This window comes from Mauremys mutica, chromosome 11 (genome assembly GCF_020497125.1).
Source record: "Mauremys mutica isolate MM-2020 ecotype Southern chromosome 11, ASM2049712v1, whole genome shotgun sequence".
NCBI lineage: Eukaryota > Metazoa > Chordata > Testudines > Geoemydidae > Mauremys > Mauremys mutica.
The window spans coordinates 72489626-72561714 of NC_059082.1; the positions used below are offsets into that span (position 1 = coordinate 72489626).

The following is a 72089-nucleotide window of genomic DNA, read 5'->3' on the forward strand; positions in this document are numbered from 1 at the left end:
CACTATGTCGGCAGGAAGTTCTCCCATCAGTGTAGCTACCACTGCTGTAAAGCTCTCTCCCGTCGGCTTAGAGCGTCTGCATTAGCAGAGCTACAGTGGTGCAGCTGCACTGCTGTAAGCTCTGTAGTGGAGCCATAGCCTCAGCCTGGATCTCTGGTTCCCAATCATGGAAATGACACAGGCCCAACTCTACTTGGGTACTGGTCAGTTTTCCTTTGGGAGCCTGTGACAACATTTGTTTTCAGTGACCACGGAAAGAGCATCTTCAAAGCGAAGCACGATTTATTCATTTCTCAGAGGAGCAAAGCCTGTGGAGCAAAGGGTGAAAGCAGTAAAAGGCTACTGCCTGCATGGGTATTATTTACACCTTTGTAAATTCCCCCTCAGCCCAGCTAACTCCATCGCTGGCAGGGAGAATCAGCCAGCACCTGCTCACAGCATCTGTGTCTGGCTCTGTGCATTTGCCAACCTCAGCTTTTCACTGACACACCCTGATTAGCCTCTCCCAGCTCATCCAAATCCTGCCCTGCCTTTTCTAGGGCTGTGAGATTTAGAATCCCCTTTGATCCCCGGCTTTAGCCTTAGGAAAAGTAATCCATTTCAGCCTGGATGGAGCCAGATAGGAGTATTCCCTAATAAACAGCTTTTCCATTCTTTCCCCCAGGACTCTTATTTTGCCATTGTTTTATTTCTTTTTGGTTTCTCCCTTAACAGCCTCCTTTGATTTAACTTGGGGCATGCAGGCAGGTTAATATCAAACCCAAGGGACATATATTTATAAAAAATACTACCCATAACTCCCTCATTCTTCAGAGGCAACTAATGCACATTCCCCATCACCAGCACCACCCCAAATGGAGGTATAAATCCATTCAGCTGTATTTACTCCTCCAAACCCATTTTTAGTGATGAGGAGGGGGAGGGGGCCTGATTCTGACTGGTGTAAATCAGGATTAGTTTTATGGAAGCCAATGGAGTTACACCCATATGAGATGAGAGCGGTTCAATGCTGGCTATTGAACATACTAGTAATTTATTATGTGTCTTTTTCCCAAGTCGAGTAAGTAGAAAATGCCCTGCCTGTACACATGCTGGGCCAGATCCTTTGCTAGTATAAGTCACTGTCGCTCCATTGGAGTCCACAGAGTTACACCAGTTTACACCATCTGAAAATCTGGCCTACTGAATTGGATGTGGTTTTTCTATAGTAATGTTTGGTTTGTGTTAGTGCCTAAAGGCAAAGCTGGGACCCCATTGTAACTGGCATGGTAGAAACATCTGGTAAATTATAAGAGCCAGCCCCAAAGGGACATTTGCATGGTGCAGTAACTGTTGCACATACCATACTGACTCCGGAGAAGATGTGTCTCCACATGCTCCATGCATGGGTCTCTTGCTGAAGTCAGTGGGATTTTCACATGTGGAACATTTGCAAGATTGACCTCTAGATGTGTCTCAAAGATGAAATTAAATGATTCTAGTAATACCAGTTTGAGTCAAAAGTTGCAATTATATGAATAGACAAAACACTTGTATGGCTCCAACACAAAAGGGGTCCTAATGGGTCCTTTCCAATTCTGCTCTGGAGCCATCACAAAATGATGTCCCTTCTAATTCACTCATGAAAAGCTGTTTAGTAGTAATACTATTTTTTGTTCATAATTTGGTAGCCAGTGCTGACATCAAACTGTTTTTCCAAACTTCTTCTGATGGTATCATACACTTGGGAAAGCAACAGGAGGAGCAGTAAAGATCATACAGCAGACAGGTCTAACTCAGGGTAGACTGATAGAACCAGAAGATGCCTGTGAACCTGCAGAGACTGCGTGAGAGAGCAGAAACCACAATGTTGCTAGGGCCAACTTTTGTTTTGTGGAAGTCTGAACTGGGGGAGGATCTGCTGTCTGTGGTAGAGGGCGCAAAGATGAAACTTCTTGAAAGGAAAACTATCTGAAAAACGGAAGTTGTGCTGGCTACCTTTAGTCAACATGTTAGATTTTGAGGTTGTAGTGTTAGCTTGGTTATATCTCAAGAATAACACAAAGTGTGTGTGTATGTGTGTGTGTGCATGCCTGCCTGCCAGCCACCAGGAACACCTTTCCTCTTTCTCTCTGCCTCATGGACACTCTGTCTCTTCAAATATCATTTGAAAACACGTCCTTTTTCCCTTGCCGATGACTCCTGATTTCTCTCCATCTCAGCTGATTATTATCTTGTGCTGTAATGGTGATATTTAATTTGCAAAGGCATTTTAGAACACACCTTGCAAGAAAGACCTTTATAGTAGTGGTAATAATGCTGTCTTACACTTACATACCTTTTATCCCGATGGATTCCAAAGTGCTTTACAAACTGCGGTCCCAATGCTGTCACTGTCACATGGCAAGTAGACCACATGTCCGGGATTACGCGTGAAGTATAGTGCTCCTTGGTGTAAAGAGTAGCAGCAGAATTGGGCCCTATATTCACACAGGACCAGGCTATTCCTGCCCCTAATCCATAGAGGCACAAGGAGCCTTCCCAACCTTTGCATGGCCACATTAGAGCCAAGCACCAGGGGTAGTCCTTGCACCCCTCCATGCACTCATTGGGGTGGAGAGCACCTCGAGAGATGGGGATAGGGTGACCAGCTGTCCCGATTTTTGGATCTTTTTCTTATATAGGCTCCTATTACCCCTCCACCCCCGTCCCGGTTTTTCACACTTGCTGTCTGGTCACCCTAGATGGGGAGGAGTCAGGACCTGGATCCTGCCCTTTCTCTGTCCTGGAGTGAGGCTGGTGCATGGGAGAAATAAGGTGGAGCCTACAGAAGTGTGTAGGAGCTGCTGTGTTCCTCCTGCATACCAGGGAGACTTCGGAAGGCAGGCTATCTGACTGCTCGCCCTGGGGCAGTACAAACCTTCCTCCCACTTCCCCCTACCACTCCCCGCCATGTTGGGCTGAGACTTAAAGACACTACACAGGCCACAGGAATCTTTGCACTAGAATGCAGCAAATGACTGGGCCACAGCGTAGTGCACAGTGATGGGAGGGGAAGAGAGCTGCTTAGAGAAGCAGGGCCGGCTCCAGGCACCAGCGCAGGAAGCAGGTGCTTGGGGCGGTCAATGGAAAGGGGCAGCATGTCCGGGTCTTCGGCGGCAATTCGGCAGCGGGTCCCTCGGTCCCTCTTGGAGCTGAACTGCTGCCGAAGAATGAAGTGGCGCGTTAGAGCTGCCACCAAAGTGCCGCTGATCGCGTCTTTATCTTTTTTTTTTTCCTTCACCTCTTGGGGTGGCAAAAAAGCAGGAGCCGGCCCTGTAGAGCAGGGCACAAGCTGTAAAATTCAGCTGTCAATCTTCCCAACGTTTGAGGGTTTTTCCTCATCCAGACTGAACCTCTGCCTGCACCTATCACAGCTCTTCTCTCGCTCCCCAGCTTTAATGAATTCCAACAAAGTGCTTGCTGTTATGACCCTTCAACGTGGGGTTGTGTCAGTTTTGTCAGCTTGCTGACTCTAATCCACTGGACTATCGAAAGTGACAGCTACAGCAATGCATTACAAATTCCACACGCCCCCTCCGACACTGAAAATCGTGAATTAATTGCAAATAACGATACCATTGCAGCATGAAGGTTCCCATATACATGCACAAAAATCATGAAATGCAATGTTACAGCACTCGGGCCAAATGCAATTTGGGTCTCTGCAACTGAATTATTTGAATTAGTGGATATGATTGAGGTTTATTTCAATGTCACAATAGTTGCCTGAGTTAAGCCATTGTGCGCAACCAAACTATGTTTGTAATGGAACCCAATGCCATACTTTGGGTTTCATAAAGTCAGCACAGTTTTCATACCTGTAGTGCAAAATGCTTGTTATAACTACAGTGCATTTCAGAGACAAATGCAAATGTGTTCCTTTTATAAGGAAACACCTGATAGGGAACGGGAAGTTTCATGATTTGCAACTGGTGAAAGCCAGCCTTTCAGTGGGGTAAATCAGAGTAGCACCAGTGAAGTTAATGGAGCTTTGACAGTTTATACAAGTGGAGAATCTGTACTAGATTTTCCTTCAGATCAATCCTTTGAGGTGTGTGTGTGTGTGTGTGTGTGTGTGTGTGTGTCTTTGTCTTTCATGCATACACGTACACATACACATAGAGGCCATCTCTACACTACAAGCCAGGGGTGAGATGTCCCTGTGCTAGTTACTTGCACTAGTTCTTATCGAGCTAGCAAGTGTATAAATAATAGTGTAGCTGCAGTTGCACAGGTAGCAGCAGCAAAGACATGGTGTAGACGTGCTGAGTATGTACTCACCAGTTTCAGGCAGGTTGGTACTCAACACACACATACTCTCTCTCTCTCTCTCTCTCTCTCTCTGCTGCAGGGGATCACACTCCAAGCTCATAGTGTAGACATAGGCACATGCACAAAATGGGAAAGTGATCCAGCCCCTAAAATTCCCGAATGTCTCAGAATCCACATACACCTCAAAACACTCACTAGGGGTAAGGATGATCCACACCTGCTCCCTCATAGCCATCCTCCCATCTGTGCATGTGTGTGGCTGCTTGTTTGTTTACAGCTGAAGATGCTCCAACAATGTTTCATGATGTTTGTCGACGTAAAGCCTCTTTGGTCAGTTACAGGGGCACCCCTTAAAACCTTGCTGATTGCCTTAGATAACTTTGTATATTGCAAATACTGGAGTTAGGTAACTACCAGATACAACGTATGGCCCATAGAGAGTACACCGCTGTTCAAGGAAACATTGCAGACTGATGTATCTTGTCTATTTTAGGTAAAATTGGAAACAGTAGTGTACTCGAGAGTAAATATGGGTAAATAGAGTTTACTGACTTCTCCTTTCGCAAATATAGAGTTTAGTTTTGGAGTTAACCCACTTTTGATTTGGGGAATATGGAAGTTAATTTGTCAGTTTACCCACTTTTTTTCCCCCAGTACACTACTGATTGGAAACTTTTTTAGGGCCACCACTGTATTTAAACCACCGATCAACAGAAACTGGTTAGCTCTTTTTTTAATCTTTATGCGGGAGGGGTGCATGTTCACCTTGTGATTTTTATTTGATTCACATAAATACTAATCATAATAAATTCCCTGTCATACATCCAGAGCAAATTGGCACACAGATCAGATACATATTGTATCTGGCTCTATTCATATCCCAGTCGATTAAAACCAAAAATCAGGCAGGCCTAATTTTAGAAGCAAAAAAATAAAAAATAAAAAATCCCTGGCCCCTTAGTTTTTCTGGCTTCTGGCCTGCTTCCCTTTGTTTTAAAATAAATCAGTGCCTACATCAAATAATATAGAATCACATGGTATCAAGCCATGGCATAACACAAACACAGCTGTTAAACTGAAACTAGTTAAAACTTTAATTGCTAATTAAATGTGTACTTTGTGTTCTTTGGCCATGAGGTTAGTCATTCCCATATTCTGAATTGACCTATATTTAGCAAATAAGATTTTAATTGGTTGATAAGACTAATTGCAGCACAAACACATTGTTCTAGTATTACATCCATTAGCTACAGTACATTATAACAAGATCCTTTCTTCTTTGTAAGGGACACCGTTGCAGCATCTGTGATTTGGAAGTAGTGCAGGGAAGTTTTTCATGCATGGAACCCACTGTTTTGTTCCTGGGATTTGTGGGCGCCACAAATACAGGTGGCTCTGGAAATGTTTTAAAGGCCTTTACTGTACAGTACATGTTTTGAAAGCCGATGTAAGTGTGCTGATGGCATGCTAGATTTCCAAAGCATTTGCTCCCTTATGTCTGTTGCAGACACCCATTTGCAACTTATTAACTTATTGTCCCAGTAAACCATTTGCTGTGTCCTCTCCAGTTACATTACTCATATGACCTTATGTGTAGAGCCCTGCGCAGATACAAAATTTGTATCCGCATCCAGGCTACGTTCCACAAACATGGTCCGCGGATATCCACATTCGCGGATATAAAGTGGATATCCACAGATTTTCAGGGCTCTACTTATGTGATAATACGTTAGGATGCTATCAATAAGGGCCCAATCCTGAGAAGTGCGGCGATCCTGACAATGGCAGGAGAGGGACTCAGTACCTTGGAGGACTGGACTGTTAGTGGTATCACAGATTCTAATTTAATCTGAACATTAGCTCTATGGTGAGTTAAAGTTTTAAAAGATTTGTGACATGCTGAGTAATTTCTATCCCTAGTCTCTTGAATTCTGCATTAGAGCTGGATACTTAGCTGTTGTAAATCAGCATAGCTCCATTGACTTCAGTACCAATTTCCACCAGCCAAGGAGCTGAATATCGATTGGTAAAGAAAAGAAATAAAACTTTTCAAGCAATTGCCGGAGGCAAGTTAGTATTTTTCACCATGTGACTCTGACTGCTGAACATGAACAACAGAGTGTCTAAAAATGTTCTCCTACGAGTCTCCAGTTTTCAAGCCGTAGTAGACTTTAAAGCAGAGAGAGCCTGAGCATGTGTGCTCGCTCAGCAGCCAAGCAGAAAAATAAAATCACTATTCTGTTTACTAATTACCTTGGGGAGCACAAGAAAAAGTGCAAGTTTTACAATGTAATCAGCAGAAAAGTTCTGTGTTCTAGTGAAATTTTGCTGAGTCTGCATGATCCTATTCTGCAGGAAACAGTGTTTTGCAATGCAGATGTCCTGGATTCCCTGAAGGGAATAAAAACAAATTCTGAAATCCCTCCTGACACAGATTTCTAATTTTCACCAGCTCCCCCGCACCCCAGTAGTTCGTAGAACCTGCTAGTCAGCTTCCGTCTTATTGCACGAGCAGCACTCTGTGGAATATACAAGAATGAAGTTGAACTTGGAGCCAATTATAAAAGGATGTTTTTGTGGCAGCTATAAGAAAAATCATTCAGATTTCTGCTTTGCTGTAAGTGTAAACTGTTCTTGTTGGTTTTGTGGGTTTTTTGTGGGTTTTTTTGGTGTGTGGGGGGAGTTGGTTGCTTATGCTTGCAACTCAGGAACAAGCAGTCTTTGTCTTTTGTGTGAATGACATCGGCTGTTCCAGTGTAGATACTAGGAATAAAGAAGGATGACTGCTGCCAGATGTAAGCCTTTCCCCTGAGGTGTGATTCAAGGCTCCCTTCTGGTGCTTGCTCATCAGAGTAGCTTCTACCTGCTTCTCACATGGGTTGGATCCTAGGTTCTTTGTTGAAATATCTGGTGCCTCCACCCAAGGTGGCACCTCTTTGTGCCTGGGATACAAGGGGTATTCTCCCTTAAGAAAATGACTGCTACTACTTCTCATAATGAGGAATATCAGCAGCAAACAAAATACAATAATACAAACCCCAGCAAATGAAATGCTGCACCCCAAAATAACAACATACCAAAGGGAGACTTTACTGGGGACAGGGCACAGAGGGAAGGAAAGGGTTAAGGTTAACTAATAAATGCTAAAACTTTAATAATGCAACCAATTCCCCACCTCCCACCATTCACAACTGTACCCCACCCCCCTCCCTGGAACCTTCCCAGGCAGATGGAATGCGTGGGATGAGTCTGGAGATGAGGGTAGCAGCACAGCAAACATTGGCCACCTTGAAGAAAGCAGAAGGGACTCTCTTAGGGTACGTCTACACTACAAGACTATTTCGAATCTACTTAACTCGAATTTGTGGAATCGACCTTATGAAGTCGAATTTGTGTATCCACACTAAGTACACTAATTCGACTGTCTGAGTCCACAGTAACGGGGCCAGCGTCGACTTTGGAAGCGGTGCACTGTGGGAAGCTATCCCACAGTTCCCGCAGTCCCCGCTGCCCATTGGAATGCTGGGTAGAGCCCCCAATGCCTGCTGGGGGAAAAAATGTGTCAAGGGTGGTTTTGGGTAACTGTCATCATTGAACCGTCAATCACGCCCTCCCTCCCTGAAAGCGCCGGCGGGAAATCTGTTCGCGCCCTTCTCTGGTCGGTTACAGCGCGGACGCCACAGCACTGCGAGCATGGAGCCCGCTGCGATCATCGCTGCACTTATGGCCGTTGTCAACTCCTCGCACCTTATCGTCCACGTCTTCCACAGTCAGCTGCTGAGAAATCGGGCGAGGAGGCTCCGTCAGCGCGGTGAGGACAGGAAGTCACAGAGTGGCGCAGACCTCTCACAAAGCAGGGTACGCCGCGCAGTGGAGATCATGGTGGCAATGGGTCAAGTTCATGGTGTGGAACGGCGATTCTGGGCCCGGGAAACAAGCACGGACTGGTGGGACCGCATAGTGCTGCAGGTCTGGGATGAATCACAGTGGCTGCGAAACTTCAGGATGCGTAAGGGCACTTTCCTTGAACTCTGTGACTTGCTGTCCCCTGCCCTGAAGCGCCAGGACACCCGGATGCGAGCAGCCCTGACTGTGCAGAAGTGAGTGGCCATAGACCTCTGGAAACTTGCAACGCCAGACAGCTACCGGTCAGTAGCGAACCACTTTGGCGTGGGAAAATCTACCGTAGGGCTTGCTGTGATTCAAGTAGCCCACGCAATCGTTGAGCAACTGCTCTCAAAGGTAGTGACTCTAGGAAACGTCCAGGTCGTCATAGATGGCTTCGGCGCGATGGGATTCCCAAACTGCGGTGGGGCTATAGATGGGACTCACATCCCTATCCTGGGACCAGCCCACCAGGCCAGCCAGTACATTAACCGAAAGGGCTACTTTTCTATGGTGCTGCAAGCACTGGTGGACCATAGGGGACGTTTTACCAACATCTACGTCGGGTGGCCGGGCCAGGTTCATGACGCGCGTGTGTTCAGGAACTCTGGTCTGTTTAAACGCCTCCAGGCAGGTAGTTTCTTCCCGGACCACAAAATAACGGTTGGGGATGTGCAGATGCCTACAGTGATCCTCGGGGACCCAGCCTACCCGCTAATGCCCTGGCTCATGAAGCCCTATACAGGCGCCTTGGACAGTGAGAAGGAACTCTTCAACTACCGGCTGAGCAAGTGCAGAATGGTGGTGGAGTATGCTTTCGGACGTCTCAAGGGGAGATGGCGGAGCTTACTGACTCGCTCGGACCTCAGCGAAAAAAATATCCCCGTTGTTATTGCTGCTTGCTGTGTGCTCCACAATCTCTGTGAGAGCAAGGGGGAGACCTTTTTGTCCGGATGGGATGTTGAGGCAAATCGCCTGGCTGCTGATTACGCTCAGCCAGACAGCCGTGCCGATAGAAGATCCCAGCGGGAAGCGCTGTGCATCTGGGAGGCTTTGAAAGCTAGGTTCCTCGGAGAGCAGGGTAACCTATGACTCTCCAGTTGATTTACAGAGAAGCTGAACCTGAGCCTGTTTCAGTGACTGTTGACTTCGATCTGCGGTTACATACCCCGTTCTCCAGGTTTCCCTCCTTCCAACACACGTTTTAAAATAAATTTAATGGAACACTGATTATTAACAAAGTTTTCTTTAATTATGAATTCCTGTTCAAGGGTTGAAACATGGACGCAGACTGTGGTGGGTACGGTGTGCACTGATGTACAGACCGCTTCTACACTAGAGGAATGACAGGCTCCTGCTCCTACAGCGGTCTCTGGGGGGAGGACGGTTGCAGGTGGGTGTGCAGGAAGGGGTGGGTTTGCAGGAAGGGGTGAGGGGTGCCGTCTTTGGGACGGAGTTTGGATGCAGGCTCTGGGCTGGGGGTTGGGGCGTAGGAAGGGGTGAGGGGTGTGTGGGAAGGGTGAGTATGTGTCCGTGGATGAGGGCTCTTGCTGGGGCTCAGGGCATCGGAGAGGCTCATGGCTAGGGTGGAAGGGCATGGTAAGGGCAGCCTGCCTTGCCATTTGTGGATGGCAGGCGCTAGGACCCTGGGGCAGCATACACCTCACAGACTGACCCGGGACAGCATACACCTCCCAGACTGACCCTGGTGCCTAGTGACTGCAGTCTGTGTGTGTCCTGCTGTTGATCCTGCCCCCAAGTCTGTACCCTGGTAATGGAGGCTGTCCTATGCAATTAAAAAACCCCTCCCCCCCCCCTTCACACAAAGTCTTCTGACAAGGAAAACGTGACGGAAACAGTGAATAACAACAAACTACTCTTAATACTCAACTACACAGTGGGGGGATGAAACTTGGATTTGGGACTGGGTGATCCAGGAAGGGAAGCACTTCTCAAAATTTATGGCATGAGAGCTGTTTGGTACATGAGCGCTCTGCTGGGGTGGAGTGACAGTTTTCACGGCCCCTAGCGCCCCTCCTTCTTGTGATTTTGGGTGAGGGGGGGACAGGACTTTGTGGCGGGGGAGGGCGGTTGCAGATACAGTTCAGGGGGGCTCTCTGCTCCTGCCTGCGGTCCTGCAGAACATCCACAAGGCGCCGGAGCGTGTCCGTTTGCTCCCTCATTAGCCCAAGCAGCGTTTGAGTTGCCTGCTGGTCCTCCTGCCGCTACCTGTCCTCCCGTTCTCTGTGTGAGCGCTGGTGCTGACATAGGGTCTGTCTCTGCTCGGCCGCCTCGGCTCTGGAGCAGGCCATCAGTTCCGAGAACATGTCGTCCCTAGTCTTTTTCTTTCGCCGCCTAATCTGCGCCAGCCTCTGTGAGGGGGATGCCGGGGCAGTTCGTGAAAGAGCCGCAGCTGTGTGATGGGAAAAAGGAAGTGATTTCCTTGAAAAGATACATGTTTGCGAACACTGAACACAGTCTACTCAGTTTCTGTGAACAAGACCATACAGGGCACCTAGTCTCACGAGCTCTCAGGACAAGTTCGAGATTTCGGAATACGCTTTCATTGGCTGCGGTCTTGCACAGGAGATCGGACAAGCGGGGCGGTACAGCTGAATCCGTGTAGCAGCCAGGCCTGGTAAGCACTACACTATAGGCTGCTTAACAGTTAATGGATAGCTGTGCCCTCCCGCTGAAGGCAATCTGGAAAGCATAAAGTCTGACCCTGTTCCAGCCCTTCGCGGCTGTGCCCGGGAAAGATGACTGTATGCTTTTCCTCTGCGGCCTCCAACACGTGGCTGTTAAACGAAGGTAATTGCTATGCAAAGTAAAAGTCAAGCATTCACAATAGTAACAGTACACTAATTGCCCTAATTAGATGCAGCAGTCGCCGAACGAGATTACCCTGAGGCGGGTCACTCGGAGAGAGAGAGAGAGGATGCTGCGAGAATCCCTGCACAGACCAGGACCGTATGCTGCCATGCTGGTTGAGGCAATGATTCCACTGTACGTTAGGATGGCCTGGCGCGGAAGAGTGTGCTTCCACGGAGCACCAAATAAGTCACCTCTCCACAGGAACCTCCTGCGGAGACTTTTCGAGCTCCTCTACGAGAGCTTCGTGGAAGTGTCCCAGGAGGATTACTGTTCCATCCCTATATGTGTGGACCTTCTTTTTATATAGTTTTATAGGGAAAAGTTTTTATATAGTTTTTATATATTTTTTATTCCTGTTTTTTAAAAAATAAATGTTTCCATGTTTATAGCACTTACCGACTGATCCTTCCCCTGATTCTGAGTCCGGGTTAACGGCCGGGGAGGGTTGGTAGGGGATCTCTGTGAGGGTGATGAAGAGATCCTGGCTGTCGGGGAAAGCGGTATTGTAAGCGCTGTCGCCTGCGTCGTCCTCCACAAACCCTTCCTCATCTTCCCCATCGGCGAACATCGCCGAGGAACTGCCCGTCGACACTATGCCATCCTCAGAGTCCACGGTCACTGGTGGGCAGTGGTGGCAGACCCACCTAGAATGGCATGCAGTGCCTCGTAGAAGCGGCATGTCTGGGGCTGGGCTCCGGAGCGTCCGTTTGCCGCTCTGACTTTTTGGTAGCCTTGTCTCAGGTCCTTGATTTTCACGCGGCACTGCGTTGTATCCCGGCTGTATCCTCTGAGTGCCATGGCTTTGGAGACCTTCTCGTAGGTCTTTGCATTCCGTTTGTTGGAGCGCAGCTCTGAAAGCACAGACTCCTCGCCCCACACACCGATCAGATCCAGGACTTCCCGGTCTGTCCATGCTGGGGACCTCTTTCTATTCTGGGATTGCATGGACTCCTCTGCTGGAGAGCTCTGCATCGTTGTAGGTGCTGCTGAGCTCGCCCCGATGTCCAACCAGGACATCAGATTCAAAGTGCCCAGACAGGAAAAGGAATTCAAATTTTCCCGGGTCGTTTCCTGTGTGGCTGGTCAGAGAATCCAAGCTTGGACTGCTGTCCAGAGCGTCAACAGAGCGGTGCACTGTGGGATAGCTCCCGGAGCTACTAAGTTCGATTTGCATCCACACATAGCCTAATTCGAGATAGCCATGTCGAATTTAGCGTTACTCCCCTCGTCGGGGTGGAGTACCGAATTCGAACTAAAGAGCCCTCTAGGTCGAATTAAACGGCTTCCTGGTGTGGACGGTTGAGCGGTTAGTTCGAATTAACGCTGCTAAATTTGATTTAAAGTCCTAGTGTAGACCAGGCCTTACAGTGTTTTACCCCTGAATAGTAGAGCCCTGAAACCCAACCCAAATCCAACAGGGCCCAACTACAAGTGCCATGTCTGGGGTGCGGCGACAACCCGACCCTCTCGGTCTTGGGTCATGTTGGCTCTCCTCTTCCTGCCCATGGCGTTGGTGTGGCAGTGGCTGTCGCAGCCCCTCTGCACGGTGAAGGGTGAGCGTGCCTGAGGCGCTCGCTCTCCCTCCCCGGGCCCTGGGGCTGGACGAGCTGTCACCTTTACCCTCTGCGGCCCTGGGGCTGGAGGAGCTGTCAGCTTCCACCGCTGAGGACCCAAGGCCAGAGGAACTGTCAGCTCCCGCCGCCCTAGGCCAAAGGACCTTGCTCTCCCCACCCCAGCCCTGGGACCAGGGGAATTCTTGCCCTCACCTTGTGCACTCCCCTCGCTTTAGATTACCAGTTCCAAACTTCTAATGTCAGAGTCTATGGGAATATCATTCCTGTCAGCTCTAACACCGGAGCCTAAACTAACCTTTCAGCTAAACACTTATAAAGTCACAGCCTGTCAGAATAACATTACTGTCATTTCTAACACCTAGGCTAACAGGCACAACCTCAGATCATGCCTGAAATACTAACGAATAGACTCTCTTGTAGTAATAGAGTGTGAGGATGATCAGCTCCCTGTCAATCAAAGCTTTTAATCCAAGCCTCCAGCTCACTGGTAAATGATACTTCCATTATCTAAAACAAAGTGGGTGTTTTCTTATTTCTCATACATTTTCACACTAGAAGAGTAAGCCAAGATGACACAGCCATGCCATGAGTCCTTTAGACACTGTGGTCTGGATCATACAATCCATACTCACATTGGTGAATATTTACTTATACAGGTAATCCACTGACTCCAGTGGTAATACTTGTGTAAGTAACTGTTCCTGTCTGTAAGTCAGAGAGTCACAAGAAAGAAAGCCCAGATAAAATAATACCACATACCTAAGGTCTTGGATTTCATCAAGATTTGTATTGGGTGTTTGTGACCTACTGGAGACCAGCGCATGGTGCTAAGTTTTGATTTGGGTGTCTCTCATCAGGATGGAAGCTCACTATGATACAAGCTGTCCAGTCTGTAGAGTCACACACTGTAGGAAGACAAATCTTTAAACATTAAACTCTCCAAGACTGTGGTATAATGTACACTCTGATTCGCTCCTATGCAAATGTCAGTCACCGTGTTATTTGTTGGATGTTTATTTTCCTCCGACAAAAAAATGAAAATACAAGATTATGTCCCTGAGGTTAGACAAGGAGACTGGGGGCTATTGTTCTTATTTACCCTAAAGCCCCTTGACACCACTCTGGCAGGGTAACGTGCCTTTAGTGTAAATCACACTTACTGCAGGCCTGATTCTCAAAATACCTGTGTGGAATTTTGTATTGTGTAAATCTTCAGCGCACGATATGCCACATCTCCAATCAGAAGTAAGTACTCTTGCAAGTAATGCTGCAATGTCAGAATTGCTAAACAGCTGGTGTGGCAATATCACTGCAAAAATTACTACCTTCTGGAGTCAGGCCTTCTGAGCATGTCATGGCCCATTGGTTTGCTCAGTCTTTTGGTAGTAGATAGTTCAAGGCTGGGTCACCTCTAACAGAAGTTGATAACAGAACACAACCCTTAAGAATGTGGGACATCTTTTTAGAATCTATATTTGTATTTTCATTTAATATTTGACATACATTACCTAGTACTATATACATTACCAACTATAGCATTTTAGGTGGCTTGGAGTAAGACAAGTGTTTCTTTTATGTACACAATAACAAAACTATTAACTTTACATTTGGCTAGTTCCTCAGGGCTTCCATGTGTAAATGCTGCTCTCTGATGCTGCTCTGAGGGGTCCTATTTGCCTCCCTTGGCAGCATGGCACAGTTACAAGCCGTGCTGCCATTTAATGTGTCCTTCCTCTTTCTTCTTTCGCTACTGCTGCATTAACTCCTGCACAGATTTCTGCATGAAAATCTAGCTGGTTCTGAAAGGAGCATGCTATGGAGAGCGGACTGCACTGCAACTCTGCCCCCTATTGGCCTCCTCTCTACCCCTGGCAGCCCAGATTCACTGAATGCATGGAGTAGGCAAAGAAACGCATCGCTGTTCATGGCTGATCGCCTTTGAAGCCCTGAACAATCTGGTATGTAGTTTCTTCAAAGTCTGCCTGACACCTGCCATGTTATCACCATAGTTGAGATTTGCTGGATGCTGTAGCTACCAGTCTCTTGTGTTCAACTAAATGAACTCCACCAAAATGTCTCTAGGTTTCTCAGTTGAGGGTTTCTATGTCTGGAATTCTTTGCCCTTGGAAGTACGCCAGAGACAGCGTTTGGTGAGTTTCAGAGTATGATAGGAAATGTTTATATTGAATGTAGCATTTAGTTAATTTGGCTTTGTCTTGTTTTCAATTGCTTCAATATGTGTAGTAGTTTGGTAGCAGCAGTGCTTATACTAACCACTGGGGTAGCGGTGTAGATTAAGGATCTGAATTAGTTATTTCCGTCTGGGTAAAGTGAGTCTAAAATGCTATCGAATTAAAATTCTCCATTCACCTACACTGCTGGTAGCATTTTTCACACAATTTGCTCAGTTGTAAATGACTACACAAGGGGTGCGGCAGTGGGGAATCAGGGCCTATGCATTTCTAATTTTGCCTAAAAGCACTTGGATGTCATGGTTAAAAGCACTTTAGAAAGAGGGCATAAATATTCTAAGTTCTAATGAACAGGGATGCTGGTAAAAATAGTGTGGCTTATATACCAGTTGATTGGAATTCCAGTGTTAGAATGACTGTGTTGCAGTGGTGGATTTAGAAACTATTTAACTCTATGGCGATCACCGAAAGTCCACAGTGACCTTGGTAGAAAGTCTATAGTGGAGTTCAGTTTGAACATAAGCACTCTGAGAACTGTGAATGCTGAGCAAGAAGCCAAATTAGCATGCACTTTTGCATGATCTGGCTTGCTGCCTGGGCACTTTCCCATAGTGCTTGGAGCACTGATTAAGGCAGCCAACTATAAATCGTTGAGGCACATGTCTGAGATACCACTGAGAATAGAAGAATCATATCCTCTCCTTACTCATGAAGCTGGACTCTGTTAAAAATCCATTCAAATGTATGAATTGGTACTGCTTGTTAAACTGGTAGTTTACATTCAGCAGACATTAGCTGCAATTATTTACCCATGGAAATAAACTCAGTATTCTCTTTGGATTTTTCTGTTAAATTTTTCCCACTGCATAATCTTATCTGTGTCAGTGTATAACCACATCCCAGACATTAGTTTTATCAGGTGTGTCTTACCGAAAATGTATCAGAACACATACTTTTCAATTTTCCACTGGAGGTCACTGAAATGTTTTAAATCCATCTAAAAATCTCATTTTCTGTGTGCTCCAGGAATCCTGCTGTAACTTGCTTTTACAAATACACCACATTATACTATCACATGAACGATGAAAACTAATCTTCCTGCAGCTCAACAGGAGCCCAATAACTATTTCTGTCTTCTTGCCAACAGCTGATGTAACCAACCTGTGATATGCATGTGAGAACTTGTAATTTGAACACAATATTGTTTCCTTCACTTTCTGGCAATATATCATCAGTCAGCATTAAAAGATATTGTCTGGATGAAAACCTCTTACAAAAGCTCTGCAAACCTGAAGGGGGAAAAATGTTTGGAAGGAGCCTCCATCAGCATGTGGGAAGTTTTCCAAATTGTTAATTGGTCATTAGACTTTCTGCTGTCAGATGTCTTAAAATATGTGCTGGCAGTTTTGTACACACCTTGTTACCAAAGCTGACCACATACTGATGAATACAAGGTATTGTATGGTAAAAAGCCATGTAACGAAAACTCAGAATTCCAAACCAAAATTCCAAATCCAAAACCTAAAATTCTGAAAAGAAAATTTGCCAAAACTGAAAATTTTTCTTTGGAATTTCCGGTTTATGGAAAATTTAATAAATATTTGTTTTCATTGTGAATCAGAACATTTTTGTTTTAATGTGAAATTTTCCTGTGTATCAGGAATTCCAAGTTTCTATGTGCTCTTTTGCAGAGTTTTGGACAGATTGGTATTGAACTAAGTCAAAATGACCTCAAGATGGTAGACAAAAAGTAAGTTAAACTTTTACATTTGAGCTGCTATGCCACCAATTCGAGCTCACATTTGAGGATCTTCCACAAAATCTCAAGTTGCACACAGAGTATAGGGAATTTCTCAGAAACTGACTCCAATGCTTCTGCATGGAGATCCTATCTATTGGACAGAAGACATGAATACCTGCTGCTATTCTTACCACTTCATACTTTAGGTCCTGAAATATAGCATTTCATGTGGACGATTTTTACAAAAATAATTTTGTGATTTTGTAAACCGCTAGCCCAGATGGTCAGGGATACAGACCCATGCTCTGTGTGTCCCTAAGCCTCTGACTGCCAGATGTTGGGACTGAAAGATGGGGGGTGGATCACTCAATAATTGCCCTGTTCTGTTCATTCCCTCTGAAGCATCTGGCATTGGCCACTGTCAGAGCTGGATGGGCCATTGGTCTGACCCAGTATAACCATTCTTAAGTTCTTATGATATGGTTAGTTCCGAAGTGAGCTGCCATGTCAGCCTCAAAGTGTGTCCTAGCAATGAGCATATGTAGCTCATAGTTCCTCCTGTTATACTCTGGTTGCTACACATTGATACTAAGCCTTCTGTATGAGCAGCATCATCATATCATTGTACATGACAGTTGTTGGTCCTCAGATTTAGGTTCAATAACCTATCTACTGATATGATTACCTCTGCTGGGGTACAGGCTGCATTGTACAATGCAATTAACTCTTCATGAACATTCATATCATAATCCACTTACTGCAGGCATAAAGCCACTTGCTCTTTGTTGAAGTCTTTTGTTTCACCTACTATAATAGTATACTAGTTTCTAGAAATTTTCGCAGAAATATCTCTTTTGATTTTAAGAGCCATTATTTCCATTATCTCACTCGGAATAACTGGATTTGAGATTTTGTCTTGACTCTTTTTCAGAATCATATTCTGTCTGCAAACAAAGCATTTGCAATCAACCTCTCCACTTCAAGGCATATTTTCAGCATAATAGCTTCGTAGTGCAAGTCCTTGTCAGGTAAGATAATATATACTACTTAGTATTTTTAATAGTTTCTTCCTGGTTTCTTCTTTCTTCAGAGAGTACTGAAAACTTAGCATGTCATCACTGTTGTCTGTGGTCTTTTGAAGAATATAAACTTCATCAGGGTGACACAAATAAGCTTGATGCCTCTGAAATTTGTCTTGAGCCTTTTCCCAGTTAGGGAAACCAGACTGTGTGAAAGCTTCATTTGTGTGCTTAATGAAAAGTAGTTTTTGACTGAAAGTTGTTGTATTTTTTTTTTTGGCAAAAAAGCACAGATTAAATGACACATATTTTATGAATTTGTGCCAATTTCACAGAAGTGTTTGAGTTAAAGCAAAAAACAAACAAACAAAAACAATTAACAAACAAAAAAAGAACAACCAAATTCCAAAAAAATTGAAATGTTTAATTTTGACATTTCTCAAATGAAATGTTTTAATTCAAAAGCACTTTTCATTTAGAAATTTCCTTTAACTTTTTAAAAAAATATATAAGGGTAAAAATGCTCAAAATCAAAATTAAACAGGATGTTTTGTTTGACATGAAACAATTTTTTTTCAAATTTTCAATTCACCAAATACATTGACAAAGGCTTTCTGGAAGTCCACATACACTATACCCCTCTTGTCCACATACTTGTTAATATCCTCAAAAAATTCTAATAGACTGGTGATTCTTCCCCAAAATACCATGTTCGTCCATGTGTTTGACGAACACATGGTTCGTCAAACCATAGTTTTCTTTACTATAGTTTCAACAAATTTCCTTGGTATTAAAGTTAGGTTTACTGGTCTGTAATTGCCAGGATCGCCTCCAGAGCCTTTTTTAAAAAGCTATTCTCCAGTCATCTCCTACAGAGGCTGATTGAAGTGATAGGTTACATACCAGAGTTAGTAGTTCTGCAATTTCATAGCTGAGTTCCTTCAGAACTCTTGGCTGGTGACTTATGGTTTAATTTATCAATTTGTTCCTCCTCTATTTACACCTCAATTTGAGACAGATCCTCAGATTTGTCACCTAAAAAAAAAGTCCAGGTGCACAAAGAGAGGAGAGAGAGAATCCATCACCCTCATCAGAGAAGAAGGGAAACAGCCAGTTTAGCTGCAAAAGGAGTGGGAGAAACACGGTCAGGTCACACAGAATTCCTCTTCACAAGAAATGGAGACCCTGCTGAGCTATTTCCCAGCCAGAGGTAGGGAAGAGAGAAGTCAGAGCCTGTTGCAGGAGATACATTCAATGTGGCCCTGGCTACCAAAGGCATCTGATATTCTGGGGGAAAGAGAGCGTCTCCAAGCAGCTGAGACCATCAGATGGCTATCTCCCTCCCGGTTTGAAGAGAACAAACTGAATTATCAGGGAACTGTCTCTGCGACAGTAATTAAATAGTGTACAAACCATATTCAGCAGCTATTATTTTATATTTTTTTAACTCTAGTCCCATCGCACAGAAAAAAGTTGTCTATGCCACTGACTACCCTCTTATACACTAAGAACAATTCTGCAACAAGGTACTTGTCAATTTTCTCCACAAAATGCACATTGAGCCAAACAAATCAGCACCTTTCACAGCTTTTCTCTGTTCATTTGTCATCTTCAAAAATCATTTAATTTAAATCAGAGTTGAGAACAAACGTCGTAATTTGTTTCACTGCCCAAATTCTGCTCAGAAATTATGTTCCAACATCCCTAGGACTGTTCGTATTTATGCTCCTGAGTCCATCTGTCATTGTTGTGCTCATTCCAAAGAATGCTCAGACATCATCACGCTTCCTTCCACTTCCTCTTCATCTGGTTCAGAGACCATCTTCTCACAGTGCAACCAACTGCACTGCCAATAAGACACAGGTGTGTGGCTGTTGAAAGAGGCAGAAATGAGAAAGAGCGGAGGGAGGACAGTTCCGTATTCATTGTGTGTACATCCCAAGCTACCTTGTCCATCTGTTATATTTTCTTATTAGTAGCAGGTGAGCACCTAACCATGAAGGATTATAAGAGCAGAGAAGGAACTGGTACAAGAAGGGTGATGGGATAAAGAGTCAACAACAAAAGTAACTTTCTTTTCCCAGTCCTAAAGTAAACATTTTTGTTATTTTCCCAAGTACTGGTTCTTCTTTGAAGTGACAGGGTCCATTGACTAGGCATTAAACAATCTAGATTCTGCCTTTTGAGAAGCATTATCGTATGCACATCAGCAGAATTAGGAAAAGTTAAAGTTGTGGATATAAGCAATCTAAACCAACACAAGAAGCTTCTCTGTTTGAGTTAGACAGTTCATAATGGGGATCTCAGTGAAGTTTTTATTTGCCAACTTTGGAACAAAATCCTTTTGATATTTCATGTACCAAGTCCTGCAGCGGGTCAGACATGATAAGATAGATTTCATGCATGTGACTAGCTAGAATAAGTGCCCGAAGCATTCTAGAAGGTGCTATAATTTGCTCCTCTTCAGCACAAGTCATGTTCTGTTCTTGTCTCTTTATCTTTATAGCCCCAGAAATCAGTTCTGATGTCACTGTAACGTTAGATGCCTGATTAAATCAGTCTGAAGGACAACTATATTAGAGTCTTGCATAATGTAACACAGAGATGATTCAAAGGAATGGCATCCAAGGTGTTTAAACTATACTTTTTAAAGTTTGTAACGCAAATTAAAAAGGCAATTTAAAAGTAATATATATGAACGTGAAAGAAACTTGAAGGTCACAGTAAAGACGAGATGGCCCTGATTTTTCCATTATCTTGCACCTTCTGTAGTCTTGTGAACCAGTGCAAAGTGAATATAAGAGGCTACCAGACCAGAAAGGTAGTATGTTATACTCATGGTGCACTTGTGTAAATAATTAAACAAGGGACAGGACAACAGAGAGCCAGGCCTGAGAGAGATGGAAAGGAGTCTCTTTGTGTGTGTGTAGTATACTGATGTTCCTACATAAGATAGGAATATGCTATTTCTAGTCAAGCCAGCAGTCAGATCTGATTGTTTGGTCCAGGCCAAGACTTACCAAGACCCTGTGTGGTGACATCACAGACTGTTTTGACTAGTATGAAAGCTAAAGAGTCCAGGAGAAGTACAGATTTTGCCTGTGTCCTGAAGTCTCAATATTATATTCATTACAATTGAGCCCTTTATCATCATTACAAGTCTCTTCTTTACCCGGGGATAAACCAACAGATTATGGCACAGAGTTAAACAGGCCATTTTGCTGTATGAGAGTTTACGGTGAGGTCTCCAGCATTAACCATTAACTGGAAAACCATTAGTTATCAGTTAATTGCACAGCTACAGTAAACCAGATATAGCTGCTTTTAGAAATGCCCCAAGAGGAAAAGAACAGGAAAGGGAATCAGTCTAACAGATGGCAATGTATCAGTTGCTAACACTGGCAAAACTTTGCTAAAAAATTTCCTTATGGTTCCTTGCTACAGTGTCAGGGATCTATGACTACAGGTGTATGTCTTTCTGGGCGGCGCAGAATGAAGAAAAGGATTGCAGGATCTCTCTACAGGTTCCGACATGAGAGTCCCTTAATTTATATGCTACATCTTTGGGACTGATAGGTGAAAGTATGCTCCTGCAGAAGTGGGCAGCATCCAGTATAAAGGCAAAGTGATGATCAGAGCTTCTCATTAATTGGTAAAGTTATATAGTTAGTTTCACACAGGTGCTAAGCCACCGGCTGCAGCCAAAGAGGATGAAAAATGCCCATTTAGCAAAAAATGTTTGTTGTAGAGAGTGCTGTTTGGAAAATTGGTCTTGAAAATCATTTCCCCCGTTTTTCACCAGTTGTGGTTCTAGCAAAGATAGCAATGTAGCGAGTTTTAGCTAAAACACAGCAAATTACAGTACTTCTGTTGTTGTGGTCTCTTCCTTCAGATATGAAACTGGTTGAAAATGGTAGGGAGAGGAGGGAAAATCATGAAAATTTCCACACAAGAAATTCATTTTTGTTTTTAAATTTAAAATTTGAAAATTGTTGACCAGCTGGCTAGCCGGTCGAAAATAGGAAAAAAAAATTGCAGAAAGTTCATTAATTTTTTCCTGGTTTTTTTTAATCAATTTGAAATTGTATCCAAATTTTTAAAATTTCAACCAACTATATTCATATATGAGATTAACATCACTGGTGGTGGCAGTTCCTTTCAGCTAACACAATTATACAAGCTTTGGTTACCTCTCACTTTGCCTCTTCTTCTCTTCCAGTCCAGCCCAAATTATCTTCCTTGCCCACCGCAAGGGTCACACTACTCCCCTATTTGAATCCTTCTGCTGGCTCTCCATTGCCTACTGATTTATACTTAAGGTTCTCGTCCTCAGCTTTGAGGACTCTGCCCTAGCCTGTAACTTTACTCTAGTTTCTTTCTTCTCCTTCTTCATTCCACCGATGATGCTAGCCTTCCAGCTCCCGTTCTCGCATTTTACTACATTACTCCGTGCCTCTCCCTATGTCTGGAACAACATTTCTATCCCAGAGCACTAACCTCCTTTTTTCTCGTGATTTAAAATGCTCCAGAAAACCCATTTTTCATGGTATTTCCCACATTGGGTCGTTCTTTCTGTTTGATGGGACTTGAGGTGTGGATATGGCATTGTGCTAACACTACACCCACAGAAAAGCCAGAGACAATCATATGTTTTTAAGGTTAATTTCCACCCACTTCTAACATTTTCTAGCAATGTTGGTGTGCAATGCTTCACGTTATTAGTACTATTATTATTATCATGACTAATCCTAGTCATGAACCAGGATGCCATTGTGCTAGTCTAACTGTCATTAGCCTAACACTCCACTGTGTTAGGCTAATGATAGTCTCTGTTCCAAAGAATTTACAGTCTAACTTTGTCTTTTATATTGAACTTTTGCTATGGAAAAGCAGTCCATGGGGGGCCCCAATGTCCTCGAAAAAATAATAGGGGAGAGGGAGAGAGTTCCTGAGTGAGTTGGATGTCCTAACGGTTGCTTATTAAGAAATAGTGAAAGACTCCAAAATGGAGGGAAGGTGGGGGGTGGGTGAAGATGTTGCCTTGTGACTGCTAAAGATTTCAAAATGTAACATTCATTTGTTCCCTGCGCCTTTATTCTACAGATTGCATGAATAAGAGTGTAGACATCACCCACTGGGAACTGTCAGTGCTATCTTCAGCAGGTTTTCAAACATCAAGTATCCTGCAATCGCCTTCCCTTTGTGAGTGTTTTGTAAAGGCCAGATTGTTTCAACTTTGATTTTACTATCCAGGAAGAATGGCAGGGTTTTGCATTCAGTTTATCTTGCTGTAAACAACCGCATGAAGTTCAGCACAACAGTGGACCAGGGCCACTGAATCTAAAGCTTGAGTCAGAACATATTCAGTTGGGTTCTATATGGTGTGAAGTGGGCTATTCCCATATTTGTATTTAGACTCAACCACTGTGCTCATAGCTGACTAGCACAGGTTAAGCTTATAAAACTCATGCACAGTTAAGGCTAACATCCTAAAATGAATCTGACTTGTTTCTGTCAAAAGAAAATCAATGGTTTCATTCTCCCATAACCTCACAGTTCTGTTTAGCAATCCAAACATTGCTGCTATTTTTAAATTCATACCACATTAGTAGTCCTTCAGGTTCTTATTAAGGTATTTGATCCATTATTTATTTTTATAATATGCTCTGATCTCTAAAGATAAGAAAGTAAGTCGAGGAACATAACATAGGCCCTAATCTTGCAAGGATCTCCGTGCAGTTAGCCCCGTATGTCTTTCATGTGATACTCCTCAGCACATTCTGCACCAAAAAAATAAAAATTCTGCACCCAAAAATTTAAAATCTGCGTACAATATTTTAAAATTCTGCTAAATTCTACAAATTGTATTTGTCAAATAAATGTGACGGCTCCAGCCTGGCATTGGGGAGCACAAGCCATTGGCTGCACAGAGGTGGGAGATAACTGGGCAGCTCCCGCTACCCCCAGGAGACAGACTCAGCAGTGAGGCTGCACCCAACCCTGACACAGTGCAAGGACCGGGCCTGCCCCAGAAACACCCCAGGGCTCTGCCCCTCCATGCCAGGAGCACCAGGTGTAGGCAGGCAGGATCCAAGTGTGGAGAGGCTTAGTGTGGGGGGATCCAGGTGTGGGTTGAGAGGGTTCAGTGTGGGGCAATCCAGGTGCAGGCGGCTCAGTAGGGGATCTGGGTGCAGGGGGAGGGGGATCTGGATGTACAGGGGCTTGTTGGGAGTGGGGGTTCTGTGTGCAATGGTAATGGGACTCTGCAGGGGGGTCCAGATGAAGGTGGTTGTGGTGGGCTCAGTTGCGGGGGGCATCCAGATGCTGGGGGAGTGGGGCTCAGTGGGGTGGAGATCCAGGTGCAGCTGGTTTGGGCTTGGTGAGGTGGGCATCTGGGTGCAGATGGCTCATCAGGGTGGCCCAGGTGCATGGGGAGTGGGGCTCATTGGGGGGGGGTTCCAAGTGTTGGGGGTGAGGCTCAGTGGGAGGGTCTGGGTATGAGGGGGTCTGGATTCATGGGGATTGGGTGGATGGGGGAGCCCCTGTACACAGATCCCTCCCTCCGCAGCTGAGGAGTGATGGGTGCAGGAAGCCGGGGTAGGGTCTGACCCATCCCCAGATGCTGTGCAGAGGAAGAGAAAGTCCTGTTCTCCCCAGCCCAGCCAGGACTAGCAGCTGAGCCTGGCGCAGGGTAGGAGCCATCAGCTAGGTCTTCCCTAGTCCCACCCCCTGCCCCACAGTGAGTTACCTCTCTGACAGCTGCCCTGGGCATCCAAAACATACTGCTGTGGAGGGTCATATGACCGCTTTTGTGGCTTCCATTTGCTCCCCCATCAGAAAGTCATTTTTCTGCGGGGAAGCAAAGAAATCTGTGGGAGACATAAATTCTGCACATGCACAGTGGTGCAGAATTCCCCCAGGAGTAATGTGAGTTGGGCCTCTATGATATGATCAACATCCCCCACACAACCCTGGGTTAGAAACCCAACCCAAGTACCCCTGCCTAGTTGAAAAAAAGTCCTAAAGAAGAAGTGAATCAGGGCCAGATTAAGATACCCTTACTCATAATATTGTACTCCACAAGCAATCCCAGTGAAGTCAATGGGATGTCTTCTGGAGAGGGATACTATTCAATGTGAGTATGGAAATCATAGTCAGTTATTATTCCATCTGAAGAAGTGGGTTTTTTACCCACGAAAGCTTATGCCCAAATAAATCCGTTAGTCTTTAAGGTGCCGCCAGACTTCTTGTTGCTTTTGTGGATACAGACTAACGGAGCTACCCCCTGATACTTTATTCCATCTGGATGAACCGCCATTGGAGGAATTGGATTATTGGAGCTACTCACCATGTACTGAATTATGTAATTGAGGATTAAGTGGGGTATTGGGGAAATACATTGTTCTCACACTCTGTAGGATGTCATGATGATTCTGAGCACTTTAAATGAGAGACTGGAACTTTAGGATATATGCATCAATAGTGATTTTTCCTTTGCCTTGGATAACTGATTTAGAACAAGCCCAAAGATCTCTCTCCATCCTGAGTGACTAAGGAAGTGATGAACCAGCCTAAGTACATGCACTGTCATGGACTTTGTCAGCTACACATGTTCTGTGTAAATGCAAGGCTTCCTCTGGTGGCCAGAAGAGGAAACTATATCATGATTTTGGGGTGACCTTCCCCAAGTAGCCATAAGAATGTATGAGTGAAACGCTAGCCACAATTTCCTCTGGCATTCCAAGTTTCCATTTCCTGCTGGGCTGAGAAAGAAGAGTCACAAGGTCATATCTCATACTGTGTCTTCAGTACAGTTTCTTTGTACTAACAGGTAAGTCATTTGGCTTGTCCAAATAACATAGTTTTAGTCCTATACAAAACCATTCATAAGCTCCAATAATATTCATTTTGTAAATCCAAACCTATTTTGATTTTTTTCTATCACAGTACCTGAAATAGAAAATATTCCACATTTTGGGAATTTTTTGTACAGAGCTAGAACTGTTAAAGTAAAATAAATGATATAACAATACAATCAGAACAATACAATAGTTTATCCTTAGTAGCTTTAACAGCAGCAGCAGATTCCGAGCCTGTTTTAATGCACCACATAAGGAACATTCTATTGAACTGCAACCAGATATCTGAGAAAATATATTCTTAAATGACTTAAGTGAGACTTTTAGGGAAACCGCATTAGTGGGGAGGAAAGTGACAAAAGAAAAATTGACATTGACATTGACATTAGGTAGAAAGTATTCTTGGGTGCTAAAGAACAAAGGAAGCTTTAGAAAAAACTTCAAGCTAAAGAGGGGCTGTATCTTATCTAAATTCATTCTGGGTTCTATTTGCTTTCAGTGTTCTCCGTCTTACAAAAGGGATCAGCTTTTGCAGGGACAGCTGGGACTGAGATGGCTTATTGTCAAGTCTCAAATGTCAATGACTAATGCTGATTTACATGCAGATTGCCTCTCTGCTTTATTTTATATATTTATTTCTCTGAAATGCTTTCATTTGCTTCTAAGGAACAAATCAATGAGGGAGCAATAAAGAAGATGTTATCTTATAGCCAGTTCTAAAAAGACGAGAATTAGCATTATAGCAAATATATGAACATGGGTTGTATTTCATTCAGCTGTTTGCCAGACGCCAGTCCACTTGTGGAGAATGTGTGGCAGTGTAGATGCACAAATGCGGTTGAGCAAGGATTCCATCTTTGGGATCTCTTCTTTGACTGAAGTGTTTCAAAGTAAACCACTCTGAACTTGTGTAGTTGCTTTGCCATCCATATGAAGAATATGACGTATCACCAGCTCTGTTCCGTGTTAACCATAGCGAGTGAGATCCTACAGATCTTAATGTGTGTGGTTATGAGCAGAAAAATAGATTTATTTCCTGTTTGTATTCCAAGCCACATATGTTATTTTAGTGGCAAAGATACATTTTTGCTGTTTATTATTCTCTTAGGATTTACACTCATCTTCATTGTTTCCTTGTGCTCCTTTATTTGACTGTGTCCACCTATTCTCTGTTGTCCTAGTCCCCGACCCAAAGAGTTTTTGGTCTATCTTTTTGTTCTGTGCTTGTACAGTATCTAGCACACTGTGGTCCTGGTCCATGATTTGGTGCTACTGCAATACAAATAAATATTATTAATACTAAGTAGACTATAGGTTCTGTTGTGCCTTGTATTAAATCTTCCCTGCAAAAGCTTTATGATTGATGATTATGCACAGATCAGAAAGGACCACCAGCTCACCTAGACTGACCTCCAGCATATCACAGACCACCAGCACCACCCAGCACCTGCACACTGGTCTAATTACAGTTGTGGGGTGTAAAGTATCTCAACTGAAGAGATTCAACTATTATGAGCTGCAGGCGGAGAATAGGAGGGACTGAGGTGCATCAGTTCCTGAGGCCCTTACAATGGCAGGGAATTGTTTGAGGTATACCTGGATAATCCTGCAAATGACCTGCACCCTACACTGCAGATGAAGGAAAAACAAATATGTCACTGCCAGTTTGACCTGCAGGAAAATTCTTTCCTGACCCCACATATGACAATCAGTTATCTCCTGACCGTATGAGCAAGAACCAACCAGCCATGTCCAACTGTGCTTTAAACAGTCCTTACTCACTCCAAACTCTCATTGATGTTAGGAGGTGTTTGGCATAAAGACAGTTTAATGGCCAAAATAGAGGGATTTTCATGTGATTAAGGCACTGGACTGGAACTCAGGAGATCTGGATTCAATTCTCAGTACTATAGGCTTCCTGGGTGATTTTAGTTTCTCTCTTGTGACTTCAATGGGACTATTAAAGCTAAGGACATGCTTTGCAGATTAGGTTCCAAGAGCCCAGGTCTTTTTAGGGTTGATCCTTCTGTGTGATTATTCCCCATCTTTAAAATTGAGCTAATAACAAGTGAATAGACTGCACTTGCAATTATTGGCACACACAGAATTGGAGGCCCAGCAGAGGCCTGGTTAAGGCAAGACTAAAAATCTGTCCCTTTAAGTTTAGTCTATGGCTACATCGCAGCATCTCAGAAAAGTTGAGTGGTGATAGGTACTGGCTGAGTAGATATTGTGAGAGCAGAATGTTCTTGCATTTGTGGGTTTAGACCTGAATTTTACTGTTATTTAGACTGGGTTGTGTTTCTGTTTTACTCTATTTAAGGATCTACGGTCACAGGGAGCTATTTTTCAGAGTGAGGGTGACTGTGAAAATCACTTTATAACGGTGGTGACAATCTCTTACTATTAAAGATGTATGTTGAACTATCAAGAAGATGACTGTGAAGTTAATGCATTTGAGAGTAAATAAACACTACTGATGATATACGTCTTGAGAATTTAAATTATTACAGAATTTTATTCATTAAAGTCAGATACCTAATTACTAATTACTCTGTAAAACCATGTTTTGGCAGCAGCAGAAATGCAACAATTAATTTATTTACCTATTCAAATCTTTATGTGTCTATTACTTCCATCAGTCTTTGGCTCTTCAAAAATATAACTACTATTATTGATGGGATCCCGGATGCTAACTAGAATTTAATTTTGTTAAATGATTTATACTACAGCTTGGTTTTCTCTATGGATGTATGTAGCAGGGTGGACCCTGCTCCGGGGTTTTAAGGGGTTTAAACTGTGGCCTGACAGAGCTGAGCTGATTGGGGAAGTGGTTGCAGCTGGGGGCCACGCCCCAAACTGAAGCCCTGGGGCTTATAAGAGGCAGGGAAGCCAGAGCACAGACAGTCTCTCTCTGGAGGCAGAGAGAGATGGGCCTGGCTGCTTAGGGCCTGAGGCTAGATACCTGAGTGAAGCAGGGCTGGGGGACAGGCTGAGGAGCTAGGGAAGCTCCAGCCTGGAAAGCCCCAGGCTGCGGCCTAGCAAAGGGCCAAAGGTACTGGGAGTTGCAGAGGGCAGCCCAGGGGTAGGACAAGGCAGCAGGTCCAAACCCCTATTGCCTGTGATGAGTGGGCTGATACTGCAGTCTGCCCCAGGGTGTGGGGCTAGACCATGACTGTCAGTGGCCACTACTGAGGCAAAGTGGGGATAGTAGGGTGGGGGTTCCCCTGGGAGGGGGGAGACCCAATTGTAGTTAAAGGGGCACCGGGTCCAGGGAGGGACACGGGGCCTGCGGACAGGGGGATCACCAGCCTGCAGAGGGTGCTCCAGGGCCGGACTTAGAGCTAATTCCGAGACCAACCAACAGGAGGCGCGGCAGGGGTGAGTACCGCCCGTTTACAATGTACATAAACAGAAGCAGAGAAGACAGTTACCAACCACTTAAACTGTATTTTATGTATTTCCTAGGACAACCCAACCCTCTTTCTTTACCTCAGTATAGACTTTTAAAGTGTTTTAGGCATTTTTACACAATTAAAAGGGCTATTTTAGGCTAGGAAGAAATAACCCGCTTCCTATAGTGGAAGGATATTCCTGGGCTACAAAGTTGATTTCAAATACTGTCTAGCTCCAGTTCCAATTGTCCAGTAGTTTATAAAGCCACTGCATCTGGCTGTACTTGTCTTTTTAGCAGATTACACTAAAATAAATCCTTAAGGCTAAACCCTCTAATTGACTAAAACACATGCACATAAAAATGCAGCTGTTTCATTGGTTTGAACAGAATTCGGACTCAGTTAGGTGGTTCTAAAACTCTAATAAGCAAACTGCTCTCAAAAATCTGAAAAAAATGACCCCAAACAACAACTCTAACATGTTACTTTATTGAGCTGAGCATAAATGTATTATTCTGTAGCCATGCATCAGTTGTTCGGGTTATAAGTGATTATAAATTTTTCTGTGCCCATTGGCTCCAATTCCATCTCAGCATGATTCCAACATAGTAAAGCATTTTTATCATGAAAATGTGGCATTTCCTGTGATTAAAGCACAGAGTGAGTTTTGAAAGAACTGTATACCTCAAAGTCACTGATATTCTACATAGTCCACTCACATATTCAGGTGACATATTTTTATCTAAAGACTCAGTGGAGATTTTCAAAAGTACCTAAGGGATTTAGGAGCACAAGTCTTATTGAAAGTGAGCTATTGGCATAGTTCCCCTGACTACGATGGAGTTTCAGTTATATAAACCAGTTGAGGATCTGGGCTATTTATTTTGTTACAAGCCCTGGCAGGAGCATGCATCCTAAAAAATCTGCAGAGGAGGGACAATTTACTTCTTTTTGTTCCAAAAGTAGAAAGTTTAAATCCTCAATAAAAAACTACGGGACAGGAATGCACATAACTTACCTGAGTTTTATACTGGTGGAGAATGAACTCCTGCACAAATCAAGAACCATTCCAAAGCTCACCACCTTTTGCTCTAATGGCAAGGATCTTTTCTTTGACCTTGCCTTCTTTCGCACAAACATATAACCACGTGTGTTTTAAAAGTTCCCAAACAAAGCACTCCTCTGAGGAAGAGGATGAGAAAACAAATGTTAGACATTAGTCATCTTGCTTAATACATTCCAGGAAGGTGCACAGATACTATGCTGATGAGCATGGTATAAGAATCTCTACAGAATAGAATAGCATGGTTGAAAGCTGAAACTAGATACACTCAGATTAGAAAAAAGGCACCAATTCAGAATTGAGGGTAATTAACCAGTTGTCAATCTAACCTAGGGATGTGATGGATTCTCCATCACTGGAAGTAATTAAATCAAGACTGGATATCTTTCTAAAAGGCATGCTCTAGCTCAACCAGACGTTATGGTCTTGATGCAAAAATTAATGGGTGGAATTCTCTAGCCTGTGCTATGAATGAGCCAACTAAATGCCCAAGTCACTTTTGAAAATAAGACTTAGGCACTTTTGAAAATTGTACCCATGATTTTATCATGACACTTTAAGGTCCTGATTCAGCAAATCATGTGCTTAAACCCCAGTAGAATCTAAGCACATGCTTAAGTGCTTTGCTGAATCAGGACTTCAGTGTACAATTACCATATATACTCGTTCAAAAGCCGATTTTTTTTTAGTAAAAAAGGGAAGCACCAGAGAAGGGGGTTGGCCTATGAATAGGTATAGAGAGGGAGAGGTGGGTCACAGCCCTTCCCCCCAACAGAGGGAGCAAGGAGAGGCAGCACAGCCAGCAGAGCCAGAAAGGAAGAGGTGGGGCCAGAGTCTCTCCGCTTCTGGCCACGCTGCTCTCCCCCCTGAATCCCAGCTTCTCCCCCCCAAAAAACTTCCCCACCAGTTGCTGTCCTGGCCCATCAGGGTAAACAGCTGATGCACCGGGACACTTGTGGTAAACAAACCATCTCAGCCCACCAGCGGCTTATCCTGATGGCCCAGGAGCCAAAATTTGCTGACCCCTGAATTATAGGGTTGGCTTATGAATGGGTCATAAAAAATTTCCATTTTTATTTATCCATCTTGGGGGGGGTCGGCTTATAAATGAACCGGCTTATGATTGAGATTTGGTTTTGTTTTATTTTTGTATGCCGGCTCCTGTGTATTTTGTTAATTACCAGTAGTTTCACCTATATTTATTCTGGCCAGTTTGGGGTGCTTTAAGTTACATTCTCTAGAGTGTTGGTCTAAATTGTATCCTCTACATCAGAAATATTTGACAAAGCTATCAACGTAAAAAGAGAATGAATCTAATCATTTCCAAAAGAAATGAGATAGCAACTGTGACTTTGTTGGCAGAAGGTGGTGCTGTTATCTGATATTAGAACAGATAATTAACTCTGATGCCAATGAACTTCTGCTAAAGAAATCCATGAGTTGGAGATGTTTTTCCCTCCCAGGAGCATAGTACAGCATTAATATAGGTAGGAAACATTTCCCAATCTTGCATTTTGAGATACAATAAAATATAATTAGAAACCAGATTACTGTTAGTCTATAAGGTGCCTTTGTCGCTTCACACAAAAATATCTTCCAATAAAATAAAGTGAAAAATGATAAATTTGCTTTTTAGAGAAAGAAAATGAGCTGGATCATGCTCCTTAAGTAGAGTGACTGATTTCACAAACTACAGTCTTATGAGTTTGTGCATAAAACACGAGATCTGCCTGAAGAATCTGTGAAAGAGAGTAACAGGTAAGTGAAGAAAGCTGTTCAACAACAGCCTGGAGTCAGATATGAGTAAATATCAGAAGTCCTGAGAGAGAAACTTCAACAATCTGACAGAGCGGATCTGATTATGTTTCAATTGGATATGCCAATTTCATTTCTATCCAAAACTGTTGTACACTGTTAAAACACTTGCCGTGATCTACCTCAGAGGAGGTTGCATTTCAGTTTTTTGTGTGAAGTGATTCAGGTCCCTACTGGACCCTTAGAATTGCCAACCCCTACTGTTCAAAAATCATGAGATTATCTTCAATATAATACATTTGGGGTTCTTTTAATTTGTCTTCTGGTTTCCGAGCCTTTAGGGTGCACTTATGTTTTCTAGCTTTTTTGTACAGCCACGCGGGATAGAAACTTACTTATTTTTTAAAATGAAAGTTGAAATTCGCACCTAATTACAGGCCTCCAGGAGCTGGGGTTTTAAGAAAAACACCAAATATCACGAGACTCACAATAAAATCAAGACAGTTGACAGTTGACCCTCGGAATGGATCATGATATATAAATATAAACAATTATATTGGTATTTTTCATAAACTGAAGCTGACAAGACAATTTATAAATGTGAAAAACAAATATTTCCCCTATATGTAGAACAGAACTCAGATTGTTTCCAATGCTCTGAAATATCTGGATTTATTTTTTCAGTTTCTGACCAGGACAAGAACTAGAATTTCTGAAATACTCTCAATAGGGTATTTCAGCTGGTGTCCAAGAACAGAAATCTTCCCAAATAAATCTATGCTCAGCCATGTTTCAATCCATTTTTCTTATTCAAAGGTTTGGGTAATGTGGATGCCCCTCCATGTTTTTGAATGCTTTTCTGACCTGAACCCACACTTCAGATCTCATGAGGATTGTCCATTGCTACTCCTTCAGTAAAAGTTCACTTTAAATATTAGCCTCCTCAAAAGGAAAGAAATCTCGTATATGCTAGGTCAGTGGTTCTCAAACTAGGGCGGCTGTTTGTTCAGGGAAAGCCCCTGGCAGGCCAGGCCAGTTTGTTTACTTGCCGCGTCCGCAGGTTCAGCCGATCGCAGCTCCCACTGGCCGCGGTTCGCCGCTCCAGGCCAATGGGGGCTGCAGGAGGTTCAGCCGATCGCAGCTCCCACTGGCTGTGGTTCGCCGCTCCAGGCCAATGGGGGCTGCAGGAAGCAGCACGGGCCGAGGCACATGCTGGCCGCCCTTCCTGCAGCTCCCTTTGTCCTGGAGCGGCAAACTGAAGCCAGTGGGAGCCGTGATTGGTCGAACCTGTGGACGCGGCAGATAAGCAAACCGGTCCGGCCTGCCAGGGGCTTTCCCTGAACAAGCGGCGGCCCTAGTTTGAGACCACTGTGCTAGGTGATAAATTAGAAAAGAACAACTCCTACGTCTTTCAACAACAATGATATATGCCAGTCTGAAGCATCAAGAACAGCGTTGTTAAGACTGGACAGCACTACAGATAAACATTTATGCAGGGCACACTGCTCCTAAAAAATACTAAGAGCTCTTCAAGAAATTACAGTTGTAGATAGATTCTTACAATATCCTAAATAAGTGCTGACTCTGGCAGTCCAGGTAAAATTCATTCAGATTGAGTTTCTGGATTATGCAGATTGCAGAGACTCATTTACACATGTGATGTGTAGTTAGGGCTAGATTTTTCAAAATTAGGCAAGTGCAGTTGTGAGCATGTAATTATCTTTGCCCAGCATGTGCACACAAATTCCTAATGTATGTGTCTATGTGTAGAGCAGGTGTGTGCCTGCTTTTGAAAATCTTGCTGCTAGAGATAAAAGACATTCTGCCATCCCTTTGCAGGGCAGAGACCAAACTGCTGAGATGCTATTAGAGACACGATTAAGTCTGAGAGTTAAAGTATGCTGAAGGCTCTTACAAGATCTTCAGATCCAGAGTATAAGGCTTCTTTATTTCAATTGGATTTCACACTTCAAACTCTGAGTCTCAGGAGCACATGGCTTTTTATGAAGTTTTGAATGACATTTTACATGTTTTACACTTGAAAAATCAATATCAGCAGTGTGTGAAGCAGACTGACATGTAGGGTATGTCTGTGCTGCAATGAAATGCCCATGGCTGGCCTGGGTCAGCTGATGTGGGCTCTGGTTGTGGGGCTGTTAAATTGCAGTGTAGATGTTCAGACTCGGGCTGGAGTTTGCAGGGGCGGCTCTAGACATTTCGCCGCCCCAAGCAGGGCGGAATGCCGCGGAGGGCGCTCTGCCGGTCGCCGGGAGGGCGGCAGGCGGCTCCGGTGGACCTCCCGCAGGCGTGCCTGCGGAGGGTCCGCTGGTCCCGCGGCTTTGGTGGACGCCTGCGGGAGGTCCGCCGGCCGCCCTCCCGGCGACCGGCAGAGCGCCCCCCCGCAGCATGCCGCCCCAAGCACACGCTTGGCGTGCTGGGGCCTGGAGCCGCCCCTGGGAGTTTGGGCTTTGGGATCTTCTCCTCTTGTGCGGTATCAGACCCCAAACTCCAGCCCAAGCCCAGATGTCTATACTGAAATTGTATTGCCCTGCAGCTTGGGCCCATGTCACCTGACACACACCAGCCACGAGTGTTTTACTGCAGTGTAGACATACCCTTTGTCTCTGCTCCACTCCCACACTGCTCTGCTCCATACACAACCAGAGAAGCTAAGTGAAATCAACAAGATCACTGAAGTGGTGTTTGGTCAGAGGAATAGAGCAACATGGGGTGGATGAGAAGGGCAGGAAGAGGAACAAGGGTAAAATGTGGTACCTTACACACTGGACTGTCTCCTCAACGCCGGCAGCCATGCTTCCATCCCTTCTGCCATTAAATCCCTCCTTTAAACTCACTTTTTTTTTTCAAAAGATTTAGGTCATTAATCCAAAGCCCATTGAAATCAATGGGAGTCCCAAGGTTTCTCAATTTGGCACCCAAAAGCAGTGGTGCGGTTGACTATATCTCTGGGATATGTGTTATTCAAAGAGAGCGGTTCTCTCCTGGGACTGACGGTGACAAAGGGACGCACGTTTATATTACATTGACTATCATCAAGTGATGCAGCAAGCAGAACGGGACCTTCAACATTAACTGCCTGCCTTTCATTGTGAGATGTGGAATATAGTATCACTTCATTCAGCTTAACTGAAATTGCTTTTGCTGATGAAAAAAATCACTTCCAGAATGTTTCAAAACCTGCACGGTGTGAGAAATAAATGGTTATTGTTCATCGGGTCATCATGACACGGGTGAAAAAGCTAAGTCCTTTCATAGACAAAAGTCTAGTGCTTCTCTGTATCTGCTGTTAGTTTTGGAAACACGAGACCCAAGGGCAGCTGTACTGTAGGCAATGATGAATTTAATGGTAATGCACAATGATTAAACTGGACTAAACCTTCTTTTCTGGACCGGCCCTCTCTCATGTGCTTGGGAGGAGAAAGGAAGTGGGACCTCCAGCTCTCTGGGCCTGATCCAAAGCCCAATGAAATCAACTAAAAGCCGTTCAGTAACCCCAGTGGGAATTGGATGTGAAGCATTCCGATTGCAAACAACACAGTGCGAGTGGGTGCGGCATTAACGGAGAGACGTGAAAGAGTTTATTCACAGATGGTAGGGCCATAATCCAGAAAGAGGCTGATGAGAGAGCTAGCCAAATTCAGTCTCCCTTACACCCATCCAGCCCTGTTGCTGGGTATAATTTGGCCCAGTGAGCATGGACGCATAAAAAAGAAGAGCAACCCAATTTATAGCTTATTAAATGGCTCTCCTGATGCTATTGGAGCTTATTCTATGAACTGGGTGGGGCTGCTTTATAGACCGATTCGCTAAGGGTTTCCCTGCTAGAGCTATCTGATACTTGAGTACGTTCTTCAGCAATATTGTTTCCACTGCAGGGGATGTCAGTGATTAGCAGAAAAGACTGCCAGCTATCCTTAATTCTGTTGCATGGTGCTCTCTGGGCTAGCCAGGATTCCTATCCACTGATGCTTTGTGACTTCCAATATTTCTCCAGACACATGTGTGATTTTACTATTTTTCTCCATCAGAGCATCACCATAGCTCAGGCTCATAAAAAAAAATGCAAACACTGGGCTCCAATCCAGTTCTTTCTAAATCAAGGATCGCAGGATCAGACACAACAAATAAAATCTACTCAGTTAAGCTGTGTGCAGCTTGGGGAAGCCAGTCAGATATACCCATATCAGATCTCATATTCTTTGTTCTGACTTAACATCTGAGTAGCAAAAAAAACCAAACCTTTTTTCACATTTAATTCTATTTGCTAATTATCCATGAAAATGCAATTAGCATCAGTTGACACAATTCTTTGAGAAGGCTTCTTAATTTGGAAAGATGAAGAAAAAAAGTCTCTTCTCTGGAAGTTGTTTTCAAAAAAATCTTCTGAAATATTGTACCTGATGTATCACATTAGACACATCAGATTGGGTTGCATCAGCAATGTTGCATTACATCACATCACAAAGGTAATGCACTGTGACAGGACTGCAATGCAATGTGTCAGCTGGAAAATGGGAAAAGACATGATTTCCTGAATAAAATGCTCTTAAAGCTTTCTGGCATCCCCCCCCCGCCTAAAGTGGAGGAAGGGCTGTTATGTTTTGGGATATTTTTTAAAGGTTTGATTATCCGCAGAAGCATTCTAAGCATCTGTTTATTTCCTGAAACTTCATGGGTAATTAACAAGGCCAGAAAGAAAATATATATACATAGCCAGAGTACATTAGATCTCTTTCCCCCAGGATATTCTATAAAGTGAGAAAACAGCTGCATAGGGGGAGGAAAGAGAAAGCTCAGAGTGTATAAGCAAGACTATCACCAGGTTTTGAACTAGCCATTACTGCTAACTGTTTTGCACTATAGCTGTTAGTATTAAGTAGCTAAGCCTATGCAGATATTCCTTATGTGCTCAATCCCACTGGCTTCAATGGAACTACACCTCTACCTCGATATACCGCTGTCCTCAGGAGCCAAAAAATCTTACCGCGTTATAGGTGAAACCACGTTATATCGAACTTGCTTTGATCCACCGGAGTGCGCAGCCCCATCCCCTCGGAGCGTTGCTTTATCGTGTTATATCCGAATTCGTGTTATATTGGGTCGCGTTATATCGAGGTAGAGGTGTACTTGGTTGAGTAAAGACCATTCATATGAATTAGGGATTCAGGATCATGACCTGTCACTGTGGACAGCAAAGATGAATAGATAGATGCCGTGACAACCCATCTCCCACATTGACCAGAGTGAGTGTAAGAATACATTGAACATTAGCAAGTCAAATTCTATTCTCATTTTCACCTGGCCCTAGATATTTTTTTTACAGTTTTGACAATTACAGTACCTTGTGCTGATTCAAGGCCATCTTTGAAAGTATGCAGTGTGCAATAGCCCTTGAAATGTCCAGTTTGTGTCTCAAGTACTTTCCTGGATGTGATGAAAGCATATGGGGACAGCATTTACACAGGTTTACACTGGTTTGAAGCTCCTAGACCAGGGTAGGATTGAATAGCTCAGGGAATGGAAATGAGCAGTGAAGCCTGCACCCCTAGATCACTATGATGAGTCCAGCCTGAGTGGGTACTCCCCAAAACCAATGCTCACCTGCTAGCCTTTCTGAAATGTGTTATATTTCTGGAGCCAGCGGAGAAGGAGCTAGCCACACAAGGGCAAAAGGAAGTTGATGGACACATAGCTGGATGCTGCGATGCTTTATTGTTCTGGCTGCTAAACAGAAACTAACAGGAAAATGAGGCTTTGCATTGGGGAAACAGGGAGAGCACAGAGACCCCATAGCATTTAAAGGGACAGAACATATCGAAACGGGTGGTTGGTCTAACAGGCGGCAGGCATCCAACATTGTAACAATTGGTGCCCTTGTTGGCAGTCTTAGCAGAGGAGGATTGAATGGACACAGCTGAGACTGAACTTCCATCCTGCTATGAAGGCAGGGGATGAAGCAGAAGACAGCGATCCAAATGAAGAATACAAAATTAAAAGTCTTTGCCCTCATTTTCACTGAAACATGTGAAAGAACAGATTCTGTTATACTGTGGTTTGGATTTGTTTGGAAAAAAAGATGATATAATACTGCGTCTCTTTAGGGAAATGCACATTCATATCTTTTCCTGAATATCTCTTTACATTTTGGAGATAAATTACACCATCAGATCTAAATTGCTTTCTTCACTAGTTGTTGATGCTTTCTCTCTTACTGCTGTTTTATTTCTCCACTTCCTTGTAAGCTACTGAATGTCATCTGAGGCAAATCTTCCTTTTAGGCACACATTATGCATCAGTAAAGCATCAAAATCAATATACAGAGAGTTCCCAAAGAGGGCAGGAGCTTTTTCCCAGCAGGAGATAAGCACCAGCACTTCTCCTGAATTAATAAAAGTCACTTGTGGTTTTAATTTATCCATTATTTGTAAGGGAAAGAAATGAAGCTGTTTGGTAGCATTTGTAAAACCAGCTGATGGATTCAGCCCAGCTCCTAGTAGACAGGTGTCCACATCATAAAAATAAAATCCGTAATAACAAGCAATGATATATCTTGGCTTGCAGACTCAGTAGAAATACAGAAATGAATACACAGAGGGTAAAATTTTCAAAAGCAGCTAAGTCCCTTAGGAGCCAAACTCTCATTTTAAAAAATGATTTAGCCCCTTAAGGCTGGTTTTACAAAGGTATTTAGGTGGCTAACGCTGCAGAGAAGCACCTAGTGTGGGATTCACAAAGCGGGTATAGGCCCAGAGCCTCAAAGGTATTTAGGCTCCTAACTTCCATTCACCTTTGTGGATCTGAGCCTATGTGCCTAGCGGCCACTTTTAGGTGCTGAAGTCCAACATTAGGTGCCACCAGCATTCACAAAACCCCTGCTCAGCTGCTGCCTAACCTCGTAGACTCCTGTAGTCCCTAAGCACCTGAGATTCCACTCTTGAAATCCCCAAGGCATCTAAATGTCAGTAGCTGGACACGCACAGAGCCATCTCAGTCCTGACCCCACCCAACAGCTTGGTGCCTAAGCCCCAGTGGGATTCACAACCAGGCTCTTGCCTTTGGGGCCTGATCCAGGAGGCATGCTAAGAGCATACCTAAACCCACCCAAAAGAAGCAGGTTGTAGTTTTCTGGGGTGGGTCTCTCTCAGGCTCTCCTGAGTGGAGCTGGGGGACTGGACACTAGGTCTTCCATCCTTCAGAGGAATGTCCTAACAATTGGGCTATGGAGTCACCTTCACTCTCTTTTGGGCACAATGACTTTAATTATTTAGACACAGTGGCACCACTTCCATGGAAGCGATTGAGGGAGACCCACTCCAAACTGTCCCATATCCCAGTGGTTAGGACACTCTCTCTGGAGGTTGGAGAGAAGTTCAAGTTCCCTGCTCCACATCAGGCAGGGTGGGTATTTTAACCCAGGTCACCCCCCATTGTGAGTGAGTGCTTAACCTCTGGGCTAAAGGTTCTAGGGCAGGATGCTACCACAGCCACCTCAGCTTTTGTCCAAAAAGGCTGACCTCCAGGAGGGGGTTGTAGGCTGTGAATCCCAAGGCATCTAAGTCCTTTTGAGGGCCAGGGCTTAGGCCACATCTCTCTCCTCAGCATGTCCTATTGGCTAGTTTAGGTGGCTCCCTGCTCAGCATGCTAGCTTTTGTGAATCCCTTTGGCATTGTATGGGGAGCTTGAGCACTTAACTAAAGGCCGTGGCTCCTCTAGGCAGCAGGGCACCTAAAAGTTAAGCACTGAAATGCTGACATTGCAGCATCTGTCCCACTTACTGAATCCCACCCCAATTTCCCCACTGAATTCCATTAGAGTTAGGCGCCATCTGGCCTTAACTTACCTCACTCCTTTTCATGGAAAAGCTTACTCCTCCCCGTGTACCAAGCCAGGTACTCCGACATCTCAGGGTGGGCGAAGCTGGGTCTCCTCTTACTCTCCGCTCACCTCCCTCCCTCCCGTCTGGCTCATCTCCAGCCTGTTGCACACCACAGAGAATATCACAGTTCTTGTTCTCCCAACTACAGCCAGAGTCATCTGATCAGGGCTGAGTGGGAGAGCAAAGGGTTCCTTACTCCCTCTTATTCTCCTGCATGGCTGTAAAAGGACCATGAAAATACAGCTCCAAGTGATCCCACAATAATAAATAAAAAAATGTTAATTAGTAACAGTTTGTCCTCCTATCGCACCTTCATAAAATCCCAGAATACATTAAAACATGGCTGTGAGCCCTGGTTTAGCGCCATTTTACAGCTGGATGACCTGAGGCACACAATGGTTAACAATGGCCAAAAGGAGACAAGGGCCGATGGAAAAAGAACCCAGGCAATAGAGTCAGTCCAAAATAATTTTGGCCGACAGTTTGCTGTTCAAAAATACTGTTCCATCGCAATGGGATTGTTTTAGGGAATGTGTTGATTCAGACGAAAGGTTCAATAGAAAATTTCCTAAACTAGTTGACTCTAAATGGAGTGCTGTGACTTGACCTTGTTCCATTTTGTTCTGACTTTAGCACTTTGTTATATTTTGATTTTTAATTTACTTTAAAACCTTTTAATTATTTGTAATACATTATATGATCATTAATATACTATGTTATATTTTAAGATTTCAACATTAAACAAAATGTTTCAATAAAATTGTTTTGATGTTTCTGCAACAAAATAGTTTGGAATTTCTGCTTCATGGTAAATTTTGAAATTTGGAATTTTCGTCCTGATACAGGAGCACAAAAAGTTCTCAAATGTCAGAATTTCTGGTGGGCAAGAAATTCTATTTTCTGACCGTCTCTAGTCACTTAGCACTTCAGTGCGCATAAAAAGAAAAATTTCAAAACCTCCTCAATTCAAATATTTCTAACTGTCAGAGGCTCATTTGGTAGCTCTACGTTATAGCCTGGTATATTCAGTAAATTGCAGGTGTGACTGGAAGCTTTAATATGATCTTAGAAACTAACAGTATTAGGGTTGTTTTAGTTCTAAATGAAGGTATTTCCAATGGTCAGTGTGATCTTGCTTAAAATCTGTAAATCAGAGAATTTTTTTTAAAACGTGAAAGAAGATTTATACTCGTAAATCTGGTGCAAACCATATATAGTATCAGATGTAATTTACAAATATTCCAGGCATCAGAAGCGTGAATGTCAAAAATCTTCACCTAGATGTGTGTGTGTGTGTGTGTGTAAAAGATGGCAATATGCATTTTTTTTCAATTTACATATTTTATGTCGCTAATATTTAGATACACAAAGAAGGCAAAGATACAAAAAAAATAGGGCTGTGCAGTTGTATTTAAAATATAAATTTAGGAGAAGAACTGAACATGGATTCAAAAGACCTGGGTTCAAAGCCTGTCTCCGCCTATTTGATCGTGGGCAATCACTTCATTTCTCTGTGCCTCCATTCCCCATCTTTAAAATGGAGATAATAATCCTTTCTTTCTCCTACCCTTTGTCTGTCTTAGTGGTTTAGACTGTGAGTTCTTTGAGGGCAAGGAGCCTTTCTGACTATGAGTTTATATAGTGCTTGATACAACAGGGCCTTGATGTCAGTTGGAGCATTTTCAGTGGCAGCAGCCCAGCGGTGGAAAACTTTTCAGATGACATCCGACTTCATCTGACTCTACGAGCTTCACATCTAAATGCAAGTCCCACCTTCTTTGATAGGGCCTTAAGCCAGCAATGCTATCTTCATCGGACCAAGCTACAATTGGGATGATTGGGAAGGGAGGAAGTGGAAAACAAGAAGGAGAAAAAATCATCCACACCTACACATTACAAAGAAGGGAGGTTGTGAAAATACTGCTATTTAGGGCATTCTACATATTCTATATAATTGTGGCATGGTGCTTAAACATCACGGTGACAGTGACCTTAGAAAAATTTAGAGGTTTTTAAGGTCAGGCTTGACAAAGCCCTGGATGGGATGATTTAGTTGGGTTTGGTCCTGCTTTGAGCAGGGGGTTGGACTAGATGACCTCCTGAGGTCCCTTCCAACCCTGAGATTCTATGATTCTATGAAAACCTCAGGTAGCCAGCTTATCTGAGAAACCCATATAGCATCAGTGACTTAAGCTTCCACACTGGGTGGATATAGACTTATGCAGAAGGTAGAGGGCTGTGGCAAAAGCCTGTAGAAATGGATAATTCTAATCAATAAAACCATTCCCGGTCTTATCTTTAAGCCAAATATTAACCTTGCTTGATATTTACAAGACAATGTTAACTGACACTGACTCTTTTTTCAGCATTCAAATCTGCCATTTTAAGCCTTTTCTTTAAACCTATTATTAATCTGTCTTTTATGTCTAAACCTGATACAGTGGTGCAATTAACTGCTTTACTTAACATGCAAGGTTATAAGTGATCGCTCTGATACCACTGACAGTAAGAAAGTAAATAGGGTTAAACTGCTTCCCATTACAGATTGATCTTTAAACAGGCTGGTTAGGTGAATGGTGGCAGACGTATTATTATTGAATTAGTTTTAAGATGGTTATAAGAGGCATTTCTTCATGGTGGAGATTTCAAAAGAGCAGGGAGGAAATTGTGCAAATCACAGTTTTCCCCACCAACGTTATTAATCATGCTTCATTCTGTCATTAAAAAAAACCCCTTCAATCACACACACATCAAACATCTCCTCTTGTCCATGAAGATCTCTTCATTTCCTGTGGATTATACATGTACAAGGGTGTTATTTCTCTAGAAAGTTTGTGAAGGTGAGAAGTTCAGGTTCCTCTCTGTAGGAATTCATGTATTCCCACCTATCTGCCTTTCTTCCCCAGCCATTCTGCCTGCCCAATCCAGCAAGAGAAGACCTGACGGCCATACCCCAAAGCAAGGTTTATAGAGAAGATGATTCAGTGGCTTGGTAATGGGAAAGGGGAGTAAGGTGGAGGTAAATGGGGATGAGAATTCAAAGGGGTGACCTCTCCCTCTGGCCAGTCATAGGGTTGGGGAACGAGAAGAGGTCATGACTGAAGAAGAGTGGACACCTAGGTACACAAATGTCATAGCATTTGATCTCATTCCTATCTACCTACCCATTCCTGCATCCAAAGTAGGTGTGAGCAAGCCCAGAGAAAGCCCTGATAACCAGGAAGATGGCAATTTGGAACTGTATTATATAGACAGCCAAGCAAGAGAGGATGGGGGAAAGATATGCTCCAGCTTCTTGGATCAAAAGTGTATTGTATTCACAGCAATCCCTAAAGAGTAGGGTTGGTCATAAGAGGGGGAACTGCAGTAGTCAGGATGGGCAACAATTAAGGACTTCTGCAGGAAGCTGTGGGATAAAGGTAATGATGAATTCTGGTCAAATTTCAGAGGCTGTGATAAGCAGGTATGTGGAGATGGAGTTGTGGAACTGGAGAGTGGGGATGAATTCAAGGTATCTGGCCCCCAGAAACAAAATTAAGGTCTGAACGGAACCGTGATAGCAAATTCAAGGACATCGGATACAAAAAAACACTTCTTTTTTGTTCTCCCTAGAAGGAAGAATTTATTCTTTCAAGCATTCAGAGGTAGGAATGCATGATGTAGGCAAAAGTTAAAAGAATAAAGGCAAATAGAATTCTTTTACAGGCATCAAAGAGTAAGAAAAGAGAGATATAGGGTTAGGTGTCATCTGCATAGCAGTAAGCATTAAAGCTAGAAATGAAGGTTCCCAGAGGGAGAAGGAAGGTGAAGAGATAAGGGTAAGATGTAAAGTTTCCACCAGAAGTGAAACTATTAAAGCAAAAAGCTCTGCATAGTGGTAGCTAGACAGCACTGTCCCCATTTCCTTTCTTCACTGAGTTGCTAGGGATTTGCAGTGCTCGCTAGCTGCAGTGGTGTCAGAAAATTCCATAGTGCTGCTGTCAGGGAGGACTGGACACAAATTTCTTTTCAGTGCGTGGCAGGAAGCTACGTGAGTCATTGTACCTCAGCTGATGGCAAAAGCTGTAGCAGTCCCTGGAAACATAGCCCTGGGGTTGTTGGATGAAATGCACCTAAACTGAATGTTAACTTCTCCACACTCCTAAATAAAGAGAGCTAGTTTCTATGTGTTATATTCCTGTTAGGAAGTGCATCAGCTTACAGAACAGACTGTGGTCTGGTAAAGGCTTTTGCGTCACTATGTACTTCTCCCTCAATTACTTTCCATTTCATACGTGCTCAGCAACCTCTTGATCTCTCCACTGTAGCTACCACACTGTACATCACAGCTATTAGTTACAACCATTATGTGCTAGACTTTCAACATACCCTCATTACTAGTTCCCAGTACCATATGGTTTCACAATAACTAGTTTGAGGCACACTGTAACTTGTATCTCTCTTACAATGCAACCGCACACAAAATATGTTGCCTTAGTAATAAGCTTCTAATGCGACCTGCAGTAGGAGTCCTAACTCTCAGAGCCAGTCAGTGAAATGTGTTCTCTCCAGCGTACAGTCCATGGTAACGATTGCTCTGAAAAATGTCAGGCAGAATGTTAGAAGGGAGCTCATAAAGGAGAACATCAGCAATGGCCACACCTTTGATTCTTGTACACGGTCACATTTATCTGGTTGCGCAATAAAAGCAGGGTGAATGGGGTAAACAGCTGCCAACACAATTATCGGTGTTTCATGCCGGATCACTGGGGTTCCTTCTGTCAAAATACCAACCAGTGTTAATGCTCACTCGCAGCCCATGGTATCAGTCACTGGACTGCTAAACACCAAGGCCTCACTGTTCAACCTCACACCCCCACTATAAAGCAAGGGCAACAGTTTTAGCAATAAGAATTTACAGCAAGTGATGCCATCAATATCTAGTTGCAATCCAAGGAGTCTTTGGTGCTGAGCAGTGAAGAAGCCAATAGTGGATTCAAAGAATATTAGCTAATGTGTGTCTTTGTGGACCCCAATGTAAGTAGTGATCCTGATTCAAGCACATCTAAAGCTTTATTCTTATCATCTTTGTTGGTGGCCATGAACAAATCTTCCTTTGTCTCCTTGAAACAGTGGCTGAGTGTCCCCTTCAAACAAAACCAAACCCTAGTTGAGTGAGCAAAAAGTAAATCAGCAAACACATAGGCCTGGTCTACATTGGGGGGGGGAGGGGATCGATCTAAGTTACGCAACTTCAGCTCATGAATAAAGTAGCTGAAGTTGACGTACTTAGATCGACTCACCGTGGTGTCTTCACTGCAGTGAGTCAACTGCTGCTGCTCCCCCGTCGACTCTGCCTGCACCTCTCGCCGAGCTGGAGTACAGAAGTCGATGGGAGAGCGCTCAGGGATCAATGTATCGTGTCTAGACTAGATGTGATAAATCGATCCCCACTGGATCGATCGCTGCCCGCCGATCTGGCTGGAGTGAAGATATACCCATAGTCAGGCACCTGTGTGCCAGATAAGCGCAGCTGAAACCATGGTGTTGCTAGTTGTCTGGGTAGCCCACATGTCAGCAGCGTCTCAGTGAGTGGCCACAGAGAATAGGGAAGGCAACCTGAGAACACATTGTTTGCCACCTTGCAATTTCCCCCAAACGTCTCTTTCTTTCCTGTGCTATATGCTGAGGCAGTGGTACCGAATGCTAATGGGAGGTGACTTTTTAAACCTAGGCAATTTGGTGGAGCTGGTTACCTGACGAGCCAGTGGATTTGTATACTAGCCCCAGGTACCCAGTGAGAGCAGACATTTAAAAACCCATTTATCTTTCATCTTACTACATTTTAATTTGCCTAATTAGGCACAAATTACAGTATTTTAATATATTCTTCAGTGAAAATACATGAAGAGCTGGTGAATTATGGAAATTCAGTAATTCATGTCATGTCTCCTTCAGAGTTACAGCGCAAACACCCATGGTTCATACCACCTTAAATCTCTGATTGTGGAATTACTAACCGTAGGTTTTGAATACTCATCATATAGACTCTCTGATCAAACTAAAAAAAAAGGTGTTACTTGTAACTTAATGTCCTCAATACAGGGCTCTAATAGGGTGAGAAGATCCATTGGTTTCTGTGCCACACAAGGAAATGGAGGCCATTGGAAGGTAGTAAATCTCAGCTCTGGTACAAGCCAAGCCTGGGATGACTGTGGGAACAAGCATGTAAAGTTTCTGAAGCACATGTGGTGGAATGACAAGACCAGATTTCTCTCCCACCCCCCCAATGGGATTTTGTGTTGGAAACCCAATAGCCTGCTCTGCACATTTGGCAGGAGGAGTAATGCTCTCCGCAGCTGCAAGAGCGATGGAGTGTGCTGTGTGAATGGGGGTGAGCGGTGGAATGCTGCTAGCATTTCATTCCCTCAGCCTTTCATGCTAAAACACCTCCTGACTTCCGTGTCAGGGACAGACTCTGCAGCTGCTCAGCTTCCCAGCCCTCGGTGCCTCCTGGGCCCCGCAGCTGTGGAGCCTGATAAAGCCCAAGATAAATAAAGTGGCTGCTGTTTCCAAACAGGACATTAAGAAAATGAACCAAAATGACTTGAGGTAACTGAGTGACAAAATCACCAAAGTTAATAGGGCCTGAGGTGTCTGAGGGGGGCGGGGTAATTGGCTCCTCTAGACAGCCTGATCTGAAGTCCATTGGAGCTAATGGCAGTTTCGGCTCAGGCTGAAGCCTGGGGTCTGGGCTCCCATGGGGGCGAGGAGGGAAGAGACGGAAGGTCCAAGACCCCAGGCTCCAGCCCAAGCCTGGACATCTGCACTGCAATTTTATAGCCCCACAACCCAAGTCCTGTGAACCTGAGTCAGCTGACCCGGGCCAGCTACAGGTATTTTATTGCAGTGTAGACAGCTCAGCCCCACCGTTGGCAGTCTCAGCAAAGACCAAGAACTGAGTGGATGTGAATCGAACACCCTTAATAATGGTCTTTGCAAGTCAGAATAAATCATATTTGTAGGGAGTTTTTACTCTTCTCACCCAGGTTGTATGTGCTTTGCAGAGAAAAAGAGCCTTCAGTCTCCAGGGCTGCCAATCTGGTACCTCTCGCAATAATTAAATTCATTTATTAAAACCTTTGTCTGTCTAATTACTTCAGCTCTGTTTCTCCTGCAGGTCCACAAATAGTAACATCCTGTTGTCCTGGAAAAGATTCCTTTTGCCTTTGGCATTTGCTCACTGCAAAGACAGTAATTAAACTCTGAAGGGCTTTCTGAAATACTTAACCATGCGCAATGGGACTTTCAACATTCGTTTTCTTGCACGTTTTCCTGCACAACGGTGTTCATGGATGTGAATCCAAGGGCTGTGTTTTCTCCTTCACCATGGCAAACTCTTTGGATCTGAACTCAGGTTAGCTGCTTTCTTCTCTCAAAGAAGATTTCCAGGCCTTGGAGGAGGGGAGAGGAATACAGGCCAGGAACCACATGGAAGCTGAGAATACAGCAGGATAGCTAGGTTAATCCCCCATGTATCTCAGGGCCTCGTTTCTATTGTCTATGCCCACCTTGAGATCCTTGAGATCCTCTAAGGACCCATGCTACCTACCATAGGCTTCTCATGCAACATCTACTACGGGACCAATTCCCATCCCTTGGGGGTAGAACCCATTGTGACAGTCTGTAGCCGTATGCTCACCCTTTTTACAAACTTATAGTGGATTAAGCACAAAGTACTCCTTTTCTATACAATATTAGTCTCTCCTACCACACCTATAACACAGAGGAGCAGCACACCCTGAGAGAAGGAAGGGTGTATGCCCCCAGATCACGAATATATAAGTGGAAAAGTGGAGATTTGGTAAAGGGGGGGGCAGCATTCCTCTTGCCATCAGTGTCCTTTTCTCAAAACTCAGTAGACAGCAAAATGAAATGTTTTACAGTTTTATTAGGTGCAAAAAAAGTCCCTGCTATTATACATGCAATTTCATGACCTGGTAAACAGATACCTTTGTGCACCAGGGTCTAAGTTTCAGTCATGCAGAAAAGTGATGATTACACTGCTTTGTGAAACAGAAGCCCCATCATTAGAAATGTATCCTGCCTGAAGCAGAATCATTTGATATTTGCCCTTCTAAATCATGACCCTTTGGTCAATGTGTTTTACTGAGACTGTGAAAGAAGAAAACTGGGGGGATGGTCAATCTCTCTCTCTATATATATATATTTCAGTTGAAGCTGTATAGAACAGTGCATATTTCACCCAGCTTGTTCTGAGACTTTATATGAGTTTGCTATACATCCATGAACAGAATGTGAAACCATCTGCAATTTTTCTAAGGCTCTTATTACTCCCATTTGCCTGGATGAGTACGTTGGTCAAGGATAAATGAGGAATCCATTGCTACTGGTATGAGCCTAGTAGCTGAAGGCTTCCCTGCAGAAATGTTTCTGATTTCCCAAGGTCATATGGCAGCTCTGTGCACGTCTCATTGTGTTATTGACAGTATTGCATTTGCTTTCAAACACAGTCATTAAAACATTTAATTTGCAGCAGCTTTAATTTATATTTGCAATTTTGTCTAAAATCAATAAAAGAAACTGAGGAGATTTATAGGTCCAGTTTCAAGTACAATAAATAGTAGCAGGCACTATTTCCCTGAAAAGCTTTATTTAAAGAGCTTTTTAAAGAGCAACATGAGATATTTGCATGCAAGTATGGATAAATAATCCCTCGTGTCTGGAAGAAATATTTGAAAAGTTGAGTGTGGTCTGTGTGTTCTGTTTTGAAATGCAGAAAAACTCCTGGGAAATATTAACTTAGTGTCGTTTGCAGTGTTGTTGTAGCCATGTTGGTCCCAGGATGTTAGAAAGATAAGGTGGGTCCAATAAAAGATATTACCAAACCCAGCTTTTCTCTCTAATTTAGTGTAGTGTCTAATAGGCGTCAAGTAACCATTTCAAAACTTTTCTTAATATTACGAGTGGCTCAAATTTCTTCAGATGTCTTTTGTTAATACTTCAGAATGTGATTGCAGTTACGAGTTTAAAATGCTTTCAGGATCGGCTTAGGAGTGGAAAACATAGCTCTAAAAACAAAGTCTCTTTTACATTCCTTTTTCAATAGGTTGCAGAAGTGGGTTGATAATTTTCAGGAGGAGAGGGAAACTATTTATGAAACGTTCATGGTTCTAAAAACTGCCATCTGAGTTGGGAAGAGCTGCCACTCCCATGCAGCAGTGAGCAGAGGGGTTATGTTGGACTGAAAAAAAAATGTGGATGTTATCCCTTGGGGTACAGCTTTAAGACAAGATCTGCTGGAAGTTCTCCCTCAGCACAACAGCAGGGAAGGATTCCAAATTAGTGCCCAGCAGCGCTGGGGGACTGATTCCACCACAGCTGGGCCATAAATAGGCATAGTCTATTCATTTGCAGTATGATCTGCCCCTTAGCTTGTCACCCACACAACCCTAGTATAGCACCCTCTGCTGGACACTCACTAGTGTGTGTTGGATCCCATTACGCCAGACACAGCTGCTCTGAGTGTCCCTGGGTCTCAGTTAGCTGCAACACTGTCTCTTCTCTTGAATGCTCTGGCACTTCTCCAGGACAGAGGCGCTCTGTCTGTTACCCCTTCATGAAAATGGGACCATGTGATCCAGCTGCTCTAGCAACAGTGCTGACCCCACTCCCGCACCCCGAGTCCCTGGGAGCTTAAGCACACCTTTCCAGAATGCCAGCCATGTGTGCACGATGGGTTTCTAGTCAATGCTTCAGGGGGCACATGACAGTGACAGCAAACAGACACACAGATAGACTGTGCATAGGATCTGAAAACAAATCACCACTGGAGTTACTGTAGAGTCCTCTGCTGTATTCAGGCTCTTTCTCTTGCAGGTCATCACTTCTTTCCTGAATCATGGAGTCTCTCTCTGCTCTAGGTCAGCGCTAGCTTACTTCCCAGCCCTGGGATGGTCCCACAGTTAAACAGGACTCATTTGCTATGAAACCATGTCCCTCTCTTCCTCTCTCCCTCCCAGTGTGTCTCTGTGAGTCTCCCTGACACCTCCCTGCCCCAGTTGTTGTGGTTTTTCAAGGCTAGCATCAACACTTTGGTTTCATTGATCTGCATTTGGGAATTTTCCACTCTCCAAAACTCAGCCTCCTGCAGAGAAGTTGGAGAAAACTGGTTCTCCTAGCTTCAGCTATCCCATTATCTCAAGGTGTTTCTACCTGAACAGGCAATTTGTTACGGTCTACAACCCATCATTGTACCTGGGGGGACATACGAAAGCAGACCCACTGGAGCATTCCATGTTACAATTTCATAATATCAACAAATTGCACTTGAGGGGGAATATGTTTTTCTCTCAAGTCCCTACTGGCCTGAGTCATCCTGCCTTAAGCCAGCAGGCTATTGTTGCCATCTCTCGTGATTTTATAGCAAGTCTGGTGATAGCTGGTGTTTTACCTAAAGACCCAGTTCCTGGAGCTATATAATTATATGAGACTCTCAGCTTTCATTTTTTTTAAAAGGGAATTTTGTAGCCCTTAAGGTTGTGGAGAAAAGATTGAAAATGTGACCCTCCCCCCAGATTTACAAAAACCAGATGAGATATTAAAATCAACAGCCAAAATCTAATGGTTTTTTGAATGCTTAGGGTTGGCCACACCCATTGCGCTCCATTTTGCCCAGCTCCAAGTAATCAAAGAACAACTTATCTCTTTAACCTAACTTATCATAGAATCATAGGACTGGAAGGGACTTTGAGAGGTCATCTAGTCCAATCCCCTGCACTCATGGTAGGACTAAATATTATCTAGACCATCCCTGACAGGTGTTTGTCTAATCTGCTCTTAAAAATGTACAATGATGGAGATTCCACAACCCCCCTAGGCAATTTATTCCAGTGCTTAATCACTGTAACAGTTAGGAAGTTTTTCCTAATGTCCAACCTAAACCTCCCTTGCTGCAGTTTAAGCCCATTGCTTCTTGTCCTAGCTCCAGAGGTTAAGAAGAACAATTTTTCTCCCTCTTCCTTGTAACAGCCTTTTATGTACTTGAAAACTATCATCATGTCCCCTTTCAGTCTTTTCTCTTCTTCAGAATAAACAAACCCAATTTTTTCAATCTTCCTTCATAGGTCATGTTTTCTAGACCTTTGATAATTTGTGTTGCTCTTCTCTGGACTTTTTCCAATTTGTCCACATCTTTCCTGCAATGTGGCACCCAGAACTGGACATGATACTCCAGCTGAGGCCTAGTCAGTGCACAGTAGAGTGCAATAATTATTTCTCATGTCTTGTTTTACAAAACTCCTGCTAATACATCCCAGAATGATGTTCACTTTTTTTGCAACAGTGTTACACTGTTGACTCATATTTAGCTTGTGATCCACTATGACCCCCAGATCCCTTTCCGCAGAACTCCTTCGTAGGCAATCATTTCCCATTTTGTATGTGTGCAACTGTTTGTTCCTTCCTCAATGGAGTACTTTGCATTTGTCCTTATTGAATTTCAGCCTATTTACGTCAGACCATTTCTCCAGTTTGTCTAGATCATTTTGAATTTTAATCCTATCCTCCAAAGCACTTGCAACCCCTCCCAGCTTGGTATCGTCCGCAAACTTTATAAGTGTACTCTCCATGCCATTATCCAAATCATTGATGAAGATATTGAACACAACCGGACCCAGAACTGATCCCTGTGGGACTCCACTTGTTATGCCCTTCCAGAATGACTGTGAACCACTGATAACTACTCTCTGGGAACAGTTTTTCCAACCAGTAATGCACCCACCTTATAGTAGCTCCATCTAGATTGCATTTCCCTAGTTTGTTCATGAAAAGGGCATGTGACACAGTATCAAAAACTTTGCTAAAGTCAAGATATACCACGTCTACCACTCCCCCCCATCCACAAGGCTTGTTACCCTGTCAAAGAAAGCTATTAGGTTGGTTTGATAAGATTTGTTCTTGACAAATCCATGCTGACTGTTACTTATCACCTTCTAGATGTTTGCAAATTGATTGCTTTATTATTTGCTCCATTATCTTTCCAGGTACAGAAGTTAAACTGACTCGTCTGTAATTCTAGGGTTGTCCTTTCTGAGACCTACACCTCTCTGTGAATGTAGCAGTAGCCTTGGGGTTGGTAGCTACTGATAGTACCAACCTTTGTCATTTTGACATAGGTGATGTGACAGGGGTCAGGAGATAAGATCCAGATTCTCCAGCATGTTAGACCTTTAGTATGCTAGCCAGTATCAATAGCAATATTTTAGGTTTGCAGATATATGCAGGTACCTCACAGATTTGCCCTCTCACCTAGGTGGAGCTGTGTGCTTTTCCTTTGAGTGGATTTTGCTGTTCGTTATCTGTGCTGGTCTTAGAAAATGAGGATTTTTGAAGCTATTTGTGGTGAAAGATTTCTGTCACCAACTTCCACATGTCATTTCCCATGAAGGTTATAAAGAAGGCATGTAACCTGACCCAACACAATGCATGTGTCACATTGCCTGAGAAGAATTTGATCTCTGTGTGCCAAGTGTCAAAGGCAGCCATGTGCCAGCCAAGAATAGGCTGGTATTCTTCTCCTTTCCCCCTCATTGTCACTGACTGAATTACATTATGTTAATACGTTTTAATGTACAGTAGGGTCATCCCTACAGCACTTTATAGACATCAACTTTTGCTGTAGGCACTTACCAACCAAATATGCACATGTAGTTATCAAAGGGGTATATGAATGCTACCATTATAAAGCGTTGATTTAATACAGGTTAGACGTGACTAACAAAGTAATAATGGAATTAAAATGCTACGTTATCCACGTCAGTGAATTCCATAAATATCACTATTATTAATCATTTGTGTATATTAAGAGAGAAATTCATAGTCCCCCAACTGAGATCCCGGATTCATTGTGCTAGGGGCTGTATCAACACAAAGAAAGAGACAGTCCCTTCCCCAAAGAGCTTAACATGTAAATAAACAGGACAGAGGAAAGGAGAAACAGTCACAGAAAGGTGAAGTGCATTCAATGGTAGAGCCAGGAATAGAACCAGTTTTTCTGGCTCCCAGTCCAGTGCCCGTCCCACTGGTCCAGGTATTATGTACTCAAAGTAGTGTACTGAAATAGATCATTCCATTTGTTTGGAAATTCTGGCTACAGAGGTCAAAGGCAAAAAAAAAAAAAAAAGGCCGCACATTCCAGTAGTCCAGTATCAGCACCTTGTAGTTGACAGAGCCTGGTCTTGAAGGGTTCTGAACATCTCCTGTGAGGCACTTAGGGTGAAATTTACACAGTACAAGCCTGCACAAATACCCAAGTCCCACTTCAATCCACAATATAGAACTCATAGAATCATAGAATCTCAGGGGTGGAAGGGACCTCAGGAGGTATCTAGTCCAACCCCCTGCTCAAAGCAGGACCAACCCCCAGCTAAATCATCCCAGCCAGGGCTTTGTCAAGCCTGACCTTAAAAACCTCTAAGGAAGGATATTCCACCACCTCCCTAGGTAACACATTCCAATGCTTCGCCATCCTCCTAGTGAAAAAGTTTTTCCTAATAGCCAACCTAAACCTCCTCCACTGCAACTTGAGACCATGACTCCTTGTTCAGGTGCCACTGAGAACAGTTTAGATCCATCTCAAGTGGTGCCTAGGCCATGTACTGGCTCGCTGTGCCAGGGGGAATTTCACTCAGTGTGCCAAGTCCGGAGAAAAGCTGAACAGCAGTAACAACCACTGTGCTTTGTCTTTGCTACCGCTAGTGGACCTGCCTGGGCAACAATGGGAATTTTTAGGCAAAAAAAAAAGTTAGTGTAGAGACACTCAAAAGGAACCAAAGATGGCTAAAATCGGTTCATTTTTAAAGGTGAATGAATACACATGGACTTTTTCTTTCAGTATCTCCCTGCTCTATGAGCAAGGCATTTGCTTGAAATAAGGAACCCAGCTAAGCAAAAAGTATTGTTTGTCCCCCAGGAAGTGTTCACCAAGACTGTGGGATTGCGGCTGGGGAAAGTATGCTGATCATGTTGTATCATGGAGTAAATCACTTTCTGGCTTTGCAGACAGCACGGGAAATGGGGATCCTGTCGGTGCTTAATGTGTGCTGTGGCTTGCTTGAGCAGAGCCTTGGCAGTTCATAGCCCTGGCACCTCTGGGTTTGCCATGTCAGTTATGAAAATAAAAAAAAATAATAAAAGAGGTGCCGGGGGGGTCAAGCAAATTAAGCACTGGATTCTGCCACACAGTTAAGAAACTTGGTGACAGCTTGTAACTCTGTACCACTGGGAGGCTGTCGTACAAAGGAGCTATTTCATTCCACAACCACACAGACTTTTGTTGTTCGCAATTAGATGAGCATGTCGCTTTGCTGATTCCTCCTGTTACCCCGTGTTCTCTTTAGAAACTTCCAGTGGAAGATTCAGGTGAAAGAGATTCTTTAGACTGAATACCCATTTGCTGAGCAGATCCTGGTATTGTACTTCGCCTGGCGGGAAAGAGTGTTGTTTTAAAAACAAATCAAAAGTACCCGAAGCAACAAAATTTAAAATGGCGTTAGTTTAACTTTGGGGCTTGATGCTGGCAAGTGAAAGACCTACATTCTATTGCTACATGCCTCAGTCCTCTGTATCGCAGGCCCAGGGAGCTATGCAGACATAGAATGCTCAGTTCTTATCCTATCACTCCTCTGAGCAAGTTAGGAGGAAATACCACTTAGCCCTTTCTAGCTGAGGAAAGTGGATGTGAAGAAGTACAGTTTGCAAGGGGAGGGGGAAAGGGAAATTCCTGCTTTTACGTCTCAGGTGTTGGAAGTCTCTACTGAGGACAAAAAGAAGGCCATGTCCACACCACAGGTGCAACATGTAGCACAGATGCTTCCTATAGCAATAGAAGGGTTTTGTCCATCACTGGAGTTAATCCCTCTCTCTTAGCAGCCGTAGCTACGTTGATAGAAGAATCTAGCAGCTGCACTGAGGGTTAGGTCAACAGAGCTGCAGCTGCTCGGAGCAGCACAATCTCCATCTGAAACCAGACAAAACCACTTCTGGTTTTGACTCACTATTGGACATGGGGAAAACCTTAGAAAAGCAGGACTGTCTGGTTTTAAACCAGACGAATGGCCCGCCTACATAGCTATGTTGACCTAACTTTTAAGTGTAGACTAGGCCTATATGTCAGCAGAGCAGCTCCTTTAAGCACTAGCACAGTCCGATGGCTGGAGAGCACGTCATTATTGTATATTCAGTTCCACAACTCACTTGCTCCCAATTGTAAAAAAAAAAAAAACCAATCAAACCAAACCAAACAACAACACCCACCCCCACCCCCACCAACAAACCATCTATGAGCAATGATGGGGTTTAGTAACTATTTTCAGTGCTTCAGTCCTGAGCTTTGCATCTCACCAGTTCAATGTACTGTGCCTGAGCTTCAGGAATCACAACTGTCAGGTGATCAGCAGCCTTCCTGCTTTCAGCACACCTTGCTGGGGAAGGGCGGGAGAAGGCTGTCTCCCTGGTCTGCTGGCCTTGGGGTGGAAGAATGAAAGAAGGGTGTGGTTGAGGGACTCGTGCCATGAAGCCAGCATTTCAAGTTGGTAGAGACTAGGCAGTATTGTAAAGGTTCCCTAGGGAGAAAGGCTGCAGTGGTAATGCTGCCTGTGCCTCCCCCTGCTGTGAGTCATTGTGAGTTCAAGTTCAGAGTAGTCTGGACGAGAGAAAGTAGAATTGAAATAATGAGCTTGAAAAAAAATCAGAGAATGGGGGAGAAAAGATAAGGAATTATACATTGAAAAGAGCAGAACAGTCTCACCCCAAAAGTATTCCTTAAACGGACTCCTGTGCTTTCATACTATATGTCTTTGTCAGTCTTCCTTACAGTCATCATCTTCTCCGGGTGAAAAGGGGAGCACCTGAAGAATTAAAGACAATATTATGCACATTCTAGTCTACACAGAACCAGCCAGTGGCTGGTACACTGCCAATTTACAAGCAGGATCATAAAGCGTATGGAAATCTTTTGAAACCATACATATCTAACTGTAAGAGAGAGCACTCTGTGCTACCCCGGGAGAAATACTGGCTTATAATTTCCTTTCTTTACACATGTAGGGCCCCCAAATTAAATTTTATTTGAATAGATGTAAATGTTTTTATCTTTCTGCCAGAGCCAATTATAGTACTACGGGGTATAGTACTGTTTGTTGTCTCATTGCTAAGTCGTAGCCCTTCCTTTACCAGAAACAAAAACCACATTGCATTGAAAGGGATGTTTGAAGCTACTGTTGTTCTAATTTCTTTTCCCTTTTAAACTGCTGCATGTATTCACTGTTTGCGAAAGGCTGCCAGCCCTGAGACCTAAATCCTTTATTTATCCACATAGGGTGACATTCAGAGGGCACGCAAAAGGCCCTAATCATCAATGACACTCTCTTCAGCCAAAATCCTTTCCCTATTGTCCAGCCCATGATGGAGTGATGCAGAACTACATATGGGAAGGGAGTGGAAGAATCCCCCCTACAGAAGTAAAGGAACGTTAACTCCTGGGACCTACCACGGTGTTGATAGGGGTGAGGGGAAGGAGAGGATCCTCTTTTTCTGGCCGGTCCTTGTCCTGTGTCCGAATACCCCTTTCATGTCAGTCAGGGAGCTCACGGAAAACTGCATTGTGCACAGTGTAGTGGATGAATAACCCTTGTCATGATAATGGAACCCATCTGCCCATGTAGTTTGTCTGTAGGAGAGAGACTGTAATGGTGACTCATTTGTGCAGGACAACTGCATGAGGGCCATTTGCACCAATGCAATAATAATAGTATTTGCCCCTTCATGTGTGGCTTAAGTCATTGGCAAAGGGAGACATTTTTGCCCAAGCAGTACAGCCTGGGCAGTGGCAATGGAAACTTTCCTCCATCCACTACCTAGTTACCTGTATTGTGACCTGGGGAGGCCACATTTAAGTACAGTCCAGCCTTTCTGCTCATTCTTTTCCTGACTCTGCCCAGACAGTCCAGGGTGACAAGTGAGATGGATGTTTTTGTGATGTGAATGCCGACCCCTTAGGAGCTGGATGGGGAACACCAACCCGATTCACATCAGAACAGCTGTGAAATGTTAATGACTTTTGGTCGCTTCTGACTTTGGTTAGTTCCAGTCCTGAAGTGAGTCACACGTTCTACCTTCAAACGGAAGAAAAGCTTGGTATTATGATGAGAGGGAGAAAGAGAGCGCTTGCAATGGGTAAATGCTTATTTAGTGTAACGTTGGATTTAAATTTGGCTCCAGCTTACAGACAAATTACAGCTCACTGTTTGCCATTTGGCTTCTGTTCCTCCAGGTGGGGCACTGTTCTTGGAAGCTACCAATGGTTTGGCTTAGTGGATACCAAAAGCTTATGACACTGAACAGTCAAATGCATGGTTTTTTTTCTCTTTTCTTTCAGCAAACCAAAGATGATGCCAGGGAAAAGTCATTTTTCTACAAAAAGAAAAAGGAGAAAGTTGCTCTTTCTTCCTTGCACTCCTTTAAAAACGTTGGATCAGATTCTGCCAGCCTTATTCATCTTGAGTAATACTTTATGCAGTCTATAATGGAGTAAACTGCGACTCACACTGAGTAAAACCGCTAGAATTTGGGCCATTGTTTATCCCTGTACACAGTTCTACAGCACAGTTATAGTGCACATTCTAAATTCCGCTAATGGCTTCAGATCAACAACTCAAATAAATAAATAAATGTAAAGTAGATTTATTTTAATTACATCAATTTATGCCCATTAAACAGCCTCTTGTTGACTAACTCTGGTATTGAATTATTGTGTATTTCTTCCTAATGCGCTTAGACAATGTTTGTTTAATTTAATTGACAGAAAGGATGGTTTTATAGAAAGGCTGTAATTTAACTTTTAGTGGGAAAAATATCCCAGCCCTGAATGTATTGTTCATTTGTTGCAAAAGTGAAGCTGGAAAATTCATCAGCGCAAACAGGAGATTTAATTTTAAGTTTCCCTCATCAGAGTCTCGTAATTAGGTTTCTTTTGTTATTACTCTAGGGAATTGCAAAACTACAATGAAATGAATCCGAATTACAGATGAAATGTCATAACCTGTTTAATTTCTTCACTCTCCAGTTGCAGTTTTTATTGGCAACACAAATATCAATATCTCCAAACTGATTTTTTTTATGGAGAGGTTTGCTTTGAAGCTTGCTTTGTTATTTCAACACGTTATGGTTTCAGAAATAAAGATCAGATCCACTCTCTTTTCCAGAGGGTCTCTTTAGGGTCCCACCCCTGGAAAGGCACCTTCAATTTAATTTTCAGCTATTTTTGTCCCCCTCTTCCCCCCTGAGGCTACTGTAGGTAAAGGCCTTCTCATAACTTGACTAAGTATCCCCACCCTGAGTATATGAGCTGCATCTATATGAAGAAAATTCTCCAGTTGTATAATGTTGTAAAATAGCCTTTTCTCATTAGAACACACCAATGCCTCAGAAAACAAGGTGAAGGTCAAATGACACAATCAGGGCTAGACTGTACCCTTCATCACAGCCCAGCGTTTCACCACTACCAGCAGCACATGACAATACCCTCCGGGCTGGCTAAGGTGAGCTGAGGGGCAAAGCCTTGCCTCTGCTCACTTCCTTCCCCTCACCACCCACCTTCTCCAGTGTGGGGACAGAAGCAGATGCACAGCACCTGTTTAATCCTGTGTACCTAGACTCAAGGGCAGGTCGCCTATAAATGAGAGGGGGTGAGGGGAGGTAAAGGGGTGTTTCCTTCATCTCCCTTCTGCTTCTGTGTGAATGCATAATCCAGGTCACAATCTAACCCTAAAAGGGTGCGGGGAGGTGGGGACGAGACACAGAAACAGTCACCCACAGGCAGAATTTTTGGGTAAGAAAGAAAAACAACTTTGTTCTTCAACTAGCATCTTTTATGTGCTTTAGTTCCCAAATTGTGGGGTCCCTCGTCTCCCATTGTGGATACATTTGAAGAATTTGCTCACCCTCACATGTAGCAAACTTTTAAATCCAGAAGGAGTTTTGCAGGAACATTTAGGATACTATCACAGTGTGGGTCAAGTCACTTGTCTAGTTGATACAAGGTCATATGGATTCATGGATTGTTTTTTTCTCCTGAACAAAGGGAGTATGTAAAAGTTAGGAAGCCATTTCCTAAGCAGAAGATTTTATTAACCTTCTCAGATGCATTCATGGGCAGAGATTCCATGCCTATGGCGAGTGTTCCTTGCTTTTTTAGAAAGCTGGCCATGAGTGAGGGACCAAGAAGTAGATCCTCTAAACTTTTTGGCCTGAGGGCCGCATCGGGTTTTGTAAATTGTATGGAGGGCCGGTTAGGGGTGGGGGTCGTGGCCTTGCCCCCACCTCCTATCTGCCCCCTCCCGGGACTCCTGCCCCATCCAACCCCCCCTCCTCCCTGACTGCCCCCCTGGGATCCTGTCCCCATTCAACCCCCTGTCCGCCCCTGACCACCAACCCGAACTCCCTTGCCCTCTACCCAACCCCTCCCCCCTCTGGCTCCCTGCCAACTTACCTCGCTGCCTGGAGCACCGGTGGCTGGCAGCACTACAGCTGCGCTGCCGCCACCACCATGTAGCACAGAGACCGGGTCAGGCCAGGCACTGCAGCTGCGCTGCCCCAGGAGCTCACAGCCCTGCTGCCCAGAGCATTGCACTGGTGCTGGTGCGAGCGAGCTGAGGCTGCGGCGGCGGAGGGACAGCAGGGAGGGGCTGGGAGCTAGCCAAGCGATTGGGGGCCGGGCAGGACGGTCCTGTGGGCCGGATGTGGCCTGCAGGCCATAGTTTGCCCACCTCTGCTCTAAAGTGTTAAGGCACCTGTCTCCCATGGAATCTCCTAAGTCCTTAGAGGTGCTGGGCCCAGTAGAATATTTTGAGAAAGAACAGAATTCTTCCTTATATGCTGCAACGTATACGCACAGGAAAGATGCTTAGAAAGAACAAATGAGTTTTATTTAGCTAGACACTCAACCTGCCCTGAAGAAAGCAAATGCAAAGGTTCAGTTTCATAGGGCTTTCATACTATCACACTGTCTGGGAGGCCTGAAATAGTACCCGTTGTAGTGGGACTGACGAAGCCAATTGCCATTTTTACAGCTCTTCATGGACAATGTGAGCATACATTTTTTTAGGTCTAAGCCTAACACTTAAAGGGTACAGTTACTCATTTTTCATGTCTTAAATAGTATATCTCAATTCGGCAACATAAGCTCCACATCTGAATATGGAAAAGCCATGCATGTCAGCTCTCCCTACAAATGGCTGTTCACCAGGCAATAAGCTTTGACTCACACCAGTAGGTTTGAGGCATCCTTTAAAACTATATAAATAAGAACATTGTTGCACAGGTATAATATAGCTATACACAGTTATCCATCCATCTGTTACGGCATTGGAATGTGTACAATAGCTATTTATGTATTTGAAACATCTAGCAAAGGCAGGTAATGAGTAGAGAATTTTAAATAAATACGTAAAGTACTTGGGTATTCGGTGTGGTATAGGTAACAGGTGTGTAAAAGGAGTTGGTACAAAGATGTTAAATGTAGGGGAATTGACTGCATGGGTATTTGGTGCAGAATTTTTATATCTAGGAAGGTGTGAATGTGTTAATTATTCAGTATGGGACATATCCTGGGGGTTCTTACACATTTATACTCAATCCTTTCACAAGTACATTGTCTATTAAGTTTAAATTCCTTGAGCTTATTGGTGTTATGTAGGATCTTTGTGTTGGTGTGTGTGGGTCCAGTCACAGGACTCAAGGCAATTGGGGACAGACTTTTAAAGGTATTCAGGCACCTATTGGGCCTACCTCTCATTGATTTCAATAGGATTAGATGTGTAGGCACTTTTGAAAATCCTACTACGTGCCTATCTGAAGCCGTGGGAAGCTAGGGCCAGATTTTTTAAAGCTATTTAGGCTTTAAAAAGGCCCTCCTATCATCATGGCTTCTGTCCTGGATTTGTTTACTGCCTAAGCCAGAGGTTAGACTCATTTCTTGGAGTAGGATGAAAGCCATGAGCCGCCTGCCAAGATGATCTTGAAAATTTAAATGGAGGTTCTGAAGTCTTCCTCTTAGGCTGCATCATGCCATTAGAGCCCACGTGCACCCCTGTTATGGGGCTGAGCACCAGAGGTTCCCCACAGTGCTGGATCTTCTCACCACAACCCACTCTCACCTCGCCTCAACCCATTGGCCTTCTGTACAGCCCCCAAAAATCCTGCCAGAATTCCCAAGTAGTGTGGCTATGTGGCCACTTCAGTGAGGTATTGCACTGCTAGTGAACCTTATGTAGCTGTGGAGGTGAAGGCAGGGTTTGGCCCTGACTGGATAAAGAAAAGCAGTGACAGCTCCACTGTTCCTTTTGTGGAGGAGACAGCAGCAGGCTCCCAGGCAACGCTGATCTTACTAAATGTTAGCTGTGTTTTGAAGGATGCGGCTCCTTGCTACTTTACCACTCTTCTTCTCATCTAGCATTAGTTTTAAATGCTCAGGAATAAACCTCTGTCTCAGCCACCTGCTCTCCCACAGCGTAATATTTGCAAGAGCTAAAAATCCTCTCTATTCCAAAGTTTTGCTGATAATATTTCAGTGACATGGCAAAACACATCCACTCTCCCCTTCTTCCCCACAGTCCCTTCATCCTCCTTGTCCCATGAAAGTAGGTAGCATGGAATGAACCCTTTGGACGCACTGTTACAAAACAGTCTGTGTGTATGTCTACACAGGAAAGAAAAACCCGCAGCAGGCCTGTGCCAGCTGACTTGGGCTCACAGGGCTCAGGCTGTGGGGCTGTTCCATAGTTGTGGAGACTTCTGGGCTTGAGTAAGAGTCTAGGGTCTCAGACCCTCAGGGTGGGACGGTTCCAGAGTTCAAGCTGGAGCTGGAGCCCGGAAGTCTACACAGCAGTGGAAGCGCCCGACACTCCAAGCCCCGTTTGAGTCGGCTGGCACGGACCAGCCATGGGTTTTTCTCTGCTGTGTAGTGGCTAAGGCATTGTCTGTGAGAGTCACAGTACGTTCAGAATTCGGAGGTATGTGAGGGAGGGTAAGGCAAGTCTTACTCACTTAAACCCTCCTACACAGCTCCAGACAGACAGCTGTGCAGTCTTGCTGCACAAAACAAGTCCACTGTTCTGCCTTGCCTGCGTCAGTTAAGAAGTTGTTTACTGTGGTTACAATTCCTCTTCGACCACAAGGGTGGTTTGTGTGGGATGCTTTCCTGGTAAAACTGCCTAATACTGCTGAGAGCAATTCGTTCTGCTGTTTTCATGCTGCCTTGATATTTTCAAGTGTGTTCGTACTGCTGCATCTTGATGTGTTGCTCGGCAGTGTTTTGTGACACTGCCTTCTGTGCAGCTCTGATTCGACATCACCTTTCTCCTGAGCCAGATGCTGCACTCACTTACATTAACGTAAAGCCAGTGAAACTCAATTGCCATCAGTGGATTCCTGATTTACCTTGCATAGCTGAGAGTACAATACCACATACACAGAAAGACGGTCCAGTGGTTAGGGTGGTAGCCTGGGACTCTGGAGCTCCATATTCAATTTCCTGCTCTGCCACTGACTTCCAGTGTGACCTCAAGTAAGTCACTTAGCCGATCTGTGTTTCACTTCCCAATCAGTCAAATGTCAATAACAGCACTCTTCATGGCTCACATACTTTGAGATACTCAGTTAGTTCAGTAATGGAGGATGTACCTAACATGGATAGATAGGTTGCCTATAGGAATCCCATTAGAGAGCCCATATTGCTTTATTCTGATGATGCTGACCACTGCACAGCTCCCTCCTATCAGCCATGTCGTGTAGTATAAAAAAAAAAATCTTAACTACTTCCACTAAGCTAGATAATTAGATATTGAGTGTGTTTAATAAGTCTTGCACTTCATTTGGACAAACGTTAGTAGAGCTATAAATACAAGAGAGGTGGGTGTTTAGTTGTCATTTAGTTAAAACAGAACTTTAAAATGTTTTCCGTAACTGTCTTAGTGAGTGTTAAGCATAATAGCAAATTACCTCTTGCTCCAGCAGCCTTAGATACAGAAACTGCAAACCGTGTGCCTCCTATTGGCTTCAGTGGACTGTGGATCAGTCTGTATGTGCTTGTTACTGCACATGACTAGCATTCCAAGACAGCAGTTCTGAGTATCAGCTGAAGGGCAATGCCCATTCTGCTGTACATTTACACAAGGTAGGATCACAGCCATTGATCCCATCTGCCTGTCTGTTTTTATACCACACATCTTATTACCATGCTTTTTGAGTGCCTGAATCTAACAGATGGTATTTACAATAAGGTTGCTATTTACCTACCTCCGAAGAGGAAGGTCAAGATGAGTTTGCTAAAATGAACAGAATACATGTACAGATTACCAGTAAAGTACCACCACCACTACTAAAGCCGATGGGAAAATGGGGTTTTCTTCCATGGACCTGTTTGACAAATAAACCAAACCTTTTTGATTTTGGGGGGTTGAGTTTTTCAACAAAAAGTTGAAATATTTTGCAGAAAATTGACCCTTTCTGCCAAAATTCTCATTTACTTGTAAACACAGTTAGCCGTCAAAAAATATTTGTGATGGAACGCTTTTAACCAGCGCTAACTCATAACACTCAGCACACCTGCAAAGTATAAAAGTAATATGTATAATCAGTTATGAATTCTTGACTTCATGGCAGAGCACCTCTCTTTTAAAAGAGTTTTCTTTATTCGTTTTTCGTATTAATTGACTCTTAATGAGAAAGTCGCCTTTTTCAGTAATAATGATAACTGAGAACAGCGAGAAAGATTTTCCAGGAATATTCATTTAAAGTAAGACATAAATTTCATTGTGACTGTTTTTTATGATCCTTTCATGTTCATGTCTTCTGGACAGTATTTTTTGCCCTGCTCTGTCTGGATACAGTGAAAACACAAAAATACCACAAAAATGGCCTTTTTCACAGAGTCACCATGTTTTAACTTCAGGTCTCACACTGAGGTGTGACGGGCAACAATATGAAAAATAACATACAAAGTCTAATTATTTATGGTGTGTGTGTGTGTGTGTGTGTGTGTGTGTGTGTGTGTGTAGATTTGGGATGATGAGGTGGTTCTTATTTTCTGCATGTGATTTATCTGTTTATCTAGTGGGATTTGTTTCAGAGCTCTAAACTGAGGGGCAGATCCTCAGCTGGCGTAACTCCAGAGAACCTAGTGGGGTTTTAGCCCAGGCAGCAGTAGAAATAATTGCCTAAAAATTTGTTAGGAAGGTCAACACTTAGGAGACAAGGTTACATTTTAATTTACTCACTTGTGTAGCTTGTGGCAGGTTTTGCAACTGGCATTGCTAATGCAGTGAAAACAGAGATATATGGAAAAGATACAAAGTTTCCCTAAGCATGGAAATGATTCCTGGGTTGTGATTAATGGATTTTATTCTCCCAGCTCCTTGGTGAGATGGGGAAGTGCTGTTCTCCCCATTTTACAGATAGGGAACTGAGGCAAAGGGTAGTCTAAGGCCCAAATCTTTAAAAAGAAATTTAGACACCTAAAGATGCCAATAAGCACCTAGGGAAATTTTCAAAAGTGTCTAGGTACCTAACTTGATTGATTTCAATACAAAAATAATCTAACACACTTTTTTGCAGAAATGGAGGTGTGGTCTAAACGGGGAAGGATTTATAGCAATGCCAAAGTACTGTGTATCCGTCTTTGGGAAATCCAGGTAAATTAATACAAATACCTGCCAGCAAGATGTGTCTGATGTGGGGAGCAACATTAACTTGTTTTGAACAAAAATCTACAATTCTCTGCTGCAAAAAATAAATGTTCAGTGGCTAACTGAGCACATGGTAATGGGGCTATTTGCAAATGTTGAGGTGTTTCATTGCCCACTGCAAAAGAGTCAGGAATAATTATAATGATAATAACAAATAATATCTAGCTCTTACAGCTGACTTTCCCCTCTGCTTTGGCTGCCATTACAATGCTGCCATATGTGCACTGTGCCAGTGCTCGGTATCTGCCTCAACAGAGCATTGACAAAGTAGCTAAATCCTTTCCCAGCGTGTTTCTGGTAAACAGCAATGGGCAGGGCTGGAAGCACCTTTCCCTCATGACTCACTTTTTGTAGTGAATTTTAGTAGATCCCTCTCTGCACCTTCTTTTCACTCCAAAGGGGAGAAGGATAAGACACTTGGTTTACATGTGGTTGGGGGATTTTATTTTATTTTTTAACTTTTGGTGAAGGGAAAGTTACAATAAAATATTAACATGCTGCATCATACATTACTTATCACTTATACAGGATCAGATTAATTCTCAAGGAAACTGGCTATAGATTCTGCTTGCTGGCTGGGGAGCCATCCTCCTCTAAGTACCGGTGACCAAATGTCTAAATACCTATTCTCTTTCTAACACTTCCCTTGTGTATTTCTTGGGGGAATTTGTATTTATATTTTGGAGCAGCAGAGAGGATGCTTAGACTTTCTTAATGGTGTGTCTTAATTCTATGTTACATTTCAGCAAAGCTAAAGATAATCAGAACAGAAGGCTAAATAACAAACCATTTCTTGTAGAGTTACAGACTTTCATAAATACGCCAGCTAGCTTTGCTTTCTTTTTTTTTTCTCCAACTAGATAGTCCAGGATGTTGCAGAAATATGAGCATGCAGTAATAAATCGCTAGAGCTATATACATGTATCTAAATTTGTGCAGGAAAGGAAAACATTTACTCTACCCCTTTCACTTGTTTAATAATAAAATTGAAATACCAGTATGCAACAATATAAATCCTCAAATACATTGAGGTAAGATAGATTTTTAATGGTGTTAAATGAACCATTTAGCACCGAAGGCCTCTAACCTTCAGTGGCATGCACTTAGAATGAAATCCTTCATTTGGAAACAATAATAAAAAGAAGAAAAACAATATTACCTGTTTAAAGAGAGTATGAAAACCCAATTAACTTTTGAATTTTAATTTCCTTGAATGCATGGGTTTGTTGCTCTGTGAAAAGAATGAAAATGTAAATGGCATTTCTGTGTGTTATCTACATAATCCAGAGGCTAGAATATCCTGTCATGCCTTATTTTGTCTAGTGATGATAAAACCAAACAGAGTTTTAACTACATTTGCTGTAAATGGGCAAATAATCAAAAATGAACATCTTTATATTCTGATCTTTCATTAATTTATGTGTAAATGCTGTTCTAAAGAGATTAGCTTCTACAAAAGGAAATGAATTTTGCTTGGCATCTAACAGCAGTGAAAGACTATAATATGAATTACTCTGGGTGTAAGAAATGTATAGTGGTCACTCGTGTGGGAACTATGACTTAAACAAATTAAAAATAGTGAATATTTTAGGTCAAGGGGCCACATCATCAGCTAATGTAAATCAGCAGAGTTCCACTAACGTCCATTAAGGATGCGATCCTGTATGTCTCAGCTATGGGATATAGTGGTAGCTTACCAGTTTCTACACGCTGGTCAGTTGTGACCAAAAGTCAATGCCATCTGAAAACTATTTGGGAGGCCACATGAAATGGATTAAGGGTGTCATTCTTTCAAAAAGTGTGATGTATATCAAAGGCTAATATAACCAAGGGCAATGGAATTTAAGGAGAACAGATTGGGGGTGGCGGACAGAGCTAGATAAATGTAAGGCTGCTTAAATGAATTTGCTTTGCTGTGGTAGCCCTGGTACAGCCAGTGCATTGCAATAAATCTCAGTCCCCATTGCAATAGATGGAACTTTAGGGAATAGATTTTTTCAAAAGACCTCAAACACCCACAATGGGGCTGAACCTGTTGGTTGTTGAGCAGGTTTCAAAAGCTGATGCTTATTTTAGGTGCAAGAATTCTTTTAGGCTGTTCCAGGAAAAAAAGTAATGACACTTCATTTGATCTACCCAGCTGCTTGCTAGAAGTTGCAGTTTCTGTTTGCCCACTAGTACAATCCAGTGATACTTTTGCTGACCTTAATCTCACTACAAATTATACCACCTCCAGAGTGCTGGAGTGCAACAGAATTGTTTGTGTTATTGGAATGGTGTGGTGGCTTAGGGAAAGGGCCTTGCTTCATCTGTAATTCTTCAGCACAGTAGAAAGTTAGAAATCTTAGATTCCATTTCTCTGAACACAATAAGGCCACATTTACCATTTTTATTGCCTCGCCTGGCAATTAAAAGACACCGATATTAGTTTTAGGTGTAACCAAAACTAATCTTGTCTCTGTTTATTTGTCCCCATGATTATGTTCCTGTTATTTTTGAGTGCTGTGGTGCTTCCACATATCTCCTGCTCAAAGTCTAGACGCTTGTAAAAATAAAAATAATGGATTATGATTATATATATACACTATACTATGTATATATTTAATATGAGAAAGCTAAAAATTTTCAGTGAAACAGGTTACAATTGTCATCTCAGAATCCCACCTCAGTTTCCCACAGATACATTTGTAGGCAATCAGCACCAGCTTAGCATTGGTTTATATGAAACCCAACTAGTACAGTTGAAATCGACATATTAATCTGAGTTATGCCTCTCCCAGAGTGGAAGAGTGCCTGTGTCTTAAGGCTGAGTTTCTTGTTTGCAAATTAACCACAAGTGTTTACATTTGTTCAATAAAATCTATCATGTAAGTAATAAAAATAAGGCATCAAAATGGCCACAAAAGCTGCTCTGCTGCAGATACCAACTTACTGTTTTATTCACAATGCTTTTGGTTTCCACAAAACTTCTTGCAAATAAGAACCCTCATAAGTAATCGAATAAAAGAGGGCTGTGAATATCAGTGAAGCAAATCAGTGGCTTCTGTTAGCAAAAATATTTGCAAATATTTTTCTATTGTCTTTGTGCAGCACTAATGGAATTTAAGGACCCAATGCTGCTCTCATTTCAGTCAGTGACAAGACTCCCATTGAGTTCAATGGAAGAAAGATGGAGCAATCCCAGTAATGCGTGCTCATAACAATAAAAATAAATTCATAGCAGCTGACTTATTTGTGTTTGAATACTGGATAACAAACAGGCGCAGTAGCAATTTGTTATAAGTACTACCTAGACAGCGTAAATGATGACGAAGAGCACGATAGTAGAATAGCATTGGTTGATACAATCAACTCTTTTCAAACCATATGTGTTTGTAAAGGTCTGGTTTAATTTCAGCGGAAGTGTCTTTGTGCTTAGTATTTTTAACAGCTACATCCAAAAACCTGCATATTAACAAGATGCGGTGTTATAGTTTCAAAGAGCTATTTTGATACATCATGACTTGTGTACCATCATTACTACAGACAATCCAAGCCTCTGGGCACTGCCACTGACATATCCTGTATACAAATGGCAATGTCTCATACCGTATACTCACTCGGAAATCCCAGTGGCTCTTTCTATGGGAGAACTCTAATAGTTCATTGAAATTTCATTTAGTCTACAAGCCCCTCTGGAGCTATTATGAATACATTTAATGTCTCCAGATCTGAAAAATGCAAAGGGCGATATACTGTATTGAGTTAATATATCATAATGGCACCAAGCGAGCCTGTGCAGGCTCTCATTCATCAAGGACAGATGGCGCACAATACACACTTGCACAGCACAGCATTTACAACTCTATGAGCTCATATGGGATTAGAGGGATGGACTTGATTCGTGACCATAGGGGAAAAGGAGAGAATTATCTCAGCTAAATGCAGGGGGCAATCATAGCACCATTCCCCCCCCCTGGGGTTCAGCTAGAGGGAAAGCCGCTTTAAACTCCATTTAGGGATTCATAGAAGCCTTGCTGGCAGAGTCTGCCCTTAAGATTTGCTGACACAGCCCAGCTCCTGAGTCCCAGGGGTCCTGGCCCCTCCCGTTCCTTGTTGTCACCTGGCTCCCAGACCCTCCAGCACAGTAGGGATTGTAGTAGCTCGCACAGGCATATTCTGCTGCTCGGTGTGACTGGAAGAACCCACGGGGAAGACCCAAGAGCTGAAAATAGCAGCAAGGCCAAGACGCGAGTTGTCAAATGAGGAACAATAGGAACCCAAACCAGAACCTCGAATCCCAACACCAATGGGATTTAGACATATTAAGATTTATATCTGGAATCACATTTTGTGGTTTAGAGCTGATTTCATCTTTGCATTGCTTTAATTTAGTGTTCGCCGGGGGACCTGACAAATGTGTCCTGCTTTTGATTGATGAAACTACTTTTTATGAAATAGTCTCATGCTTGTAAACAATAAAAGATTTGCTAATCTAGTTACTCTTTTTTTTTCTATTGCAGAATCCATGAGTACCCCAATCAGGGTCAATGTCTCATTAAGCCAGGCACGTTACTGTTCAAGCAAGGCTATGCCCTAATGACCATACAGATGAAAGTGCTTATCCTGCAACTGGCTGCACGTAGATGCAGCCCCTTTAAATCTTGTTAAGAAAGTCTTAATTTTAAAATTCCCTGTATCTCTGCTGGGGCTCCTTCTAGCACAGCTGTACATTCATTTAATTCCTTGGCTCCCTGTGCTGAAACATGGTTTCCATAACACTGCATTGTGACTTCTGTGGCCAGCCACAAATAAGCCAACCAGCTCAAATTTTGAATTTCAGATTTCAAATGCCAACCCACAGAGTAAATCAAAATAGTGGAAAATTGCACTGAATAATTTGGAAATAGTGAATAAATTCAAGTAAACTGCAATCTGTTCACAGATATTCCAAAAGGAAGGCAGGAGGAAGGAGAGAGAGAGAAATTCATTGGATAGATTATTTGTTACAAGTTACTCACTCAGCTGTCATCCCAGAACTCCTTTTGATATGAAATATAAATGTAACTGTTATTGATATAGGTACTCTTCAAAGGCAAAAATGGAGCAATTTTACATTGGAGCCAGATCCTTGGAGTTATTAACAGCAGCTTAGGATCTAGTCCTCTGATTCCCCTATTTATACATGGGAAAAGTGTGATTAGGGGAAGACTATATGAGTCCAATAGAAATGAAGTATACGCCTTTCACACAATTTGTTCGTTTAATTGTTGGTTGTTTTGTTCTAGCTTGGTTGTAAGCTGTACACATAACTCTGGAATTTACCATTTAGTTGAATCCAAACATATAACTGTTACATTTAAAAAAGAATTCAATATTAATTTAATGACATTTCTTGGACCGGGGGCGCTCTAGGCTGGGACAAGTTGCCCTGCGAGATTTATGCTCATCTTTCTCAGAGCTCAGTGTAAGGCCGGCTAGATCAAAGCTCACAAAATTCTATCTTTCTTAAAAACCTCCTTTTTTCTCAGTAAGGACCATGAAGACAGGCTTAGAAAGCCAGGCTGTCCATATAAGTTGTGCTCACAGAAGTGAAGTATGGGCTCTTATCTTCAAGCGTGCCTTGCTGCAATAGCTAACGCTTGGGGTTGGCTGAAGATATTGCAGTAGATAGTCTCGACGTTAAGAAGGGGGGAAATAATCACAAATGAAAATATATATATATAAAGAAGCTGGAAACAAGGTTAAACAGAAAAAAGACTGTTACAAGAAAGTTGAGAAGCTACAGCATTTTGAAGATGGCCACAACCTAATTAGGTAAGTTAGGCTATTTTTCAGGTGTTAGAAAGGAATAAGGATTTTGGCTGGAAACCATGTGACATTCAAAGGGGTTGGAAGGTTACTGAGCCACAATTTTGCTGAATTTTGCTCTGAGATTTTGGTTTTGAATCTGCAAATCTAAATGTAGCTTGTGGGATGTCAGTCTCCTTAAGAGCTTGATCAGTTTAAGAATGGGTGATATGATGGGGTTGGCTGCAATAGCTGGCAACTCTACTTGATGACCTAGGAACTCACTTCCAGTCCTACATTCCTACGAGAATCACCAATATCAGCCATAAAAGTTCCAATATTCTTTGTGCAATAAAATGGCCTAATCTAACGAGCACCATTTACTAAAGAGACCTAGCCAATTCAAATAGCCTCACTATCCAAAAGCATAGAGATCACTCACCCACACGCCCACTCCAAACTTTTATCTTGGCTTTTTTTTTCAGTCTTCGACACAATGTGGACTGTGTAAATTCAGCTTTATGTGGTTCCAATACCAGAATTGTTAGAGTAGGTTCACAATCCTGAAATAGGCATAGTGGCAGTTTAAAGGCTGCACCAATACTCCACAGAGCTGATGTTAACGTGGTTTCTATTTTTGTGGTATTGAGATGTATCTATTCGTGAAAAGGTTCCCATAGAAATGGAGGGAGAAGCTTTGTTAGTTGAGATAATAGCTCTGCAAGTGGGGAAGTTGCCATCTTACCTCAAGTTTAATTATTAGGGACCTGTTGCAAAACCTACTGAAGTCAATAGGAGTCTTTCTATTGGATTCAGTGGGCTTTTGATTAGGTCATAAAAGCAGGGGTATTTTTAAGAGTTTACAGTTCTTCATATGATGTGCAAGGCTCAGCCCAAGGAATGTCTAGAAAGGTGGTTATGCCAGAGTTTTTAAAGAGAGAAAACAAGCCATTACTTTCTTTAATTATGGGACTGAACATTGGTGGGTGTTGATTCATGTATTCATAAATTTTAGGAACAGAAATGATATAATAATCTGTTGTCCATCTGCACAACAGGCCAAAAAGTACCTCATCCAATAATTTCTGATCAAGCCCATAACTTCTTTTTGAGCTATCTTTTAGAAACATATCCTGTCTCGCCTTAAAGCCTGCAAAATGATGGAAAAACTACCATTTTCCTAGGTAAATTGCTCCAATGCTTAATTACTCTCACTGTTAAAAATGTGCATTTTGTTTTATCTTAATTGCCTAGATTCAGCTTGGAACCATTGCATCTCTTTATGTCTTTTCCTGCTAGATTAAAGAATCCTTCACTATCAGAAATCTCTCCCTCCTGTAGGTTCTTGAAGACTGATCAAATCTCTTCCTAATCTTTCCAATCAGCTAAATAGATTGAGGGTGTTTTAGTGTTTTCCAGATGGTAATATGGTAATCATCAACATTATCTTTCTTGTAGCTCTTTTCTGAACCGTTTCCAAATTTTCGACATCCTTTTTGAAGTGTGGACACCAGATATTGCTCTGTTAATATGAAGACTGGCTAGAATGAGTGGAAGGGTCACTAAAATGTTATAGGTTCAACAGAGACTGCAGGAATCTAACAAAAATATAAAAAGAATTGGTTAGTCTGAGTATCTGTGCACAACAACTAAGTCACAGAAAATCCATTCCAAGAGCTGAAAAGTTGTAAACTGGACATGGATGCTTCTTGATGGTCACATATGCTTTAAGTCAGTCAAATGTAAGCAGGTTGTATGGATGTAACTGAGATCAGAATGTGGCCTTTTATGCAGGCTTGCGGTCCTAACGATTAGAGTCTATCCTAGGGTCTTTCCTGGATGTATAACAAATGTGAGAGTTATTTTTTTATGGCTGTAAACAATTCAAATATTGCAAATTGCGTAATTATCCTTAGTGGGTTTTGTTTGTTTGTTTGTGTATTTGTTTCTTGTAGGATTCAAAGCTTAAA

The 72089-nt window shown here is 43.1% G+C and overlaps 3 long non-coding RNA genes across 5 annotated transcripts; 1 reads left to right on the forward strand and 2 right to left on the reverse strand.

The window, feature by feature from the left end:
* The first annotated feature begins 16506 nt into the window (after positions 1-16506).
* Positions 16507-25744, forward strand: LOC123344737. Its single transcript, XR_006572640.1, has 5 exons — positions 16507-16568; positions 17491-17587; positions 18597-18788; positions 22682-22780; positions 25095-25744. It is a non-coding gene; the product is annotated as an uncharacterized LOC123344737 (long non-coding RNA).
* An 829-nt stretch (positions 25745-26573) lies between these two features.
* On the reverse strand, positions 26574-38861 carry LOC123344738. Its single transcript, XR_006572641.1, has 3 exons — positions 38773-38861; positions 29851-30014; positions 26574-26709 (listed from the first exon to the last, which is right to left on the reverse strand). It is a non-coding gene; the product is annotated as an uncharacterized LOC123344738 (long non-coding RNA).
* Positions 38862-53757: 14896 nt separating this feature from the next.
* LOC123344741 lies at positions 53758-57212 on the reverse strand. Of its 3 annotated transcripts, none has more exons than XR_006572646.1 (3): positions 56097-57212; positions 55356-55455; positions 53758-54030 (listed from the first exon to the last, which is right to left on the reverse strand). It is a non-coding gene; the product is annotated as an uncharacterized LOC123344741 (long non-coding RNA). The 3 variants fall into 3 exon arrangements; XR_006572644.1 differs by lacking the exon at positions 53758-54030 and adding an exon at positions 54946-55071 and having other exon boundaries at positions 56472-57212; XR_006572645.1 differs by lacking the exon at positions 53758-54030 and adding an exon at positions 54946-55071.
* Between the last annotated feature and the right edge of the window lie 14877 nt (positions 57213-72089).